The sequence below is a fragment of the Sciurus carolinensis genome, unplaced genomic scaffold, assembly GCF_902686445.1.
Source record: "Sciurus carolinensis unplaced genomic scaffold, mSciCar1.2, whole genome shotgun sequence".
NCBI classification, from domain to species: Eukaryota; Metazoa; Chordata; class Mammalia; order Rodentia; family Sciuridae; genus Sciurus; species Sciurus carolinensis.
The window spans coordinates 528,510-600,598 of NW_025920222.1; the positions used below are offsets into that span (position 1 = coordinate 528,510).

Genomic DNA, 72,089 nt, shown 5'->3' on the forward strand with positions numbered 1-72,089 from the left:
TAATGGACATATATAGAGTATTTCATCCATCATCAAGAAAATACACTGTCTTCTCAGCAGCACATGGATTCTTCTCTAAAATAGACCTTATGTTATGCCACAAAATGACTCTTAGAAAATACAAAAAATGGAGATACTACCTGCATTCTATCAGATCATAAGAGAATAAAACTAGAAATCAATGATAAAATATAAAATATACACTACTTAATACATGGAGACTAAGTAGCATGCTATTTAGTGAGAATGGATAAAATAAGAAATCAAGGAGGGAATAAAAATACTTACAAGTAAATAAGAAAACCAATACAACATATCAAAATCTCTGGGATGCTATGAAAGTGCTAAGAGGAAAGTTCATTGCATTGAGTTCATATATTAAAAGAATAAAAAGTCAATAAATAAATGACCTAACATTATATCTCAAAGTCCTAGAAAAAGAAGACCAAATTAACACCTAAAACAGAAGACAGGAAATAATTAAGGCTAGTATCACCCTTTTACCAAAATCAAAGAAATATCAAAGAAACAAAAATTCAGTCCAATATCCCTGATGAACTTAGATGCAAAAATTCTCAATAAAATTTTGGGAAATCTCATATAAAAGCATATTAAAAGGATAGTGCAACATGATGAAGTGGGGTTCATCCCTGGAATGCAACATTGGTTTGACATATGGAAATCTTCTCCAGGTGATGCTGTTGCAGTTGAAGCTGTTGTGGTCACCTGGGGGTCTGCTGACCTCATCTCTGCCTCAGATATGTGGAGGTCTTTTTCCAGGTGTGACTACTATCTACACTGCAACTTGATGATACTGCCAACACTGCTGCCACCAAAGATGCTGCCACTCCCGGGAGTTCACCAGGAAGTTTTCTCTCTGGGTACCACTGGAGCTGCAGTCACATCCACCACCACTGATGCTACAGTCCCCCCACCTCCTGCCAACACCACTGATGACTACAGCTGCTGCTGAACTCCTGCCTGCCACCACAAATTCCCCTCTATTTCCACTTCCACCACTGCCCAGAGTTCCTCTGCCAGGGAGAGTTCAGGTTTGTTTGTACATGGCCAAATACATTTTAAGACACTGACCAGAGTCTGGGTTTTGGTTGGCTTGCTGGTAGATTTGCTGCTACTGTCATCTTGGAGCACAGATGCCCATGATAAAGAAAAGCTAAAATAATTCACAATTATAAAGCCTTCACTACAGAAAATTCTTAACATAATATTTCATGAGGATGAAGATAAAAAATAAAGTGAAAACCAGCAAAGGGAGGAACTACCTAAAGTAATAATCAAAGGAAAAATTAAATTAAAAACCAAAAATGAACCAAAATGACTGGGAATTTAAATCATATATCAGAACTAACCTTGAATGTTAATACCCTAAACTCATTATACAAAAGAAATAGACTTGCTAGTTGGATTAAAATAGAAGACCCAACAATCTGCTGTCCCCAAGAGACTCACCTCATAAGCAAAGACATTCTCAGACTGAAGTTGAAAGGATGGGAAAAAAAAACATATCACTATTATGGACTATGTAAACAAGCAGGGGTTTCCATCCTCATATCAGATAAAGTGGACCTCAAGACAAAGCTAATCTGAAGGGACAACAAAGTTCATTTCATTCTACTGAAGAAAATTATACATTAGCAAGATATACAATTGTAAATATTTATGCCCCAAACAATGGAGTATCAATGTATGTCAAACAAATAATTCACAATTTCAAAAATCAGACAGACCACAGCACAATAATACTGGGTGACTTTAACACATCTCTCTCACTCCTGGACTGATCTAAACAATGTTTAAACAAAGAAAATATAGAATTCAATAATACAATCAATAACTTAGACTTAACAGACATATATACAATATTTCATCCATTAATGAGTGAATACACTTTCTTCTCAGCAGTACATGAATCCTTCTATAAAATAGACCATATCTTATGCCACAAGGAAACTCTAGGTAAATAAAAAAATGGAGATAAAACCCTGCATTCTATCAGATCATAATGGACTGAAATTAGAAATCAATGATAAAATAAAAAATACAAGCTACTTGAACACATGGAGTCTAAATAATATACTATTGAATGATGAATAGATAATAGAAGAAATAAAGGATGAAATGAAAGAATACTTACAGGTAAATGAGAATACTGATAAAACATACCAAAATTCCTGAGACACTATGAAAGCAGTAATAAGAGAAAAGTTCATTGCATTGAGCCCATTTTTTAAAATAATAAAAAGTCAACAAATAAATGACCTAACATTAGGTCTCAAAGTCCTAGAAAATAACAAATGAATACCCAAAACAGTAGAAGACAGAAAATAGTTAAAGTAAGAACTGAACTCAATGAAATTGAAACAAAAGAACTGAAAAAATTGACAAAACAAAAGTTGGTTCTTTGAAAAAAAATAATAAAACTGATAAGCCCCTAGCCACACTAAGGAAGAGAAAAAGAGAAAAAACCCAAATTACTAAAATTTATGTTGAAAAAGGAAATATCACAATGAACACAACAGAAATATAGAAGATAATGAGAAAGTATTTTGAAAATGTATACTCCAATAAAAGAAAATGTTGAAGACATTGACAAATTTATAGATACATGACTCACCTAAACTGAATCAGGAGATCACACATGATTTAAACAGAACAATTACAAGTAATGAAATAGAAAATGCCATTAAAAGTCTACCAGTTGGGGCTGGGGATATGGCTCATTTGGTAGAATGCTTACTTTTCCAGCACAAAGTCCTGGGTTCAATCCCCAGCACCATAAAAATAAATAAATAAATAAATAAAAAGTCTTCCACTCAAGAAAACCCAGGACTGGATGGATTCTCAGCTGAGTGCTGCAAGACCTTCAAAGAAGAATTAACACCAATACTCCTCAAATTTTTCCATGAAGTAGAAGGAGAAACTCTCCCAAACTCATTTTATGAGGCTAATATCATCATGATAACAAAACCAGACAAAGACACATCAGGGAAAGAAAACTTCAGACCAAGATCAATATCCCTGATGAGCATAGATGCAAAAATTCTCAATAAAATTCTGGGAAATCACATACAAAAACATATTAAAAAGATAGCACACCATGATCAAATGGGATTCATTCCAAGGATGAAGGCTTGGTTTCACATATGGAAATCAATAAATGTAATTCATCATATCAATAGACTTAAAACAAAAATTGTAATAGATGCAGAAAAATCATTTCACAAAATACAGCACCCCTTCATGTTCAGAACACTAGAAAAACTAGGAATAGTAGGAACATATCTCAAAATCATAAAAGTCACATATGCTAAACCCAAGGCCAATGATTCTGAACAGAGAAAAATTGAAAGCAGTCCCTATAAAAACTGGAACAAGAATGGCCTCTTTCACCATTTTATTCAACATTGCTCTTGAAACTCTCACCAGAGCATTTAGACAGAAGGAAGAAATTAAATGTGTACAAACAGGTAAAGAAGAGCCCAAATTATCACTATTTGCTTCTATATTTAGAAGATTCAAAACATTCCAACAAAAAACTCTAGAACTAATAAATGAATTAGCAAAGTATCAGGATATAAAATCAATACCCATAAATCAAATTCATTCCTATAAATCAGTACTGAATCCACTGAAAGAGAAATGAAGAACACTACCTCAAAAAAAATAAATAAAACATTTGGGAATCAATCTAACAAAGAGGTGAAAGACCTCTAAAATGAAAACTACAGAACACTACACAAAGAACTTGAAAAAGACTTTAGAAGATAGAAAGATCTCCCATGCTCTTGAATAGGCAGTATTAATATTGTCAAAATGGCCATAGTACCAAAAGTTCTACACAGATTCAATGCAACTCCTATTAAAATTTCAATGATGTTCTTCATGGATGTATAAAAAGCAATTATGAAATTCATTTTGAAAAAAATAGACCCAGAATATCTAAGGCAGTCCTTAGTAAGAAGAGTGAAGCAGGAGGCATCATAATACCAGATCTTAAACTATACTACAGACCTATAATAATAAAAAGAGCATGGCATTTGCACCAAAACAGACATGTATATCAATGGTACAGATTAGAAGACACAGAGAAAAACCCCCATAAAAACAGTTATCTCATAATAGACAAAGGTGCCAACAACATTCACTGGAGAAAAGATAACCTCTTCAACAAATGGTGCTGGGAAAAATGGAAAACCACAAGTAACAAAATGAAATTAAACATTTATCTCTCACCCTGCATGAAACTCAACTCACAGTAGATCAAAGACTGGGCACCAGAACAGAGACCCTGGGCCTAATAGAAGAAAAACTAGGTCTTAATCTTCACAATTTCAGTTAGAATATGATTTCCTTAACAAGATGCCTAAAGTACAATATGTTAAATCAAGAATCAATAAATGAGATGGATTCAAACTAAAAAGCTTCTTCTCAACAAAGGCAACAATCAATAATGTGAAGAGAGTGACTATGGAATGGGAGAAAATCTTTACCACATTCACTTCACAGCACTAATATTCAGGGTATACAAAGAACTCAAAAAAATTAACACCAAAATAAAACAAATAACCCAATCAATAAATGGGTTAAGGAACTGAACAGACACTTCACAGAAGAAATACAATTGATTAACAAACATAAGAGAATATGTTCATCATTTCTTGCAACTAGAGAAATGCAAATCAAAACTACTCTAAGATTTCATCTCACTCCAGTCAGGTTGGCAATTATCAGGAATATAAGCAACAGTAAGTGTTGGTGAGGATATGGGGAAAAGGGTACACTCAAACATTTTAAGTGAGACTGCAAATTGTTGCAACCATTATGGAAAGCATTATGGAGATTAGAAAACTTGGAAATGGAACCACCATTTGACCCATCAACTCCACTTCTTAGTTTATACCCAAAGGACTTATACAGTGGCACAGCCACATCAATGTTTATAGCAGCTCAATTCACAATAGGTAATCTATGGAACCAACTATGTGACCTTCAACAAATGAATGGATAAAGAAAATGTGGTACATATAGATGATAGAATACTACTCAGCTTTAAAAAAGAAAATAAAATTATGGCATTTGCTGGTAAATTGATGGAGTTAGAGAATGTCATGTTAAGTGAAATAAGCCAAACACCCAAAATTAAAGGCCAAATGTTTTCTCTGTTTTGCAGATGCTTATTCACAATAAGATGGGGTAGACAACAGAGTTACTTTATACTAGGTAAAGGAAGTGAATGGAAGGGAAGGGACTTGGGGGTAGGAAGGATAGTTGAGTGAAACAGACATTGTTACTTCATGTACATATATGACTACATGGATGATGTGATCCTAAATGTATAATCAGAAAAATGAGAAATTATACTTCATTTATGTATGATCTATGAAAATATATGATTGCATTCTACTTTCACGTACAATGAATTAGAACAAATTTTAAAAACTTAAAGAATATTCTTCAAGGTTTCCTTCAAAATCTACATTCCTAATGCCTCTACTTCCTTAAAAATATTCTATCATGCATCTGATTAACATCCTGTTAAACTTTTAAATAGTTCACAGTGCTACTTGACAAAAAGTCTTTAAAACAAATACAGCAAACCTTTTGCATTCTTTCTATACTGGAGCCTCCATGGCCAGATAATTGCCTATCAGAGTGTGTCAAAAAATTATTTGAATAAAAATGAAAACACTACCTATCAAATTTGTAGGCAGACAGCAAAGCAGTGCTTAGAAATGTACAGAAGCCAGTATGATGAAGAGGAAGCAGCAAATGATACTAAGGAGTTTGTGGGCAGGAGAAAAAGCAAGAGAAAGTGCTACTCCAGAAGCTGAGTGAAGAGTATTTCAAGGAAAAAGTGATCTACTGTGTCAAGGGTTTCTGAGAGGTTAACTGAAAAGTGAACTGACAATTACTGGGCATCACAGAGATCACTGGTAAACTTGGCATAGTGACTCAGTAGGTTCAAGACTAGAGAAAAATCTAATCATGAAGAAATGATCAGACGAATCCAGATTATGACATATTCTGTAAAACTACCAGTTTCATTCTCCATAACTGTCAACATCATGAAAGACAAAAAAGTCCTCTCCCTCCCCCCCAAAAAAAGCTTAAAAACATTTGTAGATTGCAGAAAATTAGAGACATAGCAAATGCAATACAGAATCTATGAATCTTGGATTAAGAAAGAAAAACATAGCCATAAGGGATATTGTAGGAACATCTAAAGAAATCTGAATAACATTAGATAATATTAATATAGAGAAAATGAGAATAAGCAAAATACACACAGAATACACATAGAATTCTGCTATGATTTTGGACACAGAACTACTAAAGAAAAATAATGTGGGGACACTTTCTCACCATCAAACGACTATGGGTAATCCACACACTTTGGAAGCTGGGATAAGATATTTTGAAGTTTAACTTTCTTTGTCATCTCATTTTCAAATGCATCTGTAATTTTGAAGAGAGAAAGAAAAATGGACTAAAAAATCAAAAACAAAAACAACCCAACTCCATAAATAACCTTACTCATTTTATAGGACATTCCTCAAATTTATACTAACTCCCAATGGCTCATCTGCACTGAGAATTAACAACACATCCACATGAAACTTTCTTGTATGTCACTTTGTTTTGAGAAGAAAGTCTATAAATTGAACTTGGGGGTGGTTTTTTATGACTGGAAATTTCTAAAATTTTCTTCTTTAACTGCTATTGTGGATTTAAGAGGGGGAAAAAGCAAATCGGAGACAAAAGGCATGAATGGACATTTAAAAGTGTTTGCTATATTGTAGGGAATAAGAAAAACTAGGTAAGGGGAAAAAGGAAAATTTCATCATGCAACAACTAAGTCTGATTACACTTAACACTGCCATTGTCTCACTGCAGCTCACCTGAGTATCATTCAGAATACAAAATGCTACCCCATATTCTTGCTATACAAAGTGAGTGTAATTATAAAATATTTTTCTGCCCCAAAAATCACATCCTCATTTAGTTTCTAAATGGATAAAGTGCTCTCTGATTATCTAGGTCTTTCATCAAAATAACCTTGTAGTATTTTTTCTGCAATGGTGACATGCTGTGGTATATCACTACTTCTGTCTTCTTGGGAAGCTCTGTAGCTACCTCAGCTTTTACTCTCCTCAGCAGAAACAGCTGCAAGAAGTTGTGTAGTTCACTTGCTTGTGAGGAAAAAAATACAAGAGAGTGGTTCAAAAATACAACAAGGCACTGAACTACTAGAGATCATATAGCAATTTACTTTCCTCATTTTCAAGCTAATTCTGCATTCTAGGTTAGTATAGCAATTTTCATAGTACAGATGCTCCTGTCCTTACAAAGTCATTGCATTCTTATAAATCCATCACAAATTGAAAATATCATGTAAGTAAAAATGTATTTAACAGACCTACCATAGCAAACATCATAGCTTAGCCCACCCTACCTTAAATGTGCTCACAATCCTTACAATAGTCAAGTCAGGCAAACTAATCTAAAATAATAATATTTTATGAATAACTGTTGAGTACTTCATGTAATTTATTCAATACCTGTGTCTAAACAACACAGACAACACAGAACACTGTAGAGTATCAGGTATTTGTCCACATGATCACCTGGGGGACTGGGGAGTTGTGACTTGCTGCTGCGACCCACTCTCACAGAACAGTACCTTACAACATATCTCTAGCCTGGAAAAGACTGAAACTCATGTTGTCTTATGGTTGAATAGAATCCCATTGTGCACATACACCACATTTTCTTTTTTTATCTGCTAATGGACATTTAGGTTAGTTCCAAATTCTGGGCACTGTGAATAGTGCTGCAATAAACACAGGAATAGGGATATCTCTGTGACATGTTGATTTCCCTTCCTTTGATGGGATTGCAGAATTGTACAGCAGTTCTAGTTTTAGTTTTTTGAGGAAATTCCATCTTGTTTTCCATTATGGTTGGACCAGTTTACATTCCTTTCAGTAGTATATCAGAGTTCCCCTTTCACCACATCCTTGATAGCATTTTTTTTTGTCTTTTCATAATAACCCTTCTCACTGGGGTGAGGTAGCTTCTCATTGTGGTCTTGATTTGCATTTCCCTGATGATTAAACATTGAGCATTTTAATATAACTAACAATAATGCATTATATATCTCAAACCAGTTAGAATTCAGACACAATTTTGAATATATTTAACATAAAGAAGTTTGAGTGTATGTTATGCTATTTATCTAAATTGATCACTACACAATGAATAAATGAATCAAACCATCAATACCACATATCTCAAAAATAGACACAAATATGTATATCAATAAAATTCAAAATTTAAAGTACTGTTTCTATGGAACATGTAATGCTTTTGTAAAATGGTAAAGTCAAAAAATTGTAAGCTGAACACACATAATTAGAGGACCATCTGATTTCTGCCTTTACTGGGTACTTCCCTATTCCTTCTGGACTTGTTCCTGGGTTTTAACCCCCAAAATACAAACAATCAAAGAGCTTGATTCTTCTTACTATAATCTCATTTTCAAGAAACTGTCTTCCAGGGTATTCTTGCATTTAATCTCCCTGAACAGCATAACGGCCTAGAAATGTATGGCAAGTAATATTGTCACCATTTTTACAACAGTTAAGGGAGGCTCAGAGGAATTAAGCAACTTATCCAAGGACACACAGGTGAATGTGAATATTGCTAGCATTCAAACTTGAGCTTTTGACTTCTAATCTCTTGTTCCTTGACCAGGTATCCTGAACTTCAAAAACTATTCTAAATTGGAATTATACTTCACATAGAAGTATCAGAAAAAGAAAATGAAAATACAAGTAACCAATTAAATCTGAAATTCAGATAAGCAATAGTTTTGCAATACCAATTTGTTCCATATCACATGTAATTGGATGTCCTATAATTTATCTGGCAACTCTAAACATAGGAGGAATCAATCAGAGCAGTTTGACAAGGTAATATTTATCCTGTGGTATGGAAATTTGTGCTATAAGAAGTCTTTGAAACTCATATTTAAACAGTACATACATAATCACTAGTTGGCCTCCTGCCATTTCTTTTGGATAATCAGCCTAGGTTATTCAGATATTACGGGAATATTCAGAAAGTTCCACAAGGCAGAGAGACAAAGGTATAAGAGAAATTTACTGGTTATATTAATGAAGGCTACCCTTTTCACTTCCATTCCCCACTCATCTCAGAATTTTTGTTTCTGCAAAGGGTTAAAGAGAAATACGAATATTGCAGAATTCTTAAGGGCAGTTTGGGACTACAGCATGCACTTACTTTTCTGCACTGGGAAGTGGCGTGGAAAGTAAAAGTCTTTATAAAAATTTACAATTTGAAGCCAGGCATGGTAACATATACTCAGGAAAGGAGGATGGCAAGTTGAAGGCCAGTCTAAGAAACTTAGCATGATACTGTCTTCAAATGTTTACAAAAGCACTGGGAACCCAGTGGTGAAGCACCTCTGGGTTCAAACTCCAATACAACAAAAAGAAAAAAAAATAAAAAGAAAATTATAAACTGTTTTTTTTTTAAAAAAGGCATACAGATAAGTTGGTACTTTATACTTTCTTCCAAAAATGAACCAAGAAAGCTCTATTGTAGAATCATGCAACACACAAATAAGAATCATGAATATCAGACAACTGGACACAACATGAGGAACCTAACATCTGCCTTGTGTTTGTGGTTCTTTTTCTGAAGAACTGCAGGTATCCTCTGGCTATCCATTCTCTTTCTTTTCTACCTGTAAGTGTTATGCATTAGGGAAGTTTGTGTGTCAAGATCTCTTGGGGATAATTTATTGAATGGGAATTAACCTGATTTGGACTCTTTTTCAATATCCTGGTAACATTGAACAAAATCTTCCATCTGTTCCTTGGAAAAAAACTCACATTCCACAAAACTTAGGAGAGAGTAGAGCTTCTGGAGGCTGTTTTGGATAGGAGTTCCAGTCAACAGGAGGCTGAAGACCACTGAGAACTAGAATATGTAAATAAATACAATTAAAAATCCCTAACATTGGGAAGCAAAACTGCGTTACTCATGACAACGTATACTGCAATGCAGAGTGGCATAATTTAATGAAATGAGTTCAGTCCATGAAATCAGAAGGCTCAAGTTCAAGTGGTACACTCTGTTTAATGTAGGAGATAATATCTCTTCAGTTTCAAATAAAAGAAGGGGATAATAATCTGTAAAGAAGACACTGTCATAGGAATGTAAGTAACATCACCTTGTGAACTCTGAGTATTACACAATTATTCACTATGGTTATTATTATTCAATCTATATAAGGATTCAAAAATGTTATGACCCACAAGGGGCATTAACTCAGGCATCTGAGTAAACACATACACCCAAGGAGTTTGAAAAGCCAGAGCTACAGCTTCAGGCCTCTCTGCTACAAGGAAGAAACAAGATGTACACTAACAAAATAACTGTTTATAAAACTTTGCAGTACATCAGATGCAAGACATCAAGATTTCTGGATGTTCTTGACATTCTGCCATAAGAAATCCAATAATGAAAGGACTTCTTTAAATTTTTGAGAAACAAGGCAGGGAATGTGGCTCACTGGCAGATCACTTGCCTAGCATGCATGAAGCTCTGGGTCAATCACCAGCATCACCAAAAAAAAAAAAAAATGAAAAAACATTGAGAAACAGATAAGAACACCAATAACAGGAGAGATGAATGAAGGAAGAAAAACAACAATAAAAGTATTAGGCCAAGTAAGGTCAACCTCTGAACTGACACAAGAACTTATACAAGGAGAATTAAATAATATAGCAAAGTTGAAAAGTCATATCCTATTTATATATAGTATTTTAAATATTAAAGTACAAACTTATGGCAAAGAGACCCAATCAAGGGTCCCTACAAAGGAGGAAAAGAGAACACCAGTGAGAAAAGATGCCCTACCAGACAGGGAATAAAAATGTTTGAAACTAATAAAAACTGATTACATCTTCAAAAAACTCTAAAAACTGCAACTTCTAAGACATTAAATATAGAATTTGGATCTAAGATTTTCTGCTGAATGAACTCAAAGTTAAGTGATTTATTATAGGATGAGGACCAAATTTCTATTATCATCTCAGAAATTACCAAGTGTGTTCTCATGAGTGAGCAAACTTTCATCAGGTAAACAAGGAGAAGGTAGTTTATGTTCCACTGGCTTCTCAGCACAAAAGGGTAGCACTAGGTTACAATGATGTTTCTCACCTACTTTGCCAGAAAGATAGAAGAGATTGAGAGAAGGGAATGAAATCAAGGGAATCATAATGAAAATTATGACTGATGAGAGATTGGAGGCAATGTTCTATAAGAAATTGGTCTTTTCATGAGTCCATGTGAATGGTCAAAATTTTTGACTAGGTTAATGGGGAGGGGGTGGTAAGGATGTCCAATACATCTGTGACTGCAGACAGAACTATAAGATCATTTTTTCCAGGAAATTAAAGACACTCAAAAGAGAGTTGAAACATCTCTAAAAAACAATGTTTTTTATTGGAGTAGGGTCTTGCTCATTTGATAACTGAATTTTAGTAAATATTATCTCCTATATAAAAGAGAAAGGAAAAGTAATTAGCCATAGTCAATACTACTTTTGTCACTACCTCTAACCACCCAAAACAGGTTCATTTAGCCATGCAGAAATCTGTCTAAAAATATCAATTTAGTTTACTATGTATAGATCTAAACTACATGTTTTCAAAGGGGAGTTAGAAGGGAGAAGGCACAATGAGTACATGGGATATAAGATTTTTAAGCCTGTGAAACCATTCTGTGTGATACTATAATGGTGAGTACATGTCAATACCTGTTTTTCAAAACTCAAAGTATGTGCAATAGCAAAAGTGATTCCATAAATTACAGACTCTGGGTTATTCTGATGTGTCAGTGCAGGTTCATTAGTTTTAACATCTCTCTTCCAGGAGATGCTAGAATGGGTGGAGCATGTTTGTAAAGGGGCAGGGGATATATGGAAACTCTCTATACATTCTACTCAATTTTCTTGGAAACCTAACTTGCTCTAAAAAAAACATCAATTAAAAAATGAAGGAGGGTTATATAAAAACTAAGACTATCCTTTGGGTTTACCTCTGAAAGTGTCTTATGCAGCAGAGAACTTTGGTTTTTCAATCTATGAGCTTCATTCACAATGAGAATACTCCATGTGAAGCTGAGAGAGAAAATCCAAACATTCATTTTCAGATACCTCAAGCACTTTTCTTACAACCACATCTTACTACAAAATTGACTTGTTAGAAAGACTAACAGTAATCCCGCATTGTTAGAAATATACCTGGAATCATGATCTTCCTACCTCAGAGTTTACCAAGTGCTTTTTTTTTCTTATGCCAAGATGAGAAAGATCTATGCAGGGAGTAAGGGGCCAGAGACAAAAAAGAAAAGGATACATTTATAATCTTGTACTATGTACCAGACATTGTGCTTGTGACTTTATGTGTTATTTAATCCAAAAGAATAAGATAAGCAACCATAATTGTGCCAACAAGGAGATTAAAATTCAGAAAGGTTACATAAATATGTCAAGATCATAAAGGTAGAGTTAAGATTCAAACCCATAAGGAAAATCAAGAGACTTTAAAATGGAGGAGAGGTGAACAGGATCACAGATATGTTCAGGAAGATGATGACACTGGACTTGTTAGCATAGAGATCATTCCTGGTTACTGCCAGAGTATGTTTTGTAGTATAGTAGGTTATGACAGTAATTTCTCAAGAAGATAGTCATAAAATCATATTTTAAACAGATGCTACTGGTGGAAAGCTGTTAAAAACAATCCAAAATATGGAAAAGGACTGGATGATATTCTAAGATGTAATACTTACAATACAGCAAAAAACTGATAAATAAACTAAATATCCAATAATAGGTGTTAAAGTGATAAACACTATGCTACAAAAAATACTTGTACAATAACTAAAAAGATATAAATATTGAATATCCTTTTTAAAATGTGAAAACCATGTAAAAGACAATAAAATATAATTATACAATTTTTAACTTTTAATTTTGTATTTAACATTTTGGAATCCCACTGCATTGTTTTTGTACTTGTAAAACTAAGTGGGTCAATCAAAATAGTGGATAAAGAAGAACAATTCCTGAAAAATTAAAAGAAAGATTTTTGTAGAGGCTGGCCCACAAAAAGGAAGAATTTTTCCTCTGAGGCTACAGAAAAAATTCAGAGGAACAGAGGTGCCTACTGCCATTTACCTAATGAGAGTTGTGCAGGTGAAGAGTGATCTGGGGGTCCAAAGAGAGGGCAGGAAGTCCAACAAGAGCACTGGGCAGTGGAAGCAGGGGACGCATTTAAGGATTAAAAGGAAATAGGGTCCCAGTGAGGTTGGAGAGTGGTTATGACATAGGTGCTGAGTGCCCATACTATAGTACCATTCAAAGTAGATTAGATCTTATTCCTTTGGAAGGACTAGACACAGGTTTGTATAAGCACAAACATCTAAAAATGCTTATTCAATGCAGAAGGCCAAGTGAGGTGGATTTGGTTCAATGAATGAAAGTGGGCTGAATCACTCATCAAAGGTAATTATTTCTAAATGTACAATATAGTAATGGAGAAATATAACCTTAACAAATATACTGAAAGAATATACCTATGTTGTGGAATTCTTACTATAAGTCAAAATTATAAATATCCATTTGTTACTAAGGTTCTTTACTCCACTCAGAAATGCATTCAGAACAGACTGAGATATAAAAATGTATTTCTGCAGAATAAGGTGACATTCCAGTGCTTCTAGATACTTAGAGAAGCTCTCTTAGAAAGAAGAGCCATGGCACCAAGTACTGGGTTTGAATGTCTGCTCTGCCTTATTGGGATAACTGATCTGCTAATTTTCTCATTTGTAAAATGAATAGTAATACCTGCCTACTAGGGTTTTTATGAAACCTAAATGGGACAATTTATATAAAGTACCCAAGAACATTTATGTACTGATTTTAATATCTTTTGAGACTTGACATATATTACCTTGTATCATGGATATCTTTATACTGCTTATCCCTCTATTGGCTCATGAGGTAGTTCAATGATTTACTTTCCTGGTTTTACCAGTGACCCTCAACAGTTCCTTTTCATGGAGAGACTTCAAAAAAGTTAAGTAGGATATTAAGAATATAAAGAAGAGATGGAGGAAAAACTAGTGGTAGAGCAGTTGCCTACCATGTGGGAGGCCCGAGGTTCAATGCCCAGCACCATAAAATGAAATGACATAAAATTAACAGGACCTGACATTAAAGAAATAAAGTAAAAGAATGAAAAAGAGGAAAAGCATATACTATTCTGAAGAAAAGATAATATACTCATTTAAATGTAAATTAAATAAAACAAAATATTGCATAGTCATAAAATCTATGACCTAGTCTTTAGTACTTCAAAATAAGATTACAACAGAAACCCATACACAACAACCTAGATGAGCAAAAAATATTTAAAATATTGATAAGGCACTCTGAAAACAAAACCTTCTGAGTGGCAAAGCAGCAAACAGGGCAGAATGGTACACATCTATAATGACAACTACTTGGGAAACTGGAGGATGGCAATTAGAGGTCAGCCTCAACAACTTAGTGAGACTATCTCAAACTAAACAATGAAAAGAGCTGGGCATACAACTCAGTGGCAAAGTGTCCCTGGGTTCAATCCCTGCTACCAAAATGTAATTTAAAATGACAAATTAGAAGTATACTTCACACATCCTTTCTAAAATGTTAATTCTACAGCACTGATTGCTACTTTGTTATTTCCTTTTTTAAGATTTTTTTTATTTTTCTAGACTGCATTTTAGTCCATTGTACACAAAAAAGGGGTATAACTTTTTGTTATATGGTTGTACACAATGTAGATTCACACCATTAGTGTAAACATACATTTACACAGAGTAATGATGTCTGTCTCATTCCATATTTCATACCCTCACCTCCTCCCACCTCTCACTTCCCTCTACATAATCTAAAGTTCCTCCATTCTTCTCTTATACCCCCACCCCCCACCCATATTCTGTATTATCATCCACTGATCAGGGAAAACATTCGACCTTTGGTTTTGGGGGATTGGCTTATTTTACTTAGCATGATATTCTCCAATTCCATTCATTTACCTGCAAATGCCATAATTTTATTCTTCTTTATGACTTTATAATATTCCATTGTGTATATATACCACAGAACTTTGTTTTTTTCCAGGAAAAGCCTCCTATATTACAGATGTAATCTCAGTAGATGTAATCTCAGTTCTCACAACAGTCATCCAAAGAAAGACCGTTATCCCCTCTCTATCCCTGAGGACACTGAAGTTCAAGGGAATTAAATAGCTAACTCAAGGATACATAGATAATGAGTAGAGATTATCTACACAAGACTGCCACTATGCCTGCCTAAGAATAAACAGAACCCAAAGAACACAGACCAGACATATCAGGAAAGTGGCAAATTATCATACAATGTAAGAAGAGATAAGACTTCCACACATGCAGCACAGTTTCTGACAGAGTACAATAAACACACAATTTTAGAAATGGTACATCTTTTAAGCAAATCTAAAAAATTAAGGAAGACACATTAAAAAGACTAGTATTGTTGGGAGTGGTGGCGCATAGCTGCAATCCCAATGACTTTGGGAGACTGAGACAAGAGAATGACCAGTGCAAAGCAAGCCTCAACAACTTAAATGAGGCCCTAAGAAACTTGGTGAGACCTGGTTCTAAATGAAAAATAAAAAGAGCTGGAAATGTGGCTCAGTGATTAAACACCCTTGGGCTCAATCCCTGGTACTAAAAATATAAGAAATTAAAAAATAAAAACACTGCAATTGATAAATTCTGATATTAATAAGCTAGTTTCTTATTTCTTCTTAATTCTCTTAAACCACAGTCTCTAAGTCTTTTAACTTGTTAACTCTGTAAAAAAAAATTTAAGCCCAATTTCTAAACTAGCACTATCATATGAACAGAAGGGAGGTATTGTTAAGTGGAAGGTCTTACAGTTACCCAGTCTTAGTTTAAGCAAGGATATAAAATGAGACTAGAATTAAGCATCCCCATTTCTATAATCCCATTATCAGACATGATGCCTCTGTATAAAAAACCCTCTCACCTACCTGTAGGCCTCCTGCTAGTTGTCAAAAGAGGAAGCTAAAGTGTCACTTTCCAAGGAAGCTTTCCCCCTTGACCCACCAGGATAAAGAGGAAAATATATCTAGCTAACTTGAAGCACAGTGATCCTTCACTTTGTTTGGTCACAGTCCCTCTTTTAGAACGTGAAGAAGATAGGCTGTCCCCATAGAAAAATGTGTGCGATCAAAAAAATTTAAATATAATTTCAATGGATTGTACAACTTCTAAGAACCCAGGTTAGAATTCTTGCTTTAGAGAAACAAATTAATAAATCATAGGTAGTCAGCAATATGAAAATGACTCCTGCTTTAGATCTTGTTGATGATGTGCTCTTTTTTCCTTGTCCCCTGCATACATTATACAGGAAAGACCTGGTTCAAATCTAAATCCAAGAAAAGAGGCAGATGAATGCAAATGCTAGAGCCATGAGATGGTGTGTGTATGTCATGAAAGGACTGCAATATGCAGACTCCATTCATTAGGTGCTGATTCCAGAAAGAATACTGGGAGTCTGAATTGTTATCTAGAATAAGGTTAAACCTCAGGAGAAGGTCTGTGGTAAGCAGAGAGAAAGATCAGGTCTAAGAGGATCTTGTGCTAACTGAAAATGCAATTATGTTTCTCATTTTAGTTACTTTCTATGTTTCTATGGGAAGGACAGTTTCTCCCTTTGATAAGTAAATTTTATTTATGATACCAAAAGATGCAATTTATATGACAATAAGAGAAATAAGAAAGGAGAAAGCTATATTGAAGCAAAGCTTTATATACTATTGAAATTGTTGTCATCAATCTGTACAAAATTATTTTAAGTGAAAATGTTTATTATAATCACCAGGGAAACCATTAAGAAAATTTTTCATAAATATATAAAGAAAGGAAGCAAAGACATTGATTGGTATGCTAGAGGAATCTATCTCAAAATCAGGCAGTAATGAATAAATACAGGAACAAATAATAAGTGAGTACTAGCCTTGAAATTGCAGAATGCTAACAGTAACACACATTGGATACCCCTGCATCAGATCTTGTGTCTTAACCTACACTGTTTTAATTCAAGCATTCTGGAATAAAATCATTGAATATGACAAGATTTTGATTTATGATATTTTACACATCATTTAGAAAAATAGCAACATAAATAATACACATCCAGCTACGTCTACTCTGTACCTTTGCATCTCTTCTTTCCAGTTGTTCAAAACAGACAGGGGACAGAGAATCAGAAATGATCCTTAATCATTTAACCTTCCTTCCAAGTAAATTATGAAAGCAATCATCTGAAACAAAGCAAGAAGGCAGTTTTGATCACATTTTCCCATAAGAAACAACAAAGTTGCCACAGCTGTAGGTTGAAAACACAAACTCTTATATATGACTTGCTTCATAAATAAATTATGTACAGTCTTTCACACATTAGGACACTAGTACATTCCTAGAGTGAAATTAGGTAAGCCTCTGTGAGCTTGCTGAGGGAATTGATGGTGTTCAATTACTTCAGGAGTTAACAAACAATAAGGTTCAATATTCATGTAATTGAACTTCTAACACAAGCAAAAGAAGTCAGGAAAAATCAGAAATCAATGAAACCAACACAACTGATGGGAAAGAGAAGGCATACTTGAAAACATCAAGTCAGAAATGCTAAGACCTGACTATAAACAGGACTTAAACATTGTGTCCTTCGCTGCTGGCCCAGCTGCCCTGATGAGAGTGTTTTCCTTCCTTCCCAACTGTCTCCTGCCTTCTGTGTTTTCCTTCCTTATGTATAAATTTATAGAGTACCTTCTATTGGCTCAAGTTCTATATGAACAAAACCTATAAATACTCTTGGTCTTTTTTAGTTGGTACATTATAATTATACTGAATAGTGGGAATTGTTATGCCATATTTGTATATGCTCATATCTAGAATACACCTTCAAATGTGGAAAATAGATAATAAATGATTCTCATAAGAAGTATGGGTATAAAATAAAACTTTGTAAAGTCAAATAGGCATACTTCAGGAGATGCCTGAATCCACTTATGACTCTAAATTTGCTCTGATATACAAGGAAAAAGAATACTCTCAAATAATGAAAATATTTGAAGAGTTTGCATCCCCAAATACTGTGATATTTCTGAGGAAAACATAGGCCCTAAGGCTCCTATTCAAAATCCTGTGAAAACTATATGCTCAAAGATGTTCACATCAAAATTAACTTAAGCAACTCAAAAAAAGGGGGAACACATGACTCCTCTCAATAGAATATTTAAGTAAATTATAAATTCTCTTGATGGCATTTTATGCAGCCAGTTGAAAATGATTGTGAATATAATAAAATGCAACATTACAGTGGCAGTGGTACATTAACAAATAGAAACCATATGAGCTATATGTGCACTATAATTTCATTGATATAAAATATACATTGCTGCTTGCAGGTGGTTAGAATGCTGAGATGATACAGTGGCAGTTCACTTTTTTTGACATGATCATATTAATTTCATAAAGAAACTAATTTTCTTATTTAACTATCCCAGTCCAAACTGTGCCCAGAGAAACCCTCTAATAACTTACTTAACTGGATTAAAATCATTCTTTTTAGCATTCCCTGGGGATACAATTTAGAAAAAGTTTATCTTTTATTACCAAAAATCAGATGTGTCTACAAAATTAATTTGGAGTCATTAGTGAATTGTATCAAACATCTAAAAATTAAATAATAACAATTCTACACAAACTCTTCCTGAAAATTTAAGAGGAACACTTTTCAACTTATTCTATGAGGCCAGATTTACCAAAATACTAAAACCAGACAAAATTAATATAAGAAAGGAAAACTTCAAACCAATATTCTTCAAAATGTAGATGCAAAAATTCTAAACATACTTCTACCAAAACAGATTGGGAGTTTGTATATATTTAAAGAATTTAAACTAGAGCTCAAAAGGCAAAGGACAAGTGGAATTTTCTGGCTCTCAGTGAAGTCAGTAGAACAATTTCAATGACTGAGACAAAAGAGATTATGGGAAGGACACCTCACCTCCAGGAATCTGAGTTTTACTCTACTTTCATAATTCTCAGAGCAGGAATAAAACAGGAACATTTTCTTTGCCCAAGAAAGCTAAGAGGGATCAGTGATGAATCTCAGGGAACCCTACTGAGATGTCATATTGTGTTCTGAATAATGCCAAGGTTGATGAAGTACACCTGGATTAAATAAAGTAGCCTTCAACATATCATCAGACTAGCCCACATGCAGCACTGCTAGAGCTCAAACTTTATATATGTGAGGTGAGCATTGTAGGAGATGATGAACTTCTTAAAAGGTTATGAGATCCTTGCTCATTCTCACCAGTGACCACTGGTGAATGTTTCTTGGGATTAGGAAGATTTTATCTTCCTAATTTCTGATCAAGTTGCATGTGATATATATCATAATTATACAAGGATGTCTTTGGTATCCTTCAGTTAAGTAATCCTTGTGTGATTAACCTGAGAACTGAACAAGGTGCCTCACACATGCTAGGCAAGTTCTCTAACACTGAGCTAAAACCCTGGCCGCATACCTCAACCTCTTTTAAGGCCATTAGATGGCTAAGTTGTATTTTAGAAAATAGTGTACTTCCTCTTCATTTCTCTATCAGAGTATAAAATGGGAAGCAGCCCCACCCCAACCCACCTTCACTGAGGAAGGGAACTTAAAATTAGAAGCAATACAGTTAACTTCATAAAGTGTTATTAAGGAGGTCAGAGTCAATTTGATCCTTGGGCAAGTATATATAAACAAAGAGAAAAGTCCTAAGCCTGGGCCCATTAACTGCACTTCTAACTCAAGTAATTAACTCTTCTCATAGGTACATGTCAAAGTTCTAATAAAATAAGGGTAATGACATGATCCTTAAACACCCCCACAACTGGAAAAATCAACTCCAAGATTGTGATCTCTTAATAAAAGTGAGGCATTTCACATTCTAATATAAAAATAGATCTTGTAGCTAGTAGCTCAGACAGCTACATAATGAAATATGAGGAGGTATTTTGGTGGAGATGAACAGTGCTTGTTCCACACTAACATACCTAGCAGGTATTACCAAGGCCCATCTCATTTTCCAGGATGCAGCCATTCTGACAATGGAACCATTGGACCAGTCAGTTAACTCCCTCTAGTTGATAAGGGTGTAGATGAATTCCTAGAAATAAAAAAAATACAGAAAAATCAGAGAGTAGACATATATGTGGGCTAAGCTCTAAGACTCTGAATGAATAACATGGTTTACATTCCCTTAATGTCAAACTTTACTACCCATATCTTTTACCGGAAAGTTCTATGTATAAAAACATTAGCTGATTTCCAAATTACTTTATGTACACCCTTGGGTCACCAATCAAAGCCCTAAAACAGCCTGTTGCTATTATATTATCCACTCAATAGATGAGAAACTCAGCTTGGGATTTGCTCTCTAATACCCAGCTCTTGCCATTGTCCTTTCCTGGAAATGAAGCGCCCCTGGTAATGATGCAACCTAACAAACAATATATGGATAGTTCACATGCTTGATTAATGGCACCTATCTGAATTTGCCATTTGTGCTGTGTTGTTACTAAGGAAATGGGAAACAGTAAAACACCATGACCCTGAATGCTTCCTTTCTGTTCCCAAAAACCTACCAAAATTAATGGAACAATGAGAGCAAACCTGATCTGGAAAGTTCAGATACATATTATATTAAAGGACACTGGATTTCTCTCATGCACACTGGGAAGTGAGTGTTATGTGTAAAAATCTACTTTCTTGCTTGTACACTGGGTCAGTTGCTCTTTGGAATGCTGGTCATATAAGCAAACTAATGCTGATGTCACTGCTTCTTCAGTCTAATGCATAAGCCCCCCTGAATGGGGATGAGCAAAAAACTGAGGACACAGGAAAGGACATATGTCATTTATTTGGGCAGTGCCACTAGGCAAAACACCACAGAAAGAGAGGTACTGCTTGGAGAAGCACCTTAAGAGACACAGATGCTCTCCATCAGTCTGTTGCCATGGAACTCTTCCTGGAGCTGCCACTGATCTGCTATAAGCTTTCCCCAATGAATCATGTCTCCCAAGCTGTCTTCAAGCAGCTTCCCTGGCCTTCCTACAACCTAGCACTACTGGGCTGTAGAGTGTCACATGCTAAAGGACAAAATAAAAGTAGGACTGTATGCTTCAACAGAGAAGCAGAGATAAGAATGGAAATGTATGAGCATCTATCTATCTATAAATAGTTCAAAAGTAAAAGGTTGGAGTGGTAGATAAAGAGTGGCCTTCAAAGAGTTCATGTGTAGACCCCAAAATCAGTGAGTATGTTACTTTATTTGGCAGAAAAGACCACAGACACAATTAAGGTTCAGGGTCTTGAGATGGGAAGATTGTACTGAATTATCCTGGACTACCCAATCTAATCACATACATCTTTAGGAAAGGAGAACTTTTACCAGTTGTGATTAGGAGGTGACTATAGTGAAGCAGACTAGGTACCTCCACCCAAAAGACCCTTGCCATAATTAAGCTTCTCCTCTTGTCAGATCAGCAGGATGTCTTGGGGTTTGAAGCTAGCCCTTTCTTGTAAATGCCAGGTTTGCACATAAAAGGTGTGTCAGAGTTAGTGTGCAAGCTTATTGTACAAAAAGATATTATCTCTGTTTTCTTGATAAAAATTTATGAAACCTGGTCTAGGGGATGGATCAGAGAGCAAAAGTCATGTAAAACCTCCAGGTCCCTCCTCCCACTGGATATAAAGTTCAAAAAATTTCCAAAATCTTTGTTCAGAGGAAGAATTCTTAGGCAAGAGCCACCCTGGACCCTGCAGTCAATAAATCTGTTTCCTGAAATCTCCTCAGGTGTCAAGCCTCTTCTGTCCTACATCAACAAAAGGATCAATATATACAAGTTGCAGGATATTAAAAAGGAGGCAGAGGCCCTGGCATGTTTTTAATAATTACCTTTTTTGTTTAGTTTTTTGGAAGAGTGGTCACACCTGATCTGTTGGATCTCCAGAGTTAGGCCTCTGTCCTAGAACTCCAGTAACAGAAATGTTCAGGCTCTTGACTATATCAAGTAAATGTCTGGGCTATAATATTTTAAATAATTTTGCAAGATATTACCATTGGAGAAACTGAGTAAGATTACATGGGATCTCTGTTGTACTTTTTAAACAGAATGTGAATGAATCTGTAATTATCATAAAAGACATTTAATTAAATATGAAACTATCACCACAGAGATAACAGTATTTAATACCTGAGACAACTGCAAAAATTAAAAAAAAATCAAAAAATTTAGGCAGAAAATAATTTAATATAGGGAATTAGGTCACCATAAAATTGTTGGAAGGTCTAGAAGAGTAGCCTCCAGGTTTAGTTTCCTGGTACAACTACTGAATAACTACCATAGAACTGGTTCATTAAGGTAACATCAACCTCCATGACCAGGAATCCAGGAACCAAACTGAAAGCACTGGCACAACCAAAAGCATAGGCTATGTCCGCAAATATTTTACAAAGAACACGAACTACTTCTGTAATTAGGAAAATTAAAAATTTTAACTCACAAAGAGTAGTTTCCCAAAATATTAACTTATTTTGGCAAATAGGAATTACAAGTTACAAGATTCAATAATTATGCCTTGGGCTACTTCTGCTTTCTGTTTCCTTCCCTACACTATCAGTTTATAAACACCAGTTGATAAGTACCCCCACTAATTTTCCTATATACTTCTGCTTTTACTCATTCTATCTCAATCTCTCCATCTTCACACCTCTTGTCTACTCATTTTCACTAACTCATATCCACATGTAGTTCTCTCTGTAGTTGGATATCAACATGCACACACTGTTGATAGGCAAGCACTTAGCCATTTACACTTTAGTCAAGATACGCTGACCTCACAAAGGTCAGTCCAAAAATTTGTACTTATATTGGATAAACACTCTGCCAGACTCCTACTCTTCAGACATACACCTTCTCCATCCATCCGCATCCATCACTCTTCTAAGCAGAACACAGAACTACACCTTTTGTTTCCTTCGAAGAACAACAAAACCTCACAATCCCATGGTATTTAGTGCATAAGTATGAGCTGAATAAATGCTTGCTTTCATACTTTGAAAAGCACTGGTTACTAATCCAGAAACTCAGTGGACAGGGCCCATCTTTGCTTTGTTGTCTCCCGCACCCAAAACCCAATAGCATGCTCTCACTAGCATTTTAATAGAATGATGAGTAAATGGCTATATTATTATTGAGCATGATTCTGTCACTCCTGTCACTCTGCTAAAGCACCACCTCATTCTGGGTCTGATAAATAAGGAAAAGGAGGTTGGAAGAGGCTGAATGGAGGGTGGATGCTGTAGGTCGCTACCCGCACTCTCCAAGCTTAGAAGACCAAGAGGAGGTCAGGTGGACCTGAAATCCTGGAATTGACAACACCTGCGGTAAGGAGCCTACAAACTTTTGCTTGTTTGCATTTGTCAAAATATAGCCTTGAGGTTGATTAACCAGTGGCAAATCATCAACTGCGCCTGCACAGTCAATGGAGAAGAAATCAAAAGTGGAACATGAATTTTCAGTTTTTACCAAAGCAACGACACAGGCCAGGCCTCCAAACCACGGGAACCTGAAGGGCAATTGCACAGCCTGGGGCGCCAGGACACAGATCCTGTTCTGAGACCTGTGCTTCGCGCACCTTTGCAAGTCTCCCCTCCCACCAGCCAGGCCAACTGGATGGGACCTAGGCCCAGCTCCAACACCCATGTGTGCGGCTGGAGCTTGGCACCTTCTGCACCCACCCACCGCCCGCAGACCAAAGGCCCTGGCCCATGGGAAGACTGCCTTCACGACCCCGCCAGCAAAAGGCCAGTGCCCAGGAGTAGGTGGGTCTGAGCGGTCATTCACCTTAAAACATGTTCCTCCACCCACGTCAGCACCACCTCGGGTATGCCCTTGCCTGTAATGCTAGTAAGAAGCCTGGTACGTCGCCCTCCATCTGGCTGCGAGAGGCTCCGCCCACGGACCCTGTGTACTTGGCATTTCTGGTATGCCAGGGAGAACCCAGCTGGTTTGAGTGAGGGAAGATAATAAATTCACCTTTAGGGTGTATTGGATTTGTACCTAGAACAGTGTCTGGCCCATAGGTAACACTGAGAAAGTATTGTTAGATGCTTGAGTGAGAGGCCTTTGGAGAAGTTCAAAAATATAGAACCTATAATTTTTGTAATCTTGAGGAAAAGAGAGAATATTTAACAAATGGGCAAACTAAGGCACAGAAAGTTTAGGAAATCTGTTCAGTATTTTCTAGTAAGTCAATATTAACTGCCAGAATGAAGTCTAGCTCAATTTCTTTTTCATTCATTGCTCAGGTTATATAGTAATAATGCTTGTATTAATCCTGGTTTATTCCTCCACAAAAGGGAATGTCCTCTGACAACAACAACCCAGTAACATTAACAGTAACCAAATCATGCCTTTGATAGATCTTAACATCAACCCCAACCAAAACAAGAATGATTAAAGCACAGGTTAGTGAACAGGTTATATTTGCTGTCCACTATGTCCTTGGTCTACTGGGTTAAAATAGGACAGTAGTTGGCAGCATTAGTGAGTCAGATATGAAACTTCAGTAAAAGATGTGACCACAGGAGAAAATGTTTCAGAACTCTTCTTGCATTTATGCACTTGGACTTTTGGGTTAAGGTTAGGATTAGGTCAGTGCCCTACACTGAGTTGAAAGCAATTTGGGTTTTCTTTCTCCCAAGCAAGGAAAAACTACACTTGACTTGGATGTAACTATATATCTTAGGCATCAGATTTATATAATAAATTTAAAACCCAGAGAGCCCAAGAGCCTGAGAAGATATATCAACAAGACTGTGCATTTAAGTATAGCAGAAAGTGCTTTACAGAACTCTTGCCCAGTCACCTCTGAGAATTGTCACTCCCTTTCAATACCAAAGGTAAAGGCACACACCAAAATATTATCAAAAATTTATTGAGAACACAGGTCAGAGATTGTAGATAGCTTTGCACTGAAACTTGTCTGTGTGTCTTTTGTTTGACAGAGCAGTTCTTGTTGTCCTATTTCATTTGTTTAAACTACTGGAATTGAACCCAAGGTTTTATGTATGTTAGGCAAGCACTCTCCTACTGAGCTACATCCCCATTCCTTTTCATTTTATTTTATTTGGGGCATGGGTAGTCTGACTAAGTTGCCAAGGCTGACCTCAAACTGTGATCTTCCTGCATTAGCCTCCTGAGTATTTATGAAGACAAGCTTGTGCCATTGTGTCCAGCTTTATTTTGTTGTTGTTGTTCTAATTTAATACTTTTTTCAAATTGGTTACAAGCAATTTCACTCTTTTTGGTCCAGCAGGAAAACATTTATGCAATCTACCTAGCTAGTCCCTGAAGTCTTTGAGTGTACTACTGCTGGAGTTTAACTTTTCTGACAGATCTTATGTAACAAGCAGATTATCTCAGCAGTAAAATTGCATAAAGACAAATGTTCCTCCTGATTCAGCCTACACTGAAATCCTAAGAACACTCTGTGACCTTCCTCTTCCTCTGGGTTGATAAGAACCCAAAGTCATCTTATACCCTAACTTCACAAAGCCTTGGTCTTAGGTTTGAAAAATGAACATACCTGCTGCACATATATCTGTATTCCTGAGGTACAGTTGTAACATTTAGCCAAGGAAGTTTCCCATTTTGATACCCAAAAATGCTAAAAAATTGCATGTAAAAAAATCTTCAACCTCAGAGGACTTAAATAATCTGAGCGCGCTTCCAAAAGGCCCATGATGCATAGTAATTCATAGTGAGGACAATAGTAGTTGTCCTATATCACTGTTGACAACAGTAAATAGACCACATTTTAAAAAAATATTTTTTAGATGTTGATAGACCTTCATTTTATTCCTTTATTTATATGCAGTACTGAGCAATGAACCCAGTGCCTCACACATGCTAGGCAAGTGCTCTACTAGCGAGCCAAAACCCCAGTCCCACGTTTTCTTTTAATAAGAAACAAAGCACAAATTTGAATTTCCAGGATATTGTAAAAGACCAAAATACTGTAGCTGGAAATAAATCTGGAGATCACCCAACTGTCTGCATCTCACCAGTAAAGACTCAAGTGATCAGGAATTATCCTTCAGGGTTGAGGTTCCATGGTAATGTCATTAGCTTGTGAAATCCACAGGCATAGTGTTTTCCTCATTTTCATGACCCATAGATGTGGTCTCTGAAAGCAAACAGAATCACAGGATGTGCTTTATCTACTTAATTATAGTTCATGTGTAGCCAACTTTGGTAGATTGTATTCCTATTCCCAACTCTCTGTCTTCTCCACTATAGGAATATTGTGCATCCAGACCCTTAGTCATGTGACTTTCTGTGTCTCTCAATGGACAAAACCCATGTGCTTTGTTTTGGAATGTTTATGAAAATGATGTATGAGTTGAAGTATTAAATAAGCCTGTTTAGATTGTTCCTACTGCCTGCTATGAGAGCTATATAAATCAAATAAATTCCATGGTGATTAAAATTTTTCCTAAACTTCCATGTATACATTAATTCATATCATTTCAAAAAGTGTATGTGTATACATTATGTGTATGTCTTAATATCATCACCTGTGGAGGTGGAACTAGAGTTGTGCCTACATTCTCCTTCATCATGCCTCTTTATGAGTCCCATATCTTTTATTTCAGCATATTTCTTTTATTTCATCTTTGTTTTATTACAGCAGAAAATCAGATTTACTTCCAGATTGCAGCTGAAGAATCAGCCAGATGCTTCTGGAAACAGTAAGATAACACTATGGACCTTATCAGCTCTGGGTCCTGCAGGCAACAGGGCTGCCCTATTCTGTGCAGGATATTCCTTCTGAAGAGGGCAACCAAATCTGACTTTCTGAAAATCACCTTTTGTTACAGCATTTATTTTAGTGTCATGACAACTGTCTTTCTTAAAAACTGTTGACAGATTCGTGCTGTCTCTTGTCATTCTTTCTTTAGAAAAAGTAACATTGCCATAGCCAGGTGAAGACCTGTGGAGACCATGACCAAGAAAAGAATTGCTATGATTGGGAGTGAATCCTGTGTACTCTCTTCTGTCAAGTGCTGCCTGGATGAAGACTTGGAATCTGTTTGTTTTGGAAGGACTTATGACATTGGAGGGCTGTGTAGACATTAGGTAAATCTCCTTGTTCCTTAATACTTGAAGCCCTCCCTGCAGATGGGTGCATGCAACATTTTTTCTCATGTTAGATAATATGAGAGCTTGATAGTGACTAAACCTGATAAAATTCTGCCTGTTGACTTAACATCTCCCCATCCCACATTTATGAGGGTTTCTCTTTCCCTCTGTTGGCTACAAAATGCATTGCACATGTCCCTTTTTTTTCCTTTTCTGTTGTCTATGAAAACCACAGACAATATTTTCATTTCATTAGTTTTTCTGTTTTTCAGAAGAGGGAAACAATCTGGTGAGGTAGGGAGGATGAGTAACAGAACAACATATATTAGAAAGCACAAAGGGATTAGAAAATGTAGAGTGGTTGTTTCTGGTATGTCTAAAAGGCAAATGAGCTAGAATTACCTGCTAATAACTCTTTCCAGGAATACCTCCCTCCAATCTTCAACAATACTTTTTCTATTAAAAAAAATCCAGGTATTTTTCTGACATTTCTTTTCCTTGAATAAGGTATAAAATTTGATTGTAGTGTTTGCTGTAAACTTCTTGCTTTGAGAAGTTCAAAGTCCTTTTTCTTCCAGAAGAGGGTAGAGGGCACCGGCAAATGGGTTTTCTTGTCCTTACACATACTCAGTTTTAAAATTAAATTGTTTTAATATGCACATCCAACCCTACAACTTGTTAGTAACCATTGACAATATCGTCTATTTAAATGGTATGCTTATTAGTGCCAAAAAGTATCAGTCATCTTCATTGATCTCTAACTTGGTTTACTTTTAAGCTCATTTTCTGGACAAGTGAATGGAATTGAGTGTCACAGGTATATTTCACATCATAAAAACTAACACAGTGTTGGCCAGCTACTTAAAAGTGGCCTTATGACATTTCTTAGTTGATCAAATGTGTTGTATCTTGGCTCCATTTTGGGAACTAATTCTGACTATAGTCTTATTCAGATCTAAAATGAATCTCCTTAGCAAATCCCTATACCTTTATCATAATCAGATGTGGGCTGAAAATCCTGTTAATTTGTTTTTATAACAGAAAATTCTACTCTTGAAATCCAGTCACACCTCAGTGTAGAGGAGGTTAAGAGCACTGTTTTAGATTCAAAGACTGTCATTTACAAGAAGTATGGCCTTGGGAGAATCTTTAAACCTTTCTGACCACTGTTTTTTTTAATCTTTAGGAAGGGATAATAGTAATACCTCCTTTGTACAGTGATCATAGGGAGTAAGTGAATGAATAATTACATCAATCACTTATAAAAGTGACAGCTCTGCATATGGTTACATGTCAGTTATTATTCATGCCTAGAGTGAGACCCCTACATTTTGAGTCTCCTTAAGCATCCTAGCCAGGTTTGGCAATTACTGAACTGCAGTGAAATCAATTGAGGCAGGGATGATGTTGGAAGTGTAGCCTTTATTCTGACTGGTTATCAGTTTTGTGGTTTTTAAACTCTAAAGGGATTTGAAGTTAAAATCTGCTGAATATACAGTCTGAGGATTTCTTTTTTATTATCCTCAGGGCAAAATTTCAACACCTTATGAACTGCTTCTATAAAAAAATAAACTTTCATTATAATGCTCTGACTTCTCTGACTTTTCTTAACATAGATATACCTATATGGCTCACTATTATATTCTAAAACCAAGAATGATGCCTGGCATATATTTCCTACCCAATATATTTATGTTTAATAAGTGGATTTTTGAGAAGGAAGCTGTCCTGAGTGGCTGCTAAAAATGTTTATGGAACTATAGACCCTCATTTACACATTTTTCAGTTACATAGCTGTGGAGACTGTTATTCTAAACATTCTTTAATGGATTGAACATATTTTGCATGTTGCTGGTGGTTACATTGAGAACTTTTTCCTGAAATGTACTTCTCTATCAGTCCCATGATCATTATTTGGAGTCTAGTTGTCCTTCCATTTCCCAAAACTTTTTTATAATTTGTTAGAGGTTTCATAAGTAGAATTGATATAAGAACTTTGAAATTCCACCTCCACTGGTAGGTGTCCAATAAGAAAACTGGGAATTCAGGTTTTCTATTTTCTCATTTTTTGTGACAGTTTCCTAGGATTCAGTGTATTTTTATTTTCTTCTGATAGTACCACTTACTCTCCTATGGTGATTCCTCTTTCATTTTTCTATCTGCCAAACAGGTGTTTTCTCAGACACTACCATATCTATTTTCTGATCATGTTCCACCTACCAAACTATTATTGTCTCCTCCTTGTACAGCTGAAAACTTTCTAATAATTTTTATGAAATCTTAAGACATTAATTTCAATCAATTCTTGATCTCTTCATTAACATTAAGTAAGACTGATGGTACAAAGTAGGTTGTGATATGATATATATATCAGTTTACTCTGATGTTACCTTATGAATGAAATTACTTGAAAAGTTAATACATTTCTTTCAAAATGCTAAGGATGTAATAAGTACTCACTGATATAAAATAATCTTGGTATTTCTGAGTCAAACTGCAGATCTAAAAATCATTAAAGTACGCTAAACTGTGCTTTTCAAACTTTAATGTACACATGAATTACTGGAGATTCTCATGAACTGATTTGGAGTATACCAAAATTCTCCATTTCTGATAGGCCCTAAGTGATATTTATGCTGATGATCAGATAACTATTTCACATAGTAAAGTTTTAAAGTATAGCAGATAGACAAATAGTTGCCATGTGGGCACAATATAATATAAAATGTTACTGTTACTAGTTAATCAGAAAATTAAATAATATGCACCCTTTAATAAAATATGTTTTTTTAAAAAATCATAAATTTCATAACTCCTCCTTCCTGAAAAAAATGGCAAAAAAAGAAAATAAGACAATAAATGGATTGAAAAACAATTAAAAGGATATATTTGTCTGCTTTTCTACATATTTAAGAATTAATCACTAGGAGAATATTAACAAAAAATGATGTCAGCCCATTCATGAGATTCTGGTTGTGTTGATCTGGAGCCCCAATAAAGCACTTTGCTAAGTAATAGAGGAAACATGAAAAGCTAAAATGTTAATTATGGCAGAGATATAGTCATAAACACAATTAAATGAATACTTTGGTTGAAATAGGTAAAATAAATAAGAAAATACTTGAAAGGAGACTGCTGAAAACCTTATTAGCAGTCAAAAAGCAATAATTATTAAGCAGACAAATGAGTATGGTCAAGTTTGGATTCCTAGACTAAATGATTCTTTAATAAGAATTGGGAGGAAAATAAACCTGAATGTGAACAAATCCAACACTCACTTTTGTGGGTATTTAATGTTTTGTAATACCCACTCTCCTAATATTTATTCATTTATGTAATACATAGGAAGGAGAGGGTCCAAATTGGTTAAGGTGATTTTCTATAACCTGTGGTTTGTGACATTTCAGTGACAGTGTAATAGGCTGGATTCATTTTGCATTATTTTATTGGATTACCACCTTAACCCCATGAAGTAATTAATTGGAAATTTTTGAGGAAGCAAAAAGTTTGTTGTAGGAAGGAAGATACTGAATTAGGGATTAATGTCATCTGAACCAGTGCTTGTCAGTTTTCATGTGCATCTGAATCAATTGAGAATTTTGTTATATTAGTTCTGATTCATTATGTCTAGGGAGGGGCCTAAAATTCTGCATTTCTAACAATATCCCTAGTGATCCCCTTTGTGCTGGTCCACAGACCATACTTTGGGAAGCAAGGATCTAGAACAGTGGTTCTCAAATTTCAGTTATTTTTTCTTAAGCATTTAACTTGTTTTCTTTTTATTTTATGAATAATGCTGACAGTAACATCCTTTAACAATAATCTTCGTTTGCAAGTCTGAATATTTCTTTATAAGGCTATGTAAATTTCAAGGATTTTTATATACATTGTAGAATTACTCAGAAAATATTACACTAACTTATACTCTCCCTAGTATGTTTTGATCTAACCCATTTTTACTCAATTAAATGACTGTTACCCAGCAATAGTAACAATGGGGTAAATAGCAACTTATACTGGAAAGAGACTTAGTACATTTTCTTGAGAGCAATATCTCAATATATACAAAAATTCTTGAGACTTATTCATTCAGCTGGGAAATTCTCACTTGGAAATTCTTGTAATTGCCATCTGATCAGTGCTAAGACTGAATTTAATGTGACTACTTTGTTCACATGTTTAGAACTTTAGGTGGGATAGCTAGAATTTCTGGGGGCTATTTGAATATTTCTCTATCCTAGATATTTTCTTCTATGTGCCTAGGTTGGGCTTTCTAACAGTATTGTGGTCTCAATGTAGTTGGAGTTTTTATAGTAAAGATTTAGAATATCCTCTAAAAGCTCAGGTGATCAAGTCCAGAGATGGATCTTTTGGAAAGTGATTCATTCATTATGGCTCTGACATCATCAATGAATTAATTCTTTGACAGCTGAATGGATTACTAGGCAGTGGTAGAAACTGTAGGCAGGTGGGACATGGTTGAAAAGCAGATCATGGGTTCAGGGGGGTTACCCTTGAAGACTCTATCTTGTCCTGGGCCTCTTCCTCCAACCCCTGCTTCCTGGTTACCATGAGCTGAGAAGTTTTCTTCTGCCATATCCTTCCCTGAATTTCTGCCTTGCCTGAAGCCAAAAGCAGTGGAGCTGAAACCTCTGCATCCATGAGTCAAAAGAATTCTTTCTCATTGTCAGGTATTTGGGTCACAGCTACCAAAGCTAAATTCTTACATGGCTGCTGGGTTCCACCAAAGTGAGCCTTCTAAGACACCCAGGTGGTAGATGCAAGGCTACTTATTACTTAGTATTGAAAGACATTCAGTGCCATTTCAACTGTATACTGTTGGTCAAAAGCAAGTCATAAAGATACTGAGATTCAAGGGGAAGGAACTACACAGAGGCCCAAGTACTGGAAGATGTATGGAGGTGGTGTATGTGTGAATTTGTTTAAATTGGCATTTATTTCAGGAAATTTTTCAACTGCTCACTGGCTATTTGTAAATCATGAAATTAGTTCTCAAGTTGCCATGAATACTTCTAATTTACTGCAGGAAAATCCTGCAGAAGGGAGAGTCAGTATTTACAAATTGGTGATCATCAATACTTCTGAGGAGATGATGTGGTTCAGTGACTACACCATCCCAGATCATTATCTTAACTTCATGCACAATTCCCAGGTCCTTGAGTATTTCAGGATGTATGCCAAAGACTTCAACCTTTTAAAGTATATCCAGTTCAAGGTAGGCAGTTTTGTGGGTGTCTTTGTGTTTGAAGTTCTTTATCAAGTAAATGAATAATGTGGCTTCATTTACCAGGGCTTATGTGTAAATATTAGCTTGATATGCTCAAGTACAAAGACTCCACTCTTTGTTCTCTCTCTAAAATACCCCTGGGAAAGTCTCTCATATATTTTTGCTGCAGATACAGAAAGATACCTGTCACCAGTATTTTCATTGTCTTCATTTCATAATCTGCTTATAATAAAGGAGATGAGGGGAATGAATATGTATGGGAACTTTAAATCTTTCTGGTTCTACTTTTTGATTATTGCTTTTTTTCTTTATACTTTCTGAGGCACTTTTCAATATATTATTTTATGTGATCACCAAAGAACCTGGTGAAGTACTTAGTGACTCAGAAGTTATTGAGGAAGCAAAGAAGTTAAATCTGGTGGAGAGAGTAGAACACTGAATTAGGAAACAAAACCCTGAATTCTGGCCCTTGTTCTTACCATTAATTAACTTGTGACCTGTGATGAGTTACTTTCTCAACTTGAATTTATCATAATTTTCCTTTTATGTAAAAGAAGATCATTGTACTATATGACTTTTGGTTCCTTTCTTCTCCAAAGACTGCTGTGATTTTCCCATAATTTATAATCATGATCATAAACAGATATATCACCTGGCTTAAAGTCCAAAACTTCCAACTTTTTTCTGTTTAGCAACAATAATAAAATGGAAATATCAGGTGACAATTTCCAAAGCCAGTCATTTACAGCCCAGTTGTGCATCTCTGACCTGTCTAAGTGACAGTTCTTGAACAAGTTTGTTACTGTACTAAGCAGTAATGATGCAAAGACAAAATAATAAGTGACTTAACTAAGTAACTGAGTTTAAAGACAAAGAAAATTGAAGAAAATTATTATTATATGTATAAGTAATAAACCAAGTAATAAGTGCTATAGAGATCTATGCATTGCAGCTCAGAAGAGGGATGTTTAACCCATCAGGGAAGAGGAATCAAGTTCCAGGAAAGACTTTTAGAGAAGATAATGTCCAAGCTGAGTCTTGAGTAGAAAGGAGTCTACCAAATGAAGAAGGAATAAAAGGATGATCCAAGTAGAAGCACCAGCTTGTGTAGAAACACATGACAGGAACTATAAATAGTACAGGATGGTTTAGGCTTAGTGTCTCTATTATTCAACCAAGACATTATAGCCAAGGCCCTAGAACCTCATTGGAATGCATTCTTGATGTTTCCTTAGGCTGGCAGAGTAACCCATATTTATTGCTTTCTTAAAAAAACTAAAAATTATATCACTATTTCCCCATCTCACAGCCTCTTTATCTATAATTATTTGTAAAGTGGGCATATGTAAAAGGCAAAGAGAGATTCCTTTAAAAAAATAAGAGCCACTGAAATATTTTCCTGCTCTAACATGAAAGGGAACCTCATAGTCACATGTTAGTGTTAGTCAAAACTAGTTAGAGGCTAGTCAAAGAGAACAGAATTTGGGTGTCAGAAGACATCAGAGATTTTGGGGATGTCTGGAGTTAGTGAAAGAATAGGTGTTTAGTGCACAGAGTTTCACAGATGTACAGGAGAAATTCAGAATTTATTCAGGTGCCACAATACCTTAATGCAGAGACTAAAAATCCTCACAAATCCTACTTTTCTAGAGGCACAGGAGAGTACATTAGACTGTCAACTCCATTTTACTTTATCTGCCTTATAGAAGTCTTCTCATTTGGACCACAACCTCAAACAAAACTGTTCTTTATGGAGTATGAAAATCAAATATTCTTTCAAGGACCCTAATGATGTGATGGTAACTGTGGTATCAACATTTTGTGTAACATTTTGCAGGATAAGTCATGTCTGGGAAGATATACATTGTACTGGTTATGGTTACAGTCCCCTATGTATGTTACTTTTCTTTCAGATCACTGTGTACAGTGTGAAGAAAAGGCCTGATTTCTCTACTTTAGGTCAGTGGGAGGTGGTCACTGAGTGTGAAGGAAAAAAGGAGGTGAATGTCTTTGATGGAGACATGGTTTGCACTGGCCATCACACTAATGCTCGCTTACCCCTGGAAAGTTTTCCAGGTGAGTGACCTACCAGAAACTTAACTAAGAAAGGAGGTTGACCCTCAAGCCATGCCTTTGACACTGAGGAATAGAAGGTTGTGGTCTGAGTGATTTTTACCTTGGGGTGAAATAAGGCTTACCCTAATTGTGCATGTTAGCTTGAAAATGGAATAATTTGTATTACTGTCATTTGGGCAATGGTAATTTTAGAATTTAGAGGTCTGTGAACAATCATGCCACCACATAATGCCATTTCAGTCAATGCTGGAATACAGAGTGGTGATCCCATAAGATTATAATGTGGACTGAAAAATTCCTATTGGCTGAGTAGTATCATAGCCATTATGATATCATGGTGATGTTGATGTACAAACCCATCTGCACTGTCAGTTGTATAAAATTATAGCTCACACAATTTTGTATGTGGTACATAATAATAATAAACAACCATGTTATGGGTTTATGTATTTACTATATTTAGCATAGAGTATACTGCTTCTACTTATAGAAACATTTACTGTAAAGCAGACTGCCATGTTACACCAATTAGCCTCACATGTCTCATGTTTATTGTGGGTCTTGATTGCATCAGGAGGCCACATCAAGTGACTGACCTAAATAATCTATGCTTATGTAAGTACTTCTATGATGTTTTCACAATAATGAAACCAACTTACAAATTTTTGAGAACGTATGTATTTCTGACAAGTAGAACACGATTGTATTTAGTTTCACAATGACTTTGGTCTTCTTAAGGATCAAAAAGAAAGACTGTGGAAGTCTTATACAGCTTTGGTTCAGATGTGGAATTTTTCAGTGATTGAAGAACTAACAAATATTGAGTTTCTAAGGGATAAATAAAAGCCTGAATAATTTAGTTTCAGTTTGGGGCCTGAACTTTCATTTTCTAAAAAAAATGCACTTTATGTATGTCCTAGAGTATACAGAAACATATATACTCTAATTGAAATGGGAATATCTATCTAAGGGAATGAAAAGACAAAAGAGAATGGCAGTTTTCTGAGGCAGTTTGGATTTGTGTGTCTGCAAATACAAAATACAAACTATTCATGATAAAGAAATCACAAGTTACTATTCTGGGGCTATGGAAGAAAAAACAAGCAAATGTATTCAGAATGACAAGAATACCTGAATAAGGGGAGATCATATGCTTCAAGAATATGTGCTTCAAGTTTAAATTCTACAAAAGAATGATTTTACATATGATATCCATCATATAAACTATCATTCAAAAATTATTTTATGTTCTCTTGCAGGAATTGAGAAGTTCAAAGGACAGTACTTCAATAGTTGAGACTATAAAAACCCAGAGGCATTGGCTGGAAAAAGTCTTTATAATTGTTGGGAATTCTGGAGTAGATCTGGCTGTAGAGATTAGCTACACAGTCAAGCAGGTTTGAGTCAATGATTTACTTTGCTTCATTCTATCTTCAGTCTTATCAAGAAGGTAGACCCAACAGAGTATGGATGGCTGCCCATTGTCCATCAGTAGCAGTGGCAAATATGGGGCTTGGTTTCATTGCCTAATTGGCATCATGATTTATGCTAATGGAGAGGCATGATTACTGGTTAGAGTTCCAATACTCATTTGGCTTTATACTAAGGAATAAGTTCACTGCTTCAGGCTACGCTCAGAATCCCAGTTAGGGCTGGGGTTGTAGCTCAGTGGCAAAGTGCTGACCTGGAATGTGTAAGGCACTGGGTTACATCCTTAGAACCACAGAAAAATAAACAAATAAAACAAAGGCATACTGTCCATCTACAACTACAAAAATATTTTTTTGAAGAATCCTAGTTAGCCTCTCCCTGGCTTTGATGAAGACCAGGTATTTGCTGGAAGAGTTTGTGTAAATGCAATATTGAGAGTGTGAATTGTCCATTGGCCAGAAGAAATGCCATGTTCTCATATAAAGGAAGGCACATTTTGGTAATTAAAAATTTTTATTTGACAAGATGGTAGGTGAATTTTCTTTTTGCCATTCAAATGGAAAAAAAAGAAGCAATCTAATCTTTCCAAAATCATATGGATATCAGCACTTACCCACTGAGCCACTTCCCCAGCCCTTTTTATATTTTATTTAGAGACAGGGTCTCACTGAGTTGACTAGAGACTTGCTAAATTGCTGAGCCTGGCTTTGAACTCATGATCCTCCAGTCTCAGCCTCTGGAGCCACTTGGATGATAGTCATGCACCACTGATCTCAGCCTATTCCATGATTTTAATGAGTCCTATAGGTGGTAAGTGCTAGTGAAGTTCAGAGTATAGAGAGAATTCTCAGCCTGAAAGGTCGGTGATGTTCTCATAGAGGAAGCCAACTTGACCTGGATCATAAAAATGAATGTGCTGAGGAGAATTTAAAGGAGGAGAACTTTTCAAGCACATTAAAGAGAAACATAGTGGTGGATCACAGTGAGATATATTCTTGCACAGTTTTTGGGAAGGCAAATGGCAGAAAAATTTTAAAAAAGATTGTACAGAACTAAAATGCCACACTAGTGAGTTTGAACTTAATCTTGAATAAAGTGGGAGTGCTTTCAGATTGTGAGCCAGAATGATAAAAGTAAACATTATTTTCCATGCATTAGGTATTCCTCAGCACCAGGAGTGGGACTTGGATCCTGAATCATGTAGGGGACCATGGATATCCTTTTGATGTGGTACACTTTTCTCAACTTAACTTCTTATATCAAAGATATGTGGCCAAGCATCAGCAAATATATTTTTGGAAAAAAAGTATGAGTCAAAGATTTGATTATGAAATGTTTGGTCTGAAGCCTAAACACAGGTATGTTCTCAGGATGGTAATGGAGTTGATAATGGCTAAGATACAAGAACAAGGATGGTTCACACAGATGAACAGAGCTATCTCTACCCATACACTAAGAAAATCTGGGCGGTGGGGTTGTGGCTAAGTGTTAGAGTGCTTGCCTAGTATGTGTGAGGCCCGGGGCTCAATTCTCAGCACCACATATCAAATAAATAAATAAAATAGAAAGAAAAAAAGAAAATCCAGAGAATTTCAAATTCAATTTTTACCTTATCAATCACAGAAGAACAAGATATTTTGGTCTGAAGGATTTCTGTCACTTATTCTCATTGGCATTAACCATTTCCTTATTCTGTCAGGTATCAGTTCTTTGTATATTGTGCCCAACAACAACAAAAAGATAGTACACGGCAGTTCACCATTCAGTCAGTCAACAAATATGGGGCACCTCTTCTGAGCAAGGCATTATATTGGGCATGAAATACATAGAGAAAAGACATGATAATACAAATAATACCTTAACTTTTTTGAAGAGTTTTTAAAGACAAGCACAGTGATGAGTTATACGTATTATCTCATTTACAACTCACAAATGGCCCTGGGGGTCTGTACGTTTTTTATGACCATTTTACAGATTAAAAAAATTGAAACTAAGTGAAACTAAGTAATTTTGATGAGAAAAGCATGAGTAACAAATGGAAGACTTCAGAATGGATCTTACCTTAAAAATATAAATGAGAAGACAGACAACCGGATATGACAAAGAAATGCATAGGATGAAGAGTATAAAGAATGAGATTCTCATATAGCCAGGAGGACCATTGTAAAATCATTTTTATATACTGACTTTAAATGATTTTTTTCTGACTCATCTCTCATTTTTGAAAATGTTCAGATCTACAGAAAAGCAGTTCAATAATAAATACATTGAACATTCATATTTCTTTTACCTAGATTCACCTATCAAATATGGCCATATTTACCTTTTCTGTTTTCCCTTTTAGAAGATAAGGAGATCCAAACAATATGTAATATACATACATACTTAAGAACATTTTTTAAAAGTAAGTCAAAATCATTAATATATACCTAAGAAAAAGGGCACTCTGTTATATTCCATAATACAATTATCACATTTGGGAAATTTAACATTGATAAAATACATTACCTAAAATGTTGGCATATTCAAATTTCCACACATGTCCCAATAATATTCTGTTCTTTTTTCCTTTGGGTTCTAGGGATTGGACCCAGAGGCACTTTACCACTGAGTTATATTCCCAGTCCCTTGTATTGTTTTAGATAGGGTCTCACTAAGTTGCTTAGGGCCTTGCTAAATTGTCTCAGCAATTTAAAATTAATTAGTGAGATGATGCTTGGATTCTGTTGTTTCCAACAAATTTTTCATTTAGTTATTTAAGCATGAATATCTTTTGTATTTGGAAAACAAATTGAGGTGTTATGGAATAAAAAGAGGTACATAAATAGTGTCAACATGTAGCATTCTAATTATAATATCTTAGAATAGCAAAAGGCGCATTATAGCCTGAGACCTGCACATAGTCTGATATATCTAGACTATATGGCAAAAGTAGATGAGTAGTTAAATATATCTCTAGGTATATTAGGTAAAAAACTTTTTGTATGCTCTGCTAAATAAAAAGTTTGTGGGTTTGGGATTTAGCTCAGTGGCAGAGCACTTGCCTAGAATTTAAGCAAGTGAGTGACATAATAATAAATCTGTAATGAAAGTATTGTAGAATGACCACAGCACCTGACCCAATAATATTCTTTCTAGCTTTTTATTTTCTTTTCTAAGTTGAGGATCCTAAAGTCATGTTTACTTGCCTTTCTAATCTAAGGCAAATTGTATAGAAAGCAGATAGGAAGGGAGCCCTAAAGACAACTGTAATAGTTCAGGGGAGATAGGGAGGAAACAAAACTATTCTGGGTAATCTTCCTTTTTAAGGGATAAAGAGAATAGTCTTGGTAAACAGATATGAGACAGTTTTGTGACTTGACCATCTATGTAAATGGTGGTACTGCTAGTGAAAGGGAATATGTTTAGAGAGAAAAATGAAATCATGAGTTTGGTATGCAGAAAAGAATCTTCCTAAAAGTTAGAATCAAAGCAAATTAAATTCAACAAATCAAGGATAGTTGTAAACCATACAATATTTCTGAGGCTAGGCCAGGAAGGTAATGGAATGAGGACTGTCAGAGTCTACTGACTTACAGTTCAGAAATTAAGACTGTTTTAAAACTGAATCAAGACTTTTTTTTTTTAAACCCAAGATACTGGAAACTTGGCTTACTTATTTTCATATCCTTATTCCATGCTGTCTCTAGAAAACACTACTTAACATGTCCAAAGTATCCCAAAAGAGTTTATAGAAAGCTATTTTAATAGAAATTCTAAAATACTAGGCTGTATAACATTGGTTAAGTCACTTCACTTCTCTTGACTTCGGTTTCCACATCTATACAACCTAGATAATGACACCTATCCTATCTCCTTCATAGAATTTGTGTGACTGTCAAGTTAATGAATGGAAATATAATTTAAATTCTAAATTGCTATATGGATGTAATTTATTACACAGTTTGGGACATGAAATTCTAAATCTACCTCTTGGGCCTTTGGAATTAGAAATGGAATGAACAGAATATTAACAGACAAGTTCTGCCAGACTTAATAATATGTGGACAGAAAGTGTTGGCCTATGGCCTTATGATACCACAGGGTTTTAGTATTACTTAAGAAACCACATATGCATTCCTCAAGTAAGACTCTTCTTCCTTCACTTCTCCAGTGCTTTCCCCTTTCAGTGACTTCTAGGGTTCAGCTTTTGCCCTGAAAAGCTGAGGTAAAGTAGAACTTGTATAAAGTAGAACTTTTCCAAATTTCATTGGTAGACTGACTGGAAACCATTGATATTTTTTATCCACCTCCACCAAAGCAAAAATTTACTTACATTATTTATTTCTCTCTTTCCCCTTCTTTCCCTCTCTCTTGGTCACTCTCATTTCTCCTCTTTATCTTAATTGGCACTCATAGAGCTCTGAGCCAGCATCCAACAATAAATGATGATCTGCCAAATATATAATTTCTGGCTTGGTAAAAGTGAAATGATATGTGAAGGAATTCACAGAGACAGCTGCCATATTTGAGGATGGCTCCAGAGAGGACAACATTGATGCTGTTATCTTTGCCACAGGCTGTAGGTTTGCCTTTGCTTTTCTTGAAGTTTCCATCAAAGTGGTCAAAAACAACATATCCCCATATCAAAAGGTCTTCCCCAACCTATAAAAGTCAATTCTTGCTATCATAGGCCTGATTCAATCCTTAGGAGCCATTATGTCCATTGAAGAGCTCCAAGGATGCTGGGCCACTCAAGTATTTAAAGGTAAGTGACTGTAAAAATTGACTACTTAATTACTTGATTATGTTTAATTGTGTTTATATACTTGCTTTTAAATAGCAGTATGTATGACTGAAATGTTGAGGGTTGCATAATATTTGGCATAAAGTTATTACTAGAACATTTATTTTTAAGTGACTCTAAAGTAGTAATTTATAACCATAAACATATATTAGAATCACCTGGGATATTTTCCAAACTTAGTGATGCTTTGATCTCATCCCTGGTGATGCTTATTCAGTACATCTGGTTGTGACAGGCATAAGATTTTTTGACAAAATTTTTCCCCAGATGATTACACTTATCTAAATTTTGGACAACTGGCATGTATTTGTGAAGTAAAAGAATGTCATCTTTCATTATAGAGAATGTCAAATATAGAAATGGTGTGAATTAATTTCAGACAGCAAGTTAACACCTGGTAGGAGACTAGTCCAGAATGTAGAATATTCAACATTCAAATCCTCACACCCTCTTTACATACCTTCTTTCAGTTTTGGCTAGGAGTACTGGAAAAAAACTTTAAGGTTTGGGATAGTAGGCTCAATAAGAGTCAGCAAAGGATAAGACTTCTAAAAGGCATGATTAAATCTAGTATCATCAAAAAATTATTATGTCCCAGAACACATAATTGTTCTCTAAACTTATCAGACTACCACCTGAAAATATTATAAAATTGAAACTGGAATTCAATGAATAAGGAGAGAGATAAGAAAGATTTAAGGAATGAGAAAACATATCATTTGAAATGCAGATGAATTTTCTGGAGAAGTTTAGGCAAAATAAGTTAAGATCTGGGGGAGATTTGAGAGTTCCCTTCAAATATTTGAAGGAATAACCTACTTAGTAGGGCAAAGAGTCAAACTAGAGCCAAGGAGTGAAATCTTGAGGGTTGCATAATATCAGCTTAACATTAAAAAATAAAAAAGACAAGGCCTTTTCCTTTTTTGTCCATATAAAGGTTTTTTCTTAATTTGTTTTTAGATATACATGACAGTAAAATGTATTTTGACATATTATATACATGGAGTGCAACCCATTCCAATTTGGATCCCATTCTTGTGGTTCAACATGTGGAGTTACACTGGTCTTGTATTCATATGCAAGCATAGGAATATATGTCTAATTCATTCTTCTGTCTTTCCCATTCTCATCCCTCCTCCTTTCTCTTCATTCCCCTTTGTCTAATCCAGTGAACATCCTTACATTTCCTCCCTATCCTCCCCTGTTATGAGTTATCATCCACATATCAGAGAGTACTTTGGGCTTTTATTTCTTGGGACTGGTTAATTTCTTTAAAATTTTTTTTGATGTAGATGGAAAGTAATACCTTTATATTATTCATTTCTTATGTGGTATTGAGGATCAAACCCATGACCTCACACATGCTAACCAAGCACTGAAACATTGAGTCACAACCTTAGTCCTGATTTACTTCACTTAGCATGATTTTCTCCAGTTCCATCCATTTACTAGCAAATGCCATAATTTTATTCTTCTTTATGGCTGAGTAATATTTCATTGTGTATATACACCACATTTTCTTTATCTATTCATCTGTTGAAGGGCACCTAGGTTGGTTCCGAGGCTATTCTATCATGAATTGAGTGCTATAGAAACTGATGTGGCCGTGTTACTGTAGTCTGCTGATTTTAAGTCCTCTGGGTATAAACCAAGGAGTGGGATAACTGGGTCAAATGGTGGTTCCATTCCAAGTTTTCTGAGGAATCTCCATACTGCTTTCAACAGTGGTTGCAACAGTTTGCAGTCCACCAGCAATGTGAGTGAACATTTTCCCCTACATCCTTGCCAACATTTACTGTTACTTGTATTTTGATATATTTCTGACTGAGATGAACTCTCAGTATAGTTTTAATTTACATTTCTCTCATTACTAGAGATGTTGACCATTTTTTCATATTTTCTGACCATTTGCATTTCTTCTGTGAAATGCCTGTTTGGTTCCTTTGCCCATTTATTGATTGAGTTTGGGGGGATTTTTGTTATTAAGCTTTTTGAGTTCTTTGTATATGCTTGAGATTAATGCTCTGAGGGTAGATGTTAAAGATTTTCTACCTTTCTGAGAGCTCTTTTGATTGTTTCCTTTGCTGTTAAGAAGTTTTTTATTTGATACCATCCCATTTATTGATTCTTGATTTTACTTCTGCTTTAGGAGTCTTATGGAGGATGTCAGTTCCTGAGCTGACATGATAGAGAGTTGGGCCTTCTTTTTCTTCTAATAGGGGCAGGGGTTTTAGTCTAATGCCTATATCAACAAAACCTTTTCTTGGGCAGCCTCTGAAATTGTGAGAAAACCAAACATAATGCAAAAGAATGTCACATGGCTAGATGGCCATTTGAAGAGAGGTGAATGGAGGAAAGTTAAGCCTCAGAATAGAGAGAAGCCAGATGACTTTGAAGATTCTTTCTAAAGAAGAAATTCTTTGATCCTATAATTATTATAATAAAATTTGTTATCATTACTAGTATTTAATTAAAATTATTCAGTGTTTTCATTGGAATTATAGCTTACTGTTTACTAGTGAGATCCTCATGATGTCAGAGAGAAAAAATATAGTGCTATATACTTAATAGGTAAAAGACATCTTTCCAAATGTCTGACATTTTTTAATTCCTTACAGTCTATGCAGTGGGTCATGTACTATTTAAGAGCCCTGCACCACCAAATGCAAGTAACCCATGGTTGGCTTAATTCTAGTCATATTAAATGGATATTTTAATTAGATCAATTAAGTAAGGGGAGAAAAATTCATTAACATAGGCCAAAGCATCTTAGTATGCTTGAAGCAAATGGTACTCTTATTCCATGCCCAAGTAACTTACAAAGAGAAATTGGAAAAAAGTGTATTTTGGAGAATCTGCATTATGGGTATGAGAGTAGGTGATCTGAAGGGAAATGTACAAAAAATTCAACTTTTTATGGTGGCAGAAGCCTAGCACACATTCTTCCAACTTTTGCAAAAAAGAAATCTTTGGAAGAATCCTTATGACTTTACCAAACTTCCAACAGGAACCCTAAGTTTTTTATTCTAGCCATGACTTACTTGTCTACCTACCAAATTCTTGTCTTTCTCATCCCTGAATTTTATCTTCACCAGTTCATCTTTGACCTAGTTTCTCCTAGTCTTTCAAGTCTGCCCAGCTCAGTCTATCCTCTTCTTTGGTCTGTCTTCCCTCTACTAAATCCCATTTTCCTTCTTCCTTCATTCTCTGGAATGATTGCCCTCTTGTCAAGGGAAATATTCCACCCTTTTCTATAACATTGAACCCACGTTCTTGCCATGAATGAAATCAAGTATCTTTATTCTTTGCCTGTTTTGCCAGTCTCACAAGGGTTCTTTCATTCAGCAACTTTCTTTCCTTGAAAACCATATCAAGTTATACCAATCCTTTGTATTACCAGAAGGTATAATGTCATAGGGTAACATTTAGGTTCCACCACAGATTGGTATAAATTGCTTTTTCAGGTTCATTTTTATTAGTCTTTACCACACATCAAGACTTCTAGAAGCACCTGATGACTTACTCACTAAGCAACAATATAGCAGATAAATTTGTACCCAGAGCTTTTGTTTCTGATGTTCTCTTCTTAGTATGCCCTCCCTTTACTTTCTGTTTATACAGGACAAACCTATGCATATTTCCTCCCTCCTTTATTAGTATATTGAAAGCTCTTTAAATAATCATGTTTATTTACCTTTCTATTCCAAGGCTAGACTGATGCCTAGCACATAGAAGATATCTAATAAATGTCACTTCTAATGAATGTAGTATGGCCTTCAAGCAAAATAAGTTCTGAATTCTGTAGTAGAAACTTCATAAGATCTCAGCTTATCAAGTGCCTTGGCCAATTTTTCTTTATGTTAAAAGGCTGAACTGGTCTGGAAGACCAGTATGACCACCATATCTCTTTTCTCTTGTAACATTATACCAAAATGTGCAGGGTATGTCAGGATTTCAGAAAGTCAGGATTACACAAATACAAAATGCCTTACAACTGAGAGTAGACCTTGAAAGACCCCTTACCATAGAGTTTAATTTAGACTCTCTTCATTTCCACATTGTCTTGGGGACCCTGGGAAAATAAACTTCAATTCCTCACTGTTCTTCAACAACATTGTTCAGCAAACACTTACTGATCTCTCAGTATATATGATCTCCTAGGTTCAGAAAAAACAGAAAAACAAAAAATTCCTATTTTTATAGAACTCAGAGTCATAGTAGGAAGATAGACAAGAAGCAAATATTTAATGTGTTCATTCACTTCACACATATTTACTGCATCCTAAGCACATGGTCTAGTAACAATGTAGAGGAGCTACTATGGGAACAGTGGGCAACAAGTACCCAATTCTTCCATGGCTTTATACTAAAAGAAAAAAGAAAATTTTGATATATGAATGGGAAAATCACCAATATTTATATAAAGTTAGGGGATAATGACAGTAAATTGAGTTCTGGGTATTACAAGTAATTGAGAATGTTGGGAAATAATGTTATAGAAATTAAGGAAAATGAAGTCAGGGGTACTCATAGAGGTGATATCAAGAAAGTTCTTGGCTGCCATGCAAGAAGTTTTTTTTTTTTTAATTAAATGTACACTGTAGAGAACCACTGAAAGATTTTAACTGGGAGAGGAGAACTCAAATCAGATTTGAAATATAGAATACATGTTAGAGGGAGTAAAATGTGAATGTCAGTCCAAGTAAGACCTCATGAAGCCTTTAAACCAAAGTAATAACAATGTAAATGAATAGAAGGTGACAAATTGAATGAAACTTTATAGGAACTTTTAAAAGGATTTGGTATCAGAATACATGTTGGGGATAAGAGAGAAAAGAATCTGCCCAGATGCTGTGGCCATTATTGTAAACTAGTAATATAAAAAGGGGAGCAAGATTTGGAGGGAGATAAGAAATATGATACAATATTTGTCTAAATGAAATAATACTGAAAGTTAATGAATTCAAAGAGAACTGCATCATGGAATGTTGTAAATATTTTTGTCCATCAAATCTTAACTGATTTTTGTTATTGTTTATGAACTGACTGCCTTTCACCACCAAGAAATACATATTCACCCCCTCCTCCTCCATAAAGTTTCAAGCTAATAAATGCAAGATTTATTGCATTTATTTACTCCCTCTGACATGTATTCTAAATTGCAAATCTGATTTGAGTTCTCTCCCAGTCAAAATCCTTCAGTGGTTCTCTATAGCCTACATTAAATGCAAATTTCTTGCATGGCAGTCAAGAACTTTCTTGATATCACCTCTATGAATACCCTGTAAGAAGTAATTGGAAATAAGCTCTCAAAATGTATTTCTTGAGCATCCTAAAAGACCTATGATTAATTTCAAAGGAAACATTCTCATTCTTCCTTATTGATTTATAAGTAATAATTTCTGTAACTAAAATGAGAAAAGACACCAAAAAAACACAGTAAGCTCTAAGTATTAAATTTTTGACTTCTGTGTTTCAGGATGAGCATATCAGGATAGTTAATGCAGTGTGCCCAGAAAAGGGCAACTAGAATGGCAGAGAACATGAAACCTGTTACATAAGGAACCTGTGCTGGTTAGCCAGGTAATGAGAAGATTAAAGTAGTTATGACAGGTGCTTTCTACATATTTTAATATCTGTCTGGTGTTAAAATTCAATTCTGTGACCCCAGAAGGAAGAGATATTTCCAATGATGCAAGTAGAACAGAAAGAGATTTGGGGAAAAATAATGTTCCAGCAACTACAGCCATCAATTATATCATCTCCTTAGATGGCAGTTAAATCTCCAAGACCAGGGACATTTAAGGAGGAATGAGATGATCACTTGATATTGTATTGTAGAAAGAAGGATTGTACTGAGTAAGACACATTCCTGTACTGAAATTCTACATTCCAGAATTTTATAGAGTAACACTTTAGGATTGTGGCTTAAATTTTCTACAAGGCATAGGGTGTACATTTCTGGTCATAAGGCTATATATCTGAGCAAAAGGCTAATTATTTGAGCTATAGTTGTTTATATGAACTTAAATATGATTCTGCCTTTGTCTATCCATGCCATTGGTGTTAGATTCTAGTACAGGAACTGTACATTAATGCTTAAATTTATTTGTCAAGATTGGGTATTATGAGTTACCCTTGGTCTTACCCCCTACACAAACTCCTATCTAATAAAAGAGGATAGAAGGTGAGGCTTATCTTCCATAGGACTTTAGCATAAAATGTGATTGAGAATTTATGTTTACTTCCTTTACTGTCCATTGTATAAAAATACATTTGTTATTAAGATACCTGTGTAGGTGCATTTTTCCAGACCCCTCCTTTTTTGAGATGTGTTTTATTACATTGCTCAGACTGATTGAACCCCTGAACTCAAATTATCCTCCTCATCCTCCCAAGTGCTGGGATTGCAGGTTGTGTCACCACATCCAACTTTCCTTTGACCTTGTATCTCATTTTCATGTGCTTTTAAGACCATTTGTCATTTCCATGTGTTCATATTTCATTTACCAATTCAAAGACTATGGTAGGGAGGAGGCAGGTATTTGTTGAAAAGCAGAGTACAGTAAACATGTTAAGACAAAGCAGAATAAAGTAAGCTACACATATACAGGTGAATATTATTTATCTGAAATGCTTAGGACTATAGGTGTTTTGAAATTCATGCAATTTCAGAGTTTGAAATATTTGCATATATATAATGACCTATCTTGGAGATGGAACCCAAATCTAAAAATGAAATTCACTTATTTTTTATATGTACCTTATAAACATAGCCATAAGGTAATTTTATACAATAGTTTTAATGTGCCTGTATTTTTGACAGTGAGCTATCATGTGAGGTGAAGTGCTAAATTTTCTACTTGTGGCATCTTCTCAGCGTTCAAAGAGTATTGGGGTTTGGAACATTTCAGATTCCTGTTTTGCCAATTAGGTATGCTCTACTTATTATATTTTGAAGGTGGCTGGATTGGGTAATCAAGCAAACTATAATCTCTTTGAGTACAGAAAATTATTCTATATTTCTTTGAATTTCTCATAACAGTAATTGTTAATGGGATCATTGTTTTTACTGAGGTAATTTACACTCAAATTTTAAACTTTTTTCTTTAGGGCTAAAGAAATTTTTTTCACAAAGTGAAATGATGGCAGATATAACTAAAATTCAAGAGGAAATGGCAGAAAGATAAGAAATTCTCCCAAGATGATGTATGGTAACTTTTTCTACATATTTCTTAATACAAACAATATTTTACTACATTTCAGTTTCCTCTTGTTAATTTGAGAATTCTGATGAAAAAGGGAACAATATTGGTGACAACTGAATGGGGATATATCACTAACAGTTTCAATGTGAATGAGAAAGGAGAGAAAACTCAAGAAAAGTTTATAAACACTATGTTTAGGATTTAAAAGAAAAGTTAGATATAAAAAAACTCATGAAAAAAAGTTAGGTATGTTATTTTGGGAGGAATTACTTGAAGCAGTAATAGAGCTGCCAAAGGAAGGAAGAGTATGTTGAATTAATGATAATTTCAAATATGTTAAGTAGATTTACAAATCTGAACTTACTGCTTTCCTGGCTATCATCAGGTGAATAGCACATGCAGGTTAGACTGGCTTGGAGCATGAAAAGTCAATGTGATGTGGTAAGATAATAACATCAGCTGACTGCTTTGTGCTTTGGTGAACACAGTGATTCAGAAATCTGAACTTGAGCTCAATCACAGGGTTATTTTTATTCAGAAAAAGTGGAAATCGATTTTTGAAGTCCACAAAATGGTGGTTTTCTGCAACTGACTATACTAGCATAACTCCGCTATCTTGGAGGAAGAGAAAGTAATTTTTTATTTAATCTTCTTATCCTTACAAGGTGCTGTCCTATTTTCTTCCCCTCTTTCATGGCCAAAACATCTAAAGTTTCTACCTCCTATGTTCTTAGGCCTCTCGCCTTGCTCCCCAGAGTCCCTGCATTTCAAACTCACCTCCTTACTCCTGACACTGTTCCTTTGAAAGTCATCCATAACCAGGTTCCAAACTTTCACTACTGAGCTTGGCATTTTTAAACATTTTCTCTTGGAGTGCTTTCTTTCACTTCTTTTCTGGCACTAAACTCTTTTATTTGGACTTTTCTACTGTCCTTACTTTGACTTATTCTTGTCCCACCACCTTCTTACTATAAGTAAGGATATAATTTGAACTTTATTAAGGGTTGACAGTTACATTCAACATTTTATGTACATGGAGCTTATTTAATCCTCATAGCAATCCTGCAAGGCTGGATTCACTAGAATCCTTTTGTGAAACCTTCATGAAAACTCCAGCTCTTGATCTACTGCTATAAGATGAATAAGAGCATGCACACAAACACGTGAAATTAATATCATCTCCAGAGAGCAAAGCTCCCAAATTCTTTCCTATTTAATCTCTTTGAAACTCCAGCCCATTTTGATAAAGTACTACTTGGCCATCAATCAGTTCCTTCAGAATTCCATCTCAAGAATTCTACCTAAAATTTATTTTCTAATCATTTTTTCCTGTCCTTGTTTTTGAATCCCTCAATCAGCTTAATTTAACTTTCCTCTTATTTCCTTTGTGTTCCATTGTTCCTTCTTTTTACTACAGAAAGTAGCAAGTGAAAGTCTCCTAGTCACACTTCTTCCACATATTTTACTGTTCACTGCATTTTCCCACTAAAAAGTCTCTTTAGCTCTCCAAAAGCACTTGGTGTAATCATTTCATCTGGATCCAAATGGAGAGCCACTTCCTTTTGTAGGATAAGTCACCCTCCCTCATCCTTTCAGGATTCCAAGTTAACATTTTCCCTGGGAAGCCCCACTCTGTGGACACCCCCTACCCCACCACCATTGCCCTCAAAATAAATGAGAATCCCATGTTTGAGGATTTTTGTGGTGAGTTCCCTCTTTTGCATCAGTCTTCTGAATCTGGAATGCTGTCCATTCTTGTTTTCTACTAATTTAGGCATTGACCGTAAATATTCTTTGACCCATTCCTGCTTTATTCTTTCACTTTGCTGCTGTTCCCTAATTTTTATTACTTTTCTTTGTTCTCATCTTATCTATATCTTTCACATCCTTCAAAGGCCTAGTATAACTCTCTCTTAAATGCCCTTTTTACATTTCTATTACCAGTCAAACCCACAAAATTTAGCAAAACCCTTGAGTTCTGTTACATGTATACATATCTTATGTCTTACTAGTAGATTCATAAGATCTTTAAGGATGGTGACAAATACCTTTTTTTACTATTTACTATAGCTAATAGTCCAATATAAAATCAATACCAGCACTCAGAAATCACTGATTGATTGATCATATAATTGAATGCCTTGTTGATAGGCCATGGTTTCTATCTTCTCCACTTTTAGGTACTCAGAGAGCCAATATCATACCTTTCAGGGAGACTACATTGATAGCATGGAAGGGATTACTGTTTTGCTGGGAGTCAAGCCTAATCTGTCTCTTTCCTTCACTGACCCAAAGCTAGCATTATAGTTTTTTTGGAACCCTGTACACTGCTCCAGTTTCATCTACATGTCCCTGGAAAGTGTGATGGGTTTGAAAAATTATCTTAACCACAGATCATCATATCAGGAAGCCTATGAAGACAGGAGTAATTGAAAGAGTAATTCCATAGCTTCAACAAAGACAATGGTCAGGTTTATGTTAGCTGTTATTATCCTTGAGGTGATTATGGTTTATTTTTAGATGTCCCATTGTCAATGCCCTGGCTTTCATTGGGAAGCTCAATCTAGAGATGGCTTCCAAACCTAACAAGATGGAACAACTCTCAGCTTCAAATTTCCCAGAAAATACTTTTATTTCTTTTTCAGAAGTATTGATCCTCTTTCTGTTTTTTTCTGCAATGAAATCCTGGGTTTTCATTTGTGTTGATTCATCCCCCCTTACTATTGTAATCTGTCACTTTTTTCTTTCAATAATTTCTAGACCGTGAGCTCAGGGACTTCTTTAGTCATTTTTATATTATGTCCTTAGGCATGTTGATTATCAAATATTATGGTGGGGACCCAAAATCAGCATCTCTAGAAAATGGCTGACTCCATGTAATCTTTCTGGTAGAATTTGATTTTCTATTAAAAGCTCAATTTTTTATTGTTTTTAATATTATAACTATATGTTTTCAGAGATAAGATAAATAATGGTCTTAAAATAGTTGTCTATAATAAGACATTTTGTTTTACTTACTATTTACTAATGTACCTGTTAAGTGGTCATTTTTGCTCCTCTCCTTAAGCAACAAGTCTTTATTTTCTTAATAAATAAATTACTTTAAACTTTCTAGGCTCATAGGTTATTTTAATAATTTAGCATCAACCCATGTGTTCTACTTGGTTTAGACAATTGGGATTTTTTTAAAGTAGTTGTACTATCTTTTTTAATCTCTTAGTTCCCAGATTGAATCTAATCAGAATTTTACTTTAGAAAATAAGTAGCTGCCAACTATTGTAATGTGAACTACAAATGTGTTTTGTCTCCTCCTACTCTAATTTTCTTCCCTTCCTTCAAGTAGATTCTAAGTAACAATAATTTAAAGAGGTTATGTCTAAAACGTAGGAATATTTTTCTAATACCTCTTTTTCTTCTGTCATACTGTGTAATTTTCAAAAACAGAGCAAAGAAATAGAAAGCAGAAACTTGTGTTTACATCCAGTGTTGCTGCTGCTATTTTTTTCTCGTATGCTAAAGTTTTGCTTTGTTCTAGTTTATGAGAAATTGTCAGTTGTCAAGCACAATGAACTCCATAGGGAAAGGTGCTGAAAGTACCAGTCAAGTGTATATTAATTAATGGCTGTTATGCAATATGTTTATAAGTTTGAATTGCTGCCAATTTTTTAACTACAGGATAAATTTGAACAACTAAAAGTACATACAACAAATACAAATGTACATAAGAGAATTAGAAATGTGAGAGTTAGAACTTCTTAATCACATATTTTTTTTTTCGTGGTGGTGGGGTTTGAACCCAGGGCCTTGTGCTTGCAAGACAAGCACTGTGCCAACTGAGCTATATCCCCAGGCCTCACATAATTATTTGGACAGCTGCCTATCATTTCACCTTTTCAAGAGCTAAAGTACTGAAAGTTGATATTATTTCTTAGTTCTTTTTTCTTCTCTAATACTTATGATACAGGGGTTTTGTTATCTATTAAAGTAGAACTAGTATATTTTGATCTGCAGATTATTCTTGTTAAAAAGTAAATTGAAGTTCTCTTAAATTTTCTCCTTTTATAATATAAACTTACCTCTGTTTTAGAATGTAAATGTATTGAATTAATAATCCTTTAATAATTTCTAATTATTACAAATAATACCCCAATATCCTCTTTAAAGTGATTATTTTTAAATTGATTTGATTTCTATTATGCGGGACTACCAAAAATGAAATCATTGCTCATTTTCTCAACCAAGCTGAAAGCAAGATGTGAATAGAATATTGCACTCAAAACAATTCAAGATGCAAAGCCTTAGTTATTGATGCATATGTACTAATATTCTACTTACATATTTTGTTCTTTATATTAAGATCATGTACATGTATTTATATACATTTATGTAAAATTTTTCCAATTGTTTTAAATCTGGTTACCAAAGAAAAATGCATTCTTGTAATGCCAGAGAGGAAGAAAGTGCTCAAAACAGAAACTGAGTAAGCATATGTCAAAGGGACAGCAGAGCCATCATATAGTGGAAAATTTGAACAATAAAATAGGTAATCTAGTATTAGAATATAAGACATAAAAATACATGAGTCCATAGTGATATAAATAAATGATTAAATAAATAAATGAATAAATTAATAAATGATATAAAACAGACAACTCTTCCATACAAAAGAATTCTGAATTTATATAGTTTCTTCTCAAGGAGATGGAACACAATTTTCTACTTCTTAAATGGGCTTCATAGATTGACTTCATGCCAAAAATTACAGTATGGAAAGAAGGAAAAAGTGAATGCAGTGGAAAAAATATGAAAAATACCACTGCAGCTAGGTGATCAAGATTAATTTCAAGGTGATAAGTCATACTGACAGTATGTACCCTTGAAATGATATAAGAAGGTTACTTACTTCTGTGGTATTCCTCCCCTAAACCATAACCCAGTTTAACCATGATAAAAGTATCAATAATCTCAAGTTGAGAAATATTCTACAAACTACCTAACCACCTCAAAACTTTCAAGGTCATTAAAAACATGGAATTTTTTAGCACCTATCACAGTATAGAGGAGCCTAAGGAGATGTGTCAAAAAATGTAATGGATATTCTGGAATAAAGAGAAGATCAATTTTAAAAATAGGTGAATATAAATAAAGTAGGTATTTTGATTAATAATAATGTGTCAATGTTGGCTTATGAGTTGTGACAAATGTACCATAATAATGTAAACAATAAGGAAAACTAGGTGTGGTATATCCAAGAACTTTGAAATATCTTTGCAACCTTTCTTAAATCAAAAACTATTTCAAAATTTAAAATTACTTTTAAAAAAAAGAAATGTATTTATTTGATTCAGGATTTGACCCAGAGCTACAGTCTAGTGAAATTTTCTTAGAGGAAGAACATTAACTATACCATTCATTTATATTAATATGCGTTTACCTGATTACTCTCAAATTAAGTTGATCTAATAAAACATAATCTAACTGAGCAGGAGGATTTGATAAAGTAAAGAGAAACAGCAATGAGGAACTCTAGGCAGCATGAGGAATGAAGAAGACATATATCCGACTTTGCTTTTTATGTTGATCCTGCTCCTTTAAAGTACTGGCTACCACCTCTCCTCATTGTAGTTATTGTCAGACCCATTTACTCCCTTTCATTCTGTAAATATTTTAGTATCAAGCTTTGTGCCTTTCTCTGTAAACATAACTACTCCTGCAGTTCACTTTAGTATCTAGGTTATAACTTTCATCAATCCAACATATTAGTAAGGATTAGGTTTGGCTATATATAATAGAAAAGCCACATAAAATGATGTAAACAAGATGAATCTTATTTTCCTCTCATATAAAAAAGTCCATAGGTAGAAACGTCTGATAATCGCTCCATAGTTCTTTTTTCTGCTGTACTATTCTCAGCTACCTCACGTTCTAAGGTGACTGCTGGATTTCGGCCATTCAATGAACAGTCACACAGAAGGGGGGAGAAATGTAAGGGACATACCCTTTCTTTTAAGGAGATTTAACTGAAGTTCCATATAGAACTTCCACTTAGATCTCACTGGAAGAATGTAATCACATATCTAGCTACCAGGAAAACTGAGAAATGTGTCTGTATACAGAAAGACAACATAACAAGGTTATTGAAAAGGAAGAGGGAATGAATATTAAAGTGGGTCTTCACCGCTCTCTGTCATCTCATTTTTCAGTTCTGTAACCTTATTCTAAGGATTTTATGATCATCTCATCTACCTACACCTATGATCATATCTAAGACTGTGCTAATAAATGCAACATCACTGAAATCTCAAAGTCGAAATCCTATTCTCCAAACCATCTCTTACTTACTAAGCTCATCCCCTCTTGTACATATTGCCATCAGCCAGTTCTTTGACTCCACTGGGTCCTCCATCAATCCGCTCTTCATTTTCCAGACCAACAGTTTTAAAATCCACCACCCAGCATTATAATCCCACCCTACTATGCACTCTCAACTCCTTTGTTGCACTTCTCCATACCTGCTTGGATAAACTTTACCTTGGTATATGCCTGCACCCAAAAAACTAAATATGGTAAGACAAAAATACCACTATGGTGAATTGGTTTGTCTTAAATTCATAACCACCAAAAATACCTAGAACTTCAGTACAATCTGCCACTAACATTTAGGTTTTCTAGTCAATTCTCTATCCTACTATTCTAGTTGATTATTTCACACCTCCTTCCTGTTCAAATGTCAAATACTTGTCTCCTCTCCTCAGTCAATTAATCACCTTGCTGCTGCTTTTCTTCCTGTAAGAGAACAGAAGCAAGGCTGAGGATATAGCTCAATTGGTAGAGTGCTTGCCTCCCATGCACATTAGCCCTGGGTTCAATCCACAGTCAGTCCCCCGGGAAAGACAAAGGAATTGGAGGTGAGAGGGGAAAAAGGAAGAATAACCAAAAGAAGGTACTCAGGCAGTCAAGAATTTGGAGGGGTGAGCAAGCAGTTGTGGTAAAATTGCATCTCTTCCCTTAAACTTTTTTTGATCAACAGCAAGAAGATGAGTTCATAAAGAAACAGAGCAAAAAATGGGTGGTGCAGTGTATATTAAGTAGATTTTTCAACTTCATAATATAAGAACAGACTTTACAACAAACAATGCCACTCACTCAGAAACAATGGCCTGTGTGACTTGAAGTTCCCCAGCTTTGGCTGCCTTCCCCATCACTAGCCCTAAGTGGCATATCTTGTAAGAAATGTAGTGAGCAGTATTCCTGTACTCTTCACTCAGCAAATGTTTACTGATACCTTGCTCTCTACACAGTGTGTGCAGAATACGAAAAGGGATCAAATCTGGATCTATGCTGTTATCTGTCGCGTCCCCTGCCCGCAGAGAAACACGAAACCGGATCAGGGCAAGTTCTTTATTTTCTGCAGTCTGCTTCTTCTGGCTGGCCAGCAGCGGCGGGCCGCTCTTGCAAGCGCCTTACATTACATACAACAACCAATCAGCTTATAGATCACGAGGGGAAAGCATGGACAGTAATGGAGCACAATAGTGTGGATATAGCGATCATGCAGTGTCCACGAGGACCCATGACCAATCACATTAACTTCCTCAAAATACGCCACTTGTTGGCAGAGAGTATTAGTCTGCTGGAGGTACCTGGTTTTGTTCTCAGCACTTCCTTGGCACCTTGCCAGGCGCCATCTTGGCCACGCCGAAGGGCTGGGGGTCTGCAGTACCCCGACAGCTCCCCCTTTTTTATTTATTAAAAGAATGCTGGCTTGGGATCGTGCCTGTCTTAGGCGGAGTGGTCAACCATCGTCCTTACCCATCATCGGATAACTGCAGAGCATGCTACAGCTCCTGTCTTAGGTCGGTACGCGGTTACCTCCTTCCTTACCCGTCGTTGACTACCGATCCAGCATGCTCAGCCAGACTTGAGGAGAGCTGCCAGCCTCTAAGGCCATCATGGCTTGATGGAAAATGATGCGATCTCTGGCATGAACTTGGTGTATACGCATGATAAAGCGTGTGAGGAAGATAATTGCAATGATCATAAACACACACAATGCTCCCATTCCTGCCCATTGCTTTACAAAACTGAAGGAAGAAGATAACCAATTTTGCATTTCAGATATAGGGGCTACATTAACTCTAGTAGAATTAAGGCTAACAATTTGTGATCTAAGAATGGCAGTAAGATTATCAAATTTATAAGACCAATTGGCACGTAGCTGAGTAGATATGATTTTAGACAAATTTGCTGCATAACTAAGATTATGATAAGCTACAGGTGTAATGCACAGTCCTGGTAGATGATAAATACACCCCACACTTAACAGTTCTTGTAAAAGGTCCATTTGTTCTTGAAGTAAGTCCACACGCTGGTTCACCAAAAGTAGTCCTGCTTTTAGGTGTTGTTCCACTGTTTGTTGAGTAGACAGAGCAGTAGCTGTCTGCTGGACCACTTCATTAAGCTTAGTTGCTGACTGTACTGATGTCGTCAAAGCTACAGCTGCTGTGGCGACTGCTGCTGCTGATGCAACTATGGTGGTAATGACTGCTACGGTGATTCCAAAGTCCCTCTTATTTCTGGAAAGCAATACTGGCAATTCATCATCTGTAACAGAGACTGGGACTGGTAGGAAGGTAGGAACACACATTAAGTCTGCCAGCAGGAACCTAGAAGCATTTTAACATTGAGAGATAGCACAAATCTGAAGTACAATTGAGAGAAGCAGTTGTTTTGTTACATAGTTGAACTGTTCCTCCTAAGAGACTAAAAAGAGGTTGTAAGTTAGTTTATTCCGTGGAAACACACAAACTGAGCCGCAGCTCCAGTAAAGCACCGGGTTACCCTTATTACCCAGAGTTAAAAAAAAAAAAACCCAAACAAAGAGACAAAGAGAAAGTTTATCTTTAGGGGATCTGAAGGTCTCCTCTATTCCCCCTTTTTGTTTATCATGGATAGAATCTTATACCCATTTGTCTATCCTGCCTCGGTTATCAGTTTGCTTAATCATTTGGTACTGTTGAGTAAGGACCATAGTTTGGATTGTTTAAAGGGAATAATACAGACTTCTCCCGGCAGGGAGAAAGCTGATATTTTGAAAGTCCCGAGAAGTGAGCGCACCCTACATCCCCTATAGGCAGGTAAATTTGGTAATCAATGGGCTCCGGAGATCCTTGACATTTGTAAAGGCAGATGGCTTCATGGCTTCATTTCCTCGAATTGACCCGATTCCCTATTTCTACACTAACTACCTGTCCTTAATTCTGGCTTCATTCCCCGCTTTAGCTATAGGAACTCCCAACTGCTTTAAGGAAAAGGGGGCGTCGGTCGTTCTGGCTGCTTCGAAGCTGAAAGGGGGCAGTGAGGGGCAAGCAGTTTGGAGTTCCTTTTTTAAAAATCGGGTCAATCGAGGGGTCCGAGGTAGAAGTCTGGTTGGGGAGGAGCAGGTTATAAAGTCATCTGGGGGTGGGTGTTTCTATGATAGAAGAACAAAAAGACATGAGTACTGAAATGAAATTAGTACAAAGTAAATGTTGCAGTATCTGGAACATGCCACTGAGTATCATGAAAATGACAGAAGTCAATCTTTCACCAGGAGGTGGAAGAACTGAGAAATTGTTCCCATAACTAGACCTAGCAAAGGCTGGAAAGGACAAGGCCTTTATTTGGGAACTTTAACATAGTCCAGGTTATCAGGAATGTAAACACAACATTTAACTCTTAATGTCATAGATATCCCCAAAAATATAGTTAAGCTACTTAAGTCATCTGATTGTGTAAAATATCCCTTTATTGGTATAACCTGTGTTTAGTAGAGAGCTCTATATTTCTGTTACTTAGGGCTAGGTAATCATACGAGCAAACATAGATTAAGTCTACCTGTGTAGCTTAGGAAGATCTGCAGGCCTTAAACTGACTAAAAACTTCTGACTCTGGCAGTTTTTCTTGATTGTTATCAGGCACATTTGCTGAAGAATCTTTTTTTTATTTGTAGCTTCCAGTCTTTATTCTAGTGGACTAACATAAGTGTACATCTTAAGTTACATTTAATTATTATTTCTCTTAAATGCCCAAGAATGGCTATATTTTGGTTTTTACTGTTTTGCTGGGTGTCCAGGATCCTCTAGTCTCAACAATCTCCTTGATCAGGAGGTTGTGTGACCCAGAGTTGCAGCACTCCTTAGAGAAGTCCTCTTATTCCCTGGGTTCAGGCTGACTGAGGGCAAAAGATCCAAATACTGGCCTATCTTGCCTTCTGTATTTAATTCCAATCTCTAAGTTTGATCTTAATCATCCAGCAAGCCAGTTTTACCAGTCATAGAGTGAGAGTACTGGGCTTTAACTTTAATGTTCATAACTTTACAGTTATTTACCCTTTTATCTAACTGGAGTCTGTATTAGTTCTGGAAGTTACCACTATCTGTTTTATAGGTGATGGCTTATTATCATAAGTTACCTAGGTTGCGTGTTTTTGAAGCAGCTACTTTTGTAAAACATTAACAGGTAACAGTTTTACAAAATGAAATTAGCAAGAGTAAAAATATATTCTGCTTGTATAATAGCTATCTTGAATTTTGACTGAGAACCACATTATATTTCCTATTTGAGATCATAGTAATTTTACAACAAAACCAATCTTTTGATTATAACCTTAAATAAGCTGAAGTCTGACTTATTTTGGAGTCACTCTAACATGTAGTAAGGTGAGAGGGAGAGCCTTATCTCAGGTAAGGCGTGACTCTTTATAGATCTTAAGTGTTCTAATTCTGATGTTGATCTTTGCTTTTTCCTTAAATATCATTAAGTAGTTTACATATACTGTTTCCTGAGTCTATACAAACTTTATAATTAACACAATTTAACATTGTATCTAAAACATGAATCAAAGAAAGGCTGAGAGAGCTTTTAACTTTCCTTTTGTGTGTCAAAGTGGCAAAATATTTTCATGTTTCACAAAATTAACCTTTAAACAAGTCAGGCTCTAATGTTTAGAAATACATTTACATTTGAAATTTTTTATCTCAGTGTAAAATATAACCAATTTTACATATATCCTATTGATAACAGGTCCTCTAGTAGAACACTAAATGATAAAAATTAATCCCCAATGAAATTTACTCTTTATAAGCTTAAAATTACCATTACAGACAAGTTTATCTGGAGAATAGCAGCTTGATAAATTTCCTGCTTTAAAACTTGTATACCTGAAAAATATGAACACATTTAATATACAACTAGAAACCATTTCACAATTACCTTGACACCTTTTTTTACCAAATTTAGTTTTTAAAGAAAAATTTAGACTCTGTAACACAGTACAATACTTTAACAGTTGTTTAACCATAATTGTATACACCCCAATTTTTAAGACTAATTGTTCTAAAGAATAAAACTTAAGAGACTTGTTGAAACTTGTCCTTTACTTACACACAGACTTTCTTACTCAGAAACATTTCCGTTTTCTTTTTATTTACCAACCTATGAAAACACCAAGAATGTTTAAGTATGATACCCCATGTAATTTAAGAAGTTAAAAGTACTTGATGTTATTTAACAGTTAGCATTTTAACTTTGTAAATTAACCAGACGTCTCTACAAACACATTTGAGTAATCCCATACATGTTAACTCCAATTTATTTATTTTATAAAAACCAAGATATCAGACAAGTGTCCTGAACAGGATCCGTTGCCTCTTTCCTGCTGAAGAAAAGTCCTAGAAGCAATTGATATTAGACATTGTTTAACATTAACATTTCATTAGTTTGACCACCTGGAGACTTGTAAGTTATTTTCAAAGATATTTTACTTTTATTAGTTTACCCAATTTAAATTGAATCTTTTTAAATCACGTGAATAAAAGTATTTGGATCCATTTTTAAATTTTAATTTTAAGAGCACTCAGTTTTGACAAAACATGACATTAGACAGCACGACATACAGATAACATAAAATCAAAGGCCTTGTAACTTTATAGGTAAATGTTCATTGCAATGAAACAGATGTTTAAAAACTTCAGTTGAATAAAAAATAGAACTGATCAAAAAGAAAAAAAAATCATTAACCTAGGTATGCAGGATCAAAATTATGAGCTCAAAAATACAGCATTAAAGAAAAACAAAACAAACAAAGAATCCTAGAAAATAAGTTAAGTTTAAAACGGACACCCCTTTTTTTTTTTTTTTTCTTTTCTTTAGGTTACCCCTCCTCCTTCCCGCTGAGACTGCTGTAATTTATAATCCATTGTAGGCTTTGACAAGGCCAGGCAGGGGGGAGGGAGGATCACCCAGGACTTTTTAACCCTTTTTTTACCTGGTTGAGAAATCAGATTAGGTTTGAATGTAGAAAATCATGAAACAATTATCTCCCAATACTTGTGGGGACTATGGCTACTATATTATGTTCCCACTCTTTTTGAAGACTGAGAACATGATCGTTCCTCTTTAATTTTTTCTAAGATCTGACTTCCTTCTTCTAAAGGCCCCTTTAAATCCCTAAAAGGGTTTTTTGATTTACCTTGCTGCATCAAACAAGATTATTAACAAGTGACCATATTGCCAGAGTTCCCATTGGCAAAGGCTCGCGTCTCTCCGCGTCATGCAGATCCTCTCCTAGCTGTTCCCACTGAGGAAGATTTAATAATCCCTCGTCTAAAAACCACGGAGAGACTTTCTCTACAGTATCTAGAAACTTTAAGGCCGTGTTTGCCTTCAATGGGGTTCCGTGATTTTTTAAAAGTTCTCTAAGAGGCCGCTGCATTCTAATCTTAGACAGATCCGTTCCCATGACTACGAGGTAGTTTACTAGTTTAAACACATAAACAAAAGACAGGCGTGCGCACGCACACACGCTCACTCACACACGCACACAGTTTGGTACCACTTGAATCGTCCCTCCCACGGGGAACCTTTTATGATGAATCGTCCCTCCTCTGGGGAACCTCTTATGATGAATTGTCCCTCCGCTGGGGAACCTCCTGTGATGAATTGTCCCTCTGCTGGGGAACCTCCTGTAATGAATTGTCCCTCTGCTGGGGAACCTCCTGTAATGAATTGTCCCTCTGCTGGGGAACCTCCTGTAATGAATTGTCCCTCTGCTGGGGAACCTCCTGTAATGAATTGTCCCTCTGCTGGGGAACCTCCTGTAATGAATTGTCCCTCTGCTGGGGAACCTCCTGTAATGAATTGTCCCTCTGCTGGGGAACCTCCTGTAATGAATTGTCCCTCTGCTGGGGAACCTCCTGTAATGAATTGTCGCTGCTCCGCGAACCTCGAGACGTCTCACCTTTTGAACTCTCAAACTAATTTTTCTTGATTTGAAAACTTATGTGAACTTACCCTTATATTTTTTCTCGTTCCGGGTGTTCGGCACCATCTGTCGCGTCCCCTGCCCGCAGAGAAACACGAAACCGGATCAGGGCAAGTTCTTTATTTTCTGCAGTCTGCTTCTTCTGGCTGGCCAGCAGCGGCGGGCCGCTCTTGCAAGCGCCTTACATTACATACAACAACCAATCAGCTTATAGATCACGAGGGGAAAGCATGGACAGTAATGGAGCACAATAGTGTGGATATAGCGATCATGCAGTGTCCACGAGGACCCATGACCAATCACATTAACTTCCTCAAAATACGCCACTTGTTGGCAGAGAGTATTAGTCTGCTGGAGGTACCTGGTTTTGTTCTCAGCACTTCCTTGGCACCTTGCCAGGCGCCATCTTGGCCACGCCGAAGGGCTGGGGGTCTGCAGTACCCCGACAGTTATCAGCTGTCAAAGCAGTGATTCTCACACTTTAAAATACACTTGTTAAAATGCATATTCTACAAAAACTCTACACCAAGAATACAAATAATCCAACCAAAAAATGGGCAAAGGAAATGAACAGACACTTCACAGAAGAAGATCTACAAGCAATCAACAGATATATGAAAAAATGTTCAACATCTCTAGTAATAGGAGAAATGCAAATCAAAACTACACTAAGATTCCATCTCACCTCAATCAGAATGGTGATTATCAAGAACACAAGCAACAATAGTTGTTGGTGAGAGTGTGGGGAGAAAGGTACACTTATACATTGCTGGTGGAGCCGCAAATTAGTGCAGCCACTCTGGAAAGCAATGTGGAGATTCCTTACAAACTTGGAATGGAACCACCATTTGACCCAGCTATCCCACTCCTTGGCCTATACCCAAAAGACTTAAAATCAGCATACTACAGAGACACAGCCACATCAATGTTCATACCTGCTCAATTCACAAGGGCCAGATTGTGGAACCAACCTAGATGCCCCTCAATTGATGAATGGATAAAGAAACTGTGGTATATATATACACAAAGGAATATTTCTCAGCCATAAAGTATAATAAAATTATGGCATTAGTAGGCAAATGGATGAAGTTGGAGAATATCATGCTACATGAGATGAGCCAATATCAAAAAACCAAAGGATGAATGATCTCGCTAATAAGTGGATGATGATACATAATGGTGGGTGGGATGGTGGCAAGAATGGAGGAAGGAGGGACTGTAAAGAGGGAAAAGAGAGGTGGGAGGGGTGGGGGGAGGGAAAAAGCAGAATGAGTCAAAAACTATTACCCTATGTAAATGAATGATTACACAAATGGTATGCCTCTACTTCATGTACAGAGAAACAAGATGTATCCCATTTGTTTACAATTAAAAAAAGCAGATTCTGGTTCTGTACATGAGGATGGGACCTCAGATCCTGCTTAGATTGTAACAAGCTCCCATGTGATACATGAATGCTGCTGGTCTGTATATATAACACATATTGAGTAATAAAGGTTGCTCATAGGTAATGGTAAGTCCCATTATCATAAAATGTTGGACTCCTCCCAACTCTAGAATTGTCTGTGACATTTTTATACATTTTGTGTGCCTTCTAATGTTATTTTTTTTATTCCTCTTTCTCTTGAAGTTTATTTTTTCTGGAGTTAATCATTGTAAAAATGCTATTTCTTAGCTTATAAGAGCATTCTACTTCTTCTAACAATTCACTATTTGTCAGGGTCTATCTAATATTAGACACTACATCTCGAATTATTCCCCAGGACCCCAATTTGGACTGACTCTTCCTTCCTGTGGCTCTGCACCATATCAGCCTCAACACTTGACCTCTAATTCCCTCTGCCTGAAGATGAAGTCCATGGTATTATTCCTCTCCTGGTAACTGCTCAGAAAGACACGCTCACAAAATGTTTCAGCACCCCTGAGGCCGCATGAGGTGACCATAGAGAAAACTGCACTGGTCCTGTGGCACTGAGCTCTTGGAGTCCTCTGAGCTCTCCACTCGCCAGGCAGCACCAGGCCCACAGTTCTGGTGCTTCTGGCATGGCGTTCACATGGGGCGGTCCTTTACCAGTGCTCCCTCGAGGCGCTGGATGCTGTGTGCACCCATCATCAAAGTGGAAGCAGCTAGAGAGGCCGGCGGGCCAGGGAGCCTGGTAGCGGGCGGCAGGAGTGCACAGGAGTGGCCTCCCACCATGAACGAAACTTGTAGCCATTTTAGGAGGAAACCCAGATCCCTGGCCAGGGGTGCGGCTTCAATTTCAATAACTTTATTGGTGGCCTTGCCTGCCCAACAGCCAACGCACCCGTGGTCCCGGGAAGAGGGAACGCATCGCTGGAGGTGATCGGGGTGTGGGAGTGTGTGCGGTACTGCGGGGGAGTCCCGAGGGCGGGTTTCCAGAGTGGGGGCGGCAGGAGACCTGGGGGGCTTGTGGGAGTCCCTGTAGGCCGGGAGGTTGGGGACCACGGGGCATGGTTTTCTGCGGCGGGGATTCCCTTCCCGGGTCCCCAGGCACAGAGGCGGGGCCGATGTGCCCCTGAGGCGACCGCTGGGGTGTTGTTTCCCACCGGTGTAGCTCTCTGCACCAAGTAGCCCCCAAATCAAGCTGCAGCCATGGAAAACACCACCAGCGAATGGGTGTCTGGGGAGCGTCATGGCACCAAGGCTGCACGTATGGAGGGCAATGAGGCCATTCCCCAGGAAAGGAGCACAAAATCATGGTGGGGAGCATCAGTGACCCAGGCATCTTCAGCCTGCTGGACACCAAGGTACTCATCTCCGCGCCCACCTCCATGGTGGTGCAGCTGCTGCTTGTCTTCTGGACTCCTCCTCCTTTCCTTGGCTCCTTTTCATCACACTAAACTGGGTTATAAGAAATTTTTTATCTTAATTAAAGGGATATTCCTGGGAGGGAGGTGATGGATCATAAATTCTTCTTGTGGTGCTGCCTCAATATAAGGCACACGTGGAATTCTTGTATTCTTGGTGGTTTTACCAAGCCTTGAGTCACATATTTAGGGCAGAAACCATGGACATCTCCCCTGACTGCACCATCCTTGGTTCTTCTAACAATTTATAGGTTGTAAGCTTTGGTGGAAAACTTGAGGGGGTAGATTGTTTGAGCCACTTGCCCTAGCTCAGTTGCTTACATTTTCCTTGAAATGGCTAAGTGATTTTTTTTTCCTAGAATTTTCTGTTTGGATCCTTTTTGCTCTTTTAGGAACTCTGCACTTTAGGTTCTTTTCCCCTTTGGCATGGCTGTGAGCACCCACGACTTGTTAACTACAATACTTGTGCCTAGACTTGGAGATCAATAAAGGGCATTATTTAGTTGACTGTTAAGTTTTCATCCTATATTTTGTAGTTGTGGTGATTCTGCTTTCAGGCCAACTTCTCAAGTGAGAGAACCAGTGATTCTCAGATAGCTCCACTCCACAGTAGTCCTTCAAAATGTTTTCTTAGCCTAAAAGTAACAACTTATTGCTTCCCTGAAAACCTTGCTTTCAATTGAAGGAGTTACAGGAAGAGGTCAATTGTGTTCCCCACCTAACAGAAAAGGCAGATGAAACTGACAGCAATGTGATTACTATCCTAATATTTCTAATAACTTAGAAATGTCAGCATAAATACATTTAATTCTTTCAGTAGGCTGTTCAGGGGTGAAATAGAAAAATGGAGGGATTGAGGCAACTGGGGGATATGTTTGAGGCTTTATAGAGAAATTAGTTTTATTTGCCACAGCAGTAGTACATGGAATTTGAATGACATGGTTTATTCTTTTGGATCCCAATTGAGAACATCATCATAGAGGGAGAAATGAGTGGTTGAAAGGGCCATTTCATGGGGCTTTTCCTCCATTCCTTTCTTTCCTCTCCCACTTCAGAACTTCTTCCTCATCATGTGATCTGTCTACCCAGCTATCTGTATTTACTTCCTTAAAGCTTTCCCAAGGTAATCAACCTCATTGTATTTTTACCCCTTTTCCTACATAAATGACTCAGGATTTAAGTACATTGTATTTGTCAAACCATGACTGAAGTCATTGGTGTCCTGAATTAAAGCCAAATTTTTCTGTGTGATTTGGTGCCTATTCTGAATCATTCTTTCCCTCACTCCAATCTTACCATTTGGAAAACAAAAAAATGGTTCATATAATTCTTATGGTCCCACCCAAATCTAAGGGTTTTTGACTGACCTTTTTCTTCCCTCTGTATTTTACTAAAGCCTCTTCAAACTATAATGTTAATTGTTGTTTTGCCTCTTTTATCAGTGGTTATGCTTTTTAACTTAAAGTATTCAACCTTTCTTCTAGTCAGCTGCATTCAATCCTATCACAGAAATGTCATGTCATAAGTGGAAGGTCTTTGCTCCAAATGTTGGAGCATTAGTAGTTTGTGGCTTTCAGATTCTAACTGAAAAATCCTAAGTTGTAAAATAATTGATAGAAACAGTGACAGTGGGGCCTCCATTGGATGCCAGCCTTTTTCAGCAGACTAATTCAGTGGTTCTCAATCTTATTTATATATTGGAATCACCTGAGATTTGTTTAAATACTTTATGGAAAATTTGAATCATTCACAAAGTAGGGAGAACAGTATAATGAACTCTGTGTACCTCTCACCAAGTTTAGAGATAGATCAAATCATGAATGAATGTATATCATCCATACCCTAATCTACTATTCCTCCACCAATTTTTTTGAAGCAAATTCCATGTCATAACAAATTATGATGTACCTCAAAAGATGAGGGTTTTTTCTCTATTTTAACATAATCACAATCTTATCTGGGATGACTTTAAAAATAGATTCCCAGATCCTATGTCTGAATCAGAATCTTAGGTTATTCTTAGGCATATGCAAAAATTCCTGTCGAATGTGGACTTTCAGACAGAATGACTTGCTTTTAGAATATGGATACTAGGTTTTCTCTTAGGCTAATTCCTTGTAATTTTGTAAAAGCCTCTTCAGTTTTTTTTTTTTTTTACAGATTTTTTCTTTCTTTTACTTAATTAAGTAATTAATCTGTGCTTCTGGGGCTGGAACCCAAGGCCTCATGCATTCTAGGCAAGTGCTCTATCACCGAGCTACATCCCCAGACCTTGAATTTTATTTTAGATCATGTGCCTGGTTTCTCAGACTGTAGTTTTGAGGAATAGTGAGATACAGTATGGAAAGTAGACTTTTCCATTCCCCACCACCACCACACACAAAAAAATCCTAAGTAAATTAGCTGGTGTTTTTTTTAATGCACTTTATTATGTTTGGTAATATCTTTACTTCACAGTGTAAAGTCCTTTTTACCTGTTACCAGGTTAAGGTAGAGCTTAGCAAATATTTTCTGTAAGGGACCACATGGTAAATATTTTAGACTATGTAGATAATACAGTCTTTCACAACTGCTTCCACAGTGGCATGAAAACAGCTGTAGATAATAGGCATACAAATGAGTGTAACTGTTTTTCAGTAAAAACTTTATAAAAGTATCTGACTTACTGGCTGCAATTTGCCAACTACTGGTCTAAAGAGATGGTAATAAAAAAAAAAACTAAGGAGTTAATATTTTTCAGAATCCTGCAAACTTTATTTGATTATATATTTTGATTATATAATTGTTTTTGTTAAAGGAAAATGCTTTTATTGTCTTTCGCTATTTGAGGTGCCAAAATTTGCATTCCTATACCTCAAATAGAATAAATCTGTCATAGGTGAGCAAGTATGATTTCATAACCACTTTTTGGTTCTACTACTGTCTCTCACTAGGTAGGCCAAGTCCTCTACCACTAAGCTACATTCCCACCCACTATTTCTCCATTTTATAAAATAATGGTCTCTTTTTTAAAAAAATTTAATTAATTAACTGATTAATCTGTGGTTCTGGGGCTTGAACCCAGGGACTTGCATAGGCTAGGAAAGTGCTCTGGCACTGAGCTACTTCCCCAGACCTTTAATATTAAATTTTTAATGTCTCTTCATTGTGTAAATTATTGACTAAAATAGAGTTTATAATTTTTTTATGAAGTTTGATATCTGTAACTTACTTTACAGTTGATAATTGAGGGCTGTTTATAGTTGCTTTTGAAAAATATATTCCTGACTTAATTTTTAAAAATATAGCCATCTTTTGTTTTTATTATTTTCTCTTAAGAGGTACTCAAAAGCGTGTTATAATTGCCTGACTATGAATTAAACTGGCAGTAGGGAGTAGGGTTTTCTTTTTCTTTTTTTTTTTAAGGGCAATCTTGAGGCTCTGAAAGCGTAAGTAATATATGCAAACTCAAAAGTTAGACTATGATTTATGCAGCACTTGAGCATAAGCCATTTGACCATTTTTGGTTCAAGATTAGTTCTTTTTCTATGATTGGTAAAAATCTGATTTATTCAAATTTTAAGGCTTATTTCCTTAGCTGAAGCCTAGCACCTCTCTCTACTCTAAGAATGAGAATGATCTTTTTAAGAATTCTTGGGTCACAATTTATCCTATGGATAACCTACTCCTTCTTACAGCTCCCTGGGGACCAAGAGTTTGTATCATGGCAACAGGATTTGAATGACTCCATAAAGCCTACCCAGCAGGCCCAGCCTACTGTTATCCACTGGTCTGAATGAGGCAAGGATATCTTCATTTCTGGGTCTTTCACTAACTGGAGCACCAAGATTCTACTGATTAAGAGGTGAAGATAAGTGTCTTGGTTGAGGCTGAGGGGTCCAGGAATAGACCCTGACCTGTTTATCTTTTCTAATAGAAGTGAACAGGATAGACTTCCCATCTCCACCCTCTATATACTTTCTTTGGAATTTATCCTATTCTGTGACCACTTAGTATCTATGGCAATATTTTTTAACTTCATTGTGAGTTAGATGCATTACCACTTAGAATATCATTACCTCAAGAGAATTTATAATAGCTTTGTGGGTGTATTCTTTAGGATGGTGTTACACAGTTCTTTTCTATGCTTGGAGAAAGCGTGTAACTGACAGAATCTGTTGCTGTGACTTCTGCACTAAAGCAAAATGCAATGTAAAATTCGAGGTGGTAGTGTTATATGGTACTTGCAGAGCAATGATGAATTAACTGATTATTAGAATGGCCCAGATAACCATATAGGTCATTTTCCAGTAATGGCTCACCAAAATATGAAAAGTACCTTAAGGACTCTATATCCCAAATCTGATAAGGTGCTTATACTTGTGAGGGATCTGTTCTGCTAGAGCAAAATAGTTATACCAAGATGAACCATTTTGGGAGATCATTGACTATTTTTTCTAGGCATTGGTTTAAGAAACAAAGTTGTTGGAAGGGTTGGAAACATTTGTTTAAGATGATATAGATAAAGAGATTGGATATATACATTGTTTTTTACACAAGGAACACAGTGGCTTAGGGATATGGGAAGTCACTGGACTAATACTATAATTACCACTTGGTTTTCTATATTCTGTCTTCTTATAGGAACTTGTCTGACCTTCTGTTTTCTTCTACAGCCATACTGACTTAATTGCCATCTTGGATCTTCCTGCTGGTAGAGAACCAATAAAAGATTTTTGAGGTTGGACAATGGGTTCATGATCCATCAGAGGTAAGACTTTGATCTCCAAAGGTCACCATGACTTAGCAGCCTCATTTTAACTATCATTGCTCTCTGAATTGATGATAGCAGTTCCCTTACCCTAAAGGATTCCTCTCAAAAAAAGATGAAGATGCAGAGTGTGATCATTTGTAACCTTTAATAGATGCATAGAGGAGGATGGGTGGAAGAGAGGGATTTGAAAAGGGAACTCAAGAATTTTTTCTCCTTATTGTTTCAGTCTATGGTTACCAGTCAGGTTGGCACAATTACCAATTTGACCCATGTTAAGAAATCCGATTTTGAGGTGTTTGATGCTTTAAAACTAGATTCATGGAAAGCTGTGAGACATCTTTTTGAGGTAATTTTATAATATTTGCTCTCTTTTGCCTTTTCTTTCTTGTAACACAGAAGTGGTTTTTAAATTTCCCTCTTGAAAGTAATCTTTTAATTTTGTTTTTTATTTCCATTTCTTCTCAGGAATCTTCTGAATCATTTATATATGTGCACATATTTCTTATATAAACATTTAGATCCTATTCTTTATACCAAAAAAGTCTCAGTCTAGTGTACTTTAACTTTTTAACAAAGTATCTACAGTAAGACACTTATTTTGCATTGTAGCCCAATACACACATACACAGATATACAGAAGTGTAATATGTGGTATAATGTTTGCCTTTATTCCTTGTGATGTATTCTTTTCTGTTTTTTAAAAATATTTATTTATTTATTTATTTAGGTACTAAAATTGAACTCATAGACCCTCTACCAACTGAGCCATAACCACAACCCCTTTTATTTTGAAACAGGGTCTCACTAAATTGCTGTGGCTGGCCTTGAACTTGAGATCCTTCTGCCTCAGCCTTTTGGGTCACTGGGACTACAGGCATGTGCTACAGCACATGGCTGCTATTGTATTTTTTACAACCCAATAGTGGGCTATAGCCTATTGTTTGAAAACTCTTTCTAGTAATATTTCAAGTTTTCCATTGACCTCTGGTGGTATCACCAAGCAGAGACTAGATGTGCCTTGTTTGTCTTACTAAGCTGCCTCAGCTTAATCTGCCAGTTTGGTAAATCATTTGGCAGTTTTGTAGTTTTATGAGACCCTACAAGTATAGTAGTCATTGGGGAAAAGTAGCTTAAGAAACAACAACCACACACAAAATATCAGGCAATTCTTTTACATATAAACAAAATTTTGTAAATTTTTTATTTAAAAAATTCCCTGGTATCGGAAAAGATCTCTATATACTTTTTTTTTCTTGCAGTGCTGAGGATTGAACCCAGCGCCTTGGGCTTGCAAGACCACTCTATCAGCTGAGCTATATCCCCAGCTCCTTTTGTTTCCTATAATATTATTTTTTTCAAGACCTTCATCTCTACTTAATTTGCTATGTCAGTAATGTAAATATTTTCCAAATCACATTCATAATTACTGTTTTGCTACTTTGCAGTAAGAGCTATGCCTGTCTAAGGAACTGTGCACTGTATTTACACTGAGTATTCTTCTCTCTTTGAATTCAAAACCTGCCTCTGCTACTAAGTAGTTTTACCATTGTGGACAAGGCCCTCAATTCTTTTGGTTATGTATTCCATAACAGTAAAATCAGGGGTTGGATTCAGTGTTTCTCAGCAATCACAAGTCCTGAAGTGGAACATATTAATAATCACAGAGCATAAGGGTTACATGTTGTTTCTAAAACTGCATAGTATAATAATTATTTAGGAAATTTTGGATAATATTGTTTTCATTATATAAGCTCCCAAAGTTAAGCTAGACATTCTTTTTGACTGGTAGTCAGATATTTAAAAGAGTTTAAAGATACCAAATTAAATTATGAGGCCACTGGTAACTGCATTTTTGCATTATATGATTCTGGCAAAGCAACAAATGAATAATAGTCAATCATAACTATACAGAGAGAAGACTAGCATACTTTCGATATTTCACACTCACTTTCCTCTTTCACCTAATTTCCCAATACATTCAGGTACGCCTTAGAATACATTTTTATTAGGTTTCAATTTGCACTAAGTCCATTTACTTAACCAATTTGTATTTTTTTTGGATGATGATGATGATGAAAAGGAAATTTAAAAAATGCTATTCTGTGTACTTCCCAGCAGTGTTCTGTGGATTACATGACATAATAGCTGGATGTGCTTTGGAAAGTTTTTAAGATATTGTATAATATCACTGTATTTATTAATTTTGTTTTTGCTTCATATATGTTTAACTGAAATCAGTTCTTTAAATGAACTATTATAATCTTCCACTGGAGACTATAAAACATTTTTTAAATCTTTAAACAAAATCAGTTTTCTTTATTGTTAAATTTTTTCTTCTCTGATGCATTATTTTTTCCATTTTTGAAGTATAATTTACATACCTTAAAATTTATCCTTTAAATTGTACAGTTTCATAAGTTTTAGTATATTGAGTTGTGTTACATTACCACTAGTTCCAGAGCATTTTTATAATCCCCAGAAGAAACCCTGTACCCATTTGCAGTCACTTTCCATTTCTTCCTCTCTCATACTCCCTTCAACCACAAGTCTACTTTCTGACTTTATGGATTTGTCTATTCATGGTATTTTTTGTGAGACTCTTTCACTTAGCTTAATGTTTCAGGATTCATCCAAATTGAAACATGTATCTATTTATGACACAATAATATTTCATGGTATGGACATACCATTTTGTTTATTTGTTATTGATAGAGATTTGTATTGTTTCTGTTTTTTGGTACCATAAACATTAACATACAAGTTTTCATGTGGACACATATATCTTGGATATATACCTGGGAATGTAATTGTTGAGTCACATGGTAACTTTCTGTTTAACACTTTGAAGAAATACTGAACTGTTTTCCCATGTGGCTATGCTATTTTAGATTCCCACTGGCAATGGGAATTCTGTAGTTTGAAAGTTCCAACTTTTCCATCTTTGCCAGTATTCATTAGTTTGTCATTTTAATGGTAGCCATCCTAGTGAGAATAAAATGGCATCTTACTGTGGTTTTGATTTG

The 72,089-nt window shown here is 35.9% G+C and overlaps 1 pseudogene; it reads left to right on the plus strand.

Moving 5' to 3' along the window:
• The first annotated feature begins 27,294 nt into the window (after positions 1-27,294).
• Positions 27,295-50,701, plus strand: LOC124975197 (flavin-containing monooxygenase 5-like; annotated as a pseudogene).
• The last annotated feature ends 21,388 nt before the right edge of the window (positions 50,702-72,089 follow it).